The 60,948-nt window shown below is 40.7% G+C and overlaps 2 protein-coding genes across 2 annotated transcripts; one reads left to right on the top strand and one right to left on the bottom strand.

The window, feature by feature from the left end:
* The first annotated feature begins 9,611 nt into the window (after positions 1-9,611).
* Positions 9,612-21,347, top strand: NUDT15 (nudix hydrolase 15). Its single transcript, XM_081214487.1, has 3 exons — positions 9,612-10,298; positions 15,032-15,228; positions 18,858-21,347. Exons 1-3 carry the CDS (start codon positions 10,141-10,143, stop codon positions 19,016-19,018), a joined length of 516 nt encoding a protein of 171 aa, XP_081070613.1. The 5' UTR covers positions 9,612-10,140; the 3' UTR covers positions 19,019-21,347.
* A 7,525-nt stretch (positions 21,348-28,872) lies between these two features.
* Positions 28,873-49,219, bottom strand: MED4 (mediator complex subunit 4). Its single transcript, XM_081214738.1, has 7 exons — positions 49,076-49,219; positions 38,115-38,181; positions 35,669-35,839; positions 33,868-33,925; positions 32,971-33,057; positions 31,328-31,459; positions 28,873-29,526 (listed from the first exon to the last, which is right to left on the bottom strand). Exons 1-7 carry the CDS (start codon positions 49,198-49,200, stop codon positions 29,354-29,356), a joined length of 813 nt encoding a protein of 270 aa, XP_081070864.1. The 5' UTR covers positions 49,201-49,219; the 3' UTR covers positions 28,873-29,353.
* Positions 49,220-60,948: the final 11,729 nt, after the last annotated feature.

Here is a 60,948-nt window from a genome sequence, read left to right as displayed (position 1 = left end):
CATTTTGATAAAGATTGTGTTGGATCCATAGATTGCTTTGGATAATATTGACATTTTAACCACATTAAGTCTTCCAACCTATGAACATGGGATTTCTTTCCATTTATTTGTCTTCTTTAATTTCCTTCAACAACATTTTGTAACTTTTATTGCTAAGTATTTTTGATGCTATTGTAAATGTAATTTTCTTAATTTCCTTTTCAAATTGTTCATTTTTAATGTATTCATATACAAGTGATTTTTGCACATTGATTTTGTATCCACAACTTTTCTGAATTCATTTATTGGTTCTGATCATTTTTTATAGAATATTTAGGGTTTTCTACATATAAGATCCTGTTATCTGTGAACAGAGATAATTTTAGTTCTTCCTTCTAATTGGAATGCCATGTTTCTTCTTTCTTGCCTAAGTGCTCTGGCTACGTCTTCCAGTACGATGTTGAGTAGAAGTGGCAGAAGCAGGGTATATGCATCAGAGCTGATTCCTGAGTGACACTCAAAGAAGCTGGAAGAGCGTGTGGTCTGAATACAAAGTAGTAGAGGTCTTTTTTTTTTTTTTTTTTTTGGCCATGCCGTGTGGCTTGTGGGATCTTAGTTCCCCAACCAGGGACTGAACCCAGGCCCTCGGCAGTGAAAGTGCAGAGTCCTAACCACTGGACCACCAGGGAATTCCCATCAGCCAAACATTTTTATAACAGCTTTATTGATATATAATTCACATATTATACATTTTATCCATTTAAACAGTACAATTCAATAGTTTTTAGTATATTCATAGTTGTGCTGTGCAACAGTCAATTTCAGAACACTTTCATGGCCCACAAAAGCAGTCACTACCCGTTAGCAATCACTACCCATTTCCCTTCAACCTTCCCCAACCCTAGGTAACCAGTAGCCTATCTTCTGTCTCTATGAATCTCTCTTTTATGGATATTCCATATAAATGGGGTCATACAACAAGAGGCTTTTTGTGTCTAGCTTCTTGCACTTAGCATAATGCTTTCAAGGGTCATCCAGTGTTGTAACACAGCCTAACATTTTAATGATTGCTACAAACTGGTTTCATAATATTTTGTATTTTGTTAAAGACACATAAAGGTTAATATTTGGGACAGACAGATATCATTCTGTAATGGAACTGTATCTAATGTAATGCTATGTAAAAAACCACCTTAAATCTTAGTGGCATAAAACCACAGCCATTTTACTATGTACATGGTTTTGTGGGTAAGGAATTTGCGCAGGGCACAGCAGGGAATTTTTCTTGATTTATAATAACTAGGATGGCTCAAAAGGCTAGAGATTTGCTAGAATGGCTTCAAACAGAAGAAACCATTATGTGGCTTATATATGTGGAGAAGGTCTGGCTTCACAGGTGTGTGACCTATGCTGACTCAAAAATAAAAGGGTCCCGTACTCATTAAATCATGCCTGGTTTAATTCTTGGGCTGTCACCATCTTGAACTTCAGAACAATTTTTGAAAAAGGGCTCCACAGTTTCATTTAGCACTGGGTCCCTCAAAATATGTAGTCAGTCCCACAGTTCTGGTTGTCAGCTGGGTTCTTCAGTTCTCTATGTCATGTCTGCTTGGGCTAAAATGTCAGAGATGGCTTCTTCAGTCACATAGTTGGTTGCCTGTGTTGGGATGACTGGGAAAGCTAGGGATGGCCAAGCATCTCTCTCCCTCTCTCTAAGTGGCCTCTTTTTGTTGCAGGGTAATCAGACTTTTCACATGATGCCCAGCATTCTCTACAGTGAGCAGTCTAAGAGCCTGGGGGGAAAAAATTCAAGGATCCTTATGACCTCACGTGGGAAATCACAGAACATCATTTCTATTACATTCTATTGGTCAAGGAAGTCGCTAAGGCTAGCCCAGCTAAAAAGGAAGGGAAATTAAACTCCACATCCCAATGGAAGGAAGAGCAAAGAATTTAGCTAATACTATCTTTAATCTATCACTGGCTAATATCCACCTGATACATTCATTTTGTGGGGACAAAATTAGTGTGTGTTATAGAAGAAATGCAAAGAGATAGACCAATGGAATATTCAGTTTCTAACATTCAAAATAGAATCATGAAGTATGTCGCTATGCTTTACATCATATTGTAAATCAGACGTTTACCTCTTCCTTAAGAATCTGAAAGACTAGGGCTAGTCCATAAATTGTAAAGAATGGAAGGTAGCAACCTTCTCTTTTTGTCCCTTGAGGATAGTTGTAAATAGAGAGGAAAGAAGTGAGTGAAGGTGGAGGAGGATTCTTTTGTCCTGCCCCAGTCTTGTCACACTTCCCCTTTAAGGCTTTGAGAGAAGATTGCCTTGAAGACTCCCCTGAACCAAAGCATATTTGGTAATTGTATGGTAGGGAGAAGGGGGCTTAGTCACCCTTGGTTCCTCTGTGTGGACACTTGAGATTTCTTGCCTGCCTGATCCCTGGGCACCACGTTGAGTCCTCATGGATTCAAGAAAACTGTCTTCCAAAAATGTTACAATATGGCACAAACCACACACATCAACCTCATACATCTGGACATCTTCCATGGAAATAAAGAAAAGAAAGCTGACTGAGAGGTCAGTTGTTTAAGCTAAGACAGCCTGGGGCCTTCCCTGGCAGTCCAGTGGTTAGGGCTCTGTGTTTCCACTTCAGGGGGCCCAGGTTTGATCCCTGGTCAGGGAACTAAGATCCCACACATGCTGTGGGGCGCAGCCAAAAAAAAAAAAAAAACTAAGACAGCCTGAACATGATTTAAAGAGACTGATTAAATTTATTAGACTGAACTGTTTTGAATTAAATTGAACATTTAATGAACTCTGCACAGACTCATACCCTAACTAGTAGCAAGGTTTGGGGAGAAAAATGGAAGAGAGAGAGGGGGAAAGGGAGGGAGGGAGGGAAGAAGGAAGAAAGAAAGAGGGAGGGAGGGAGGGAAAGAAAGTCATTATTTTTGCACGTCTGAGTTGCAGTATGAGTTATATTTGTGATTCTTCTGCAATATATACCATACCATACTACATAAGGGTGTGGGATAAGGACTAAGGACATCTAATCAGCACAGGGCTGTCTAGGGCAGGGCGGGATGAAGGACTTGATCCAGTTACAGTGGGCTCTCTCTTCCAAACCAAGCTCCTGAGTAGGAGTTACGGGTGAAGGAAAGAGGGAAAAGCATTACTTTAACTGTATCATTCCATCTTATGCCCTAACTGTATTAGTTAGATTTTTTTTCAGAAAATAAAGGAGGGTCTACTTCATAATTCATTGCTAGGAATATTCTCAGCCTAAGTATAAATTGTGAAGTAAGATCAGATAACCTTCTGGTAAAAAGCTGATTCAATTATAATAAATAAATAGAATAGGTATGGAAAATAAATTAAACAGGCTTTCATTAAAATAAGGAGGTACTGGGACTTCCCTGGCAGTCCAGTGGTTAAGACTCTGTGCTTCCAGTGCAGGGGGCGTGGGTTTGATCCCTCATCAGGAAATTAAGATCCCACATGCCACGCAGTGTGGGAAAAAAAAAAAATGATGTACTGAAGCTTGACAAAATAGTCAGTTTGGGAACCCTCCAGGCTGAGTGTGCAATATCTCCATGTGGATGGGCAGGAGGAGAACGGTGCTCTCCTGGTAAAGTCCTGGAATTGGGCAGGGGAGGGGCCCCTGGGCCTGAGTGTCCTACCCTTCAGCTGGCAATCTGGATAAACTAGGAGGAGATGTGGTGATAAAAAGCTCTGTCAGATTCTAATGTTCCAGTAACTACTGGTATACCCTGTTGAACTGGCTGGGGGTCCTGCAGAAAGGAATTCTGGTATGTGGATTCTCTAATTAGAGTAAGTAACATCTATGTGGTTGATTTATGTTTCTCTTGTAGGAGTCCTAAACATCATCAGCTTGGTGCCTTTTTCCTTTCATAACCATGTGTATTTCACATAAATCAGCATAAAGATTTTGAGAGAAGTTGTCTTCTAGTTTGCTTAAATGATAATGAGGAGAGAAGCTTTCGTTCAAGTATTCATTTATAGGGCACTCATGTGTTAATCACTGTTCTGAGTACACGGGGCAGTAAGATCAAAGACATTCTCCTTGACCTCAAAGCTCTCTGGCCCTATGCCTTTCTTTTTCACTCCTTCATGGGAGGGTAAACCCAGGCCCATCCCAACCCTTCAAAGCAAGTTAAGACCAGGCTGTAACATATAACTAGACTTTATTGAAGGTTTCAGGATAGCAAAATGGAATTACAATGTAGTAAAGGAAAACTTTAAACTGTCTACTAAATGTGACTTCTGAATGTCAATGTCCTTACCTACCCACTCCTTTTAGCCCCTGACTTCCTACTATGTTTTAGGAGTAGCCTACTCTCCTTAACACAGGAGATGCCTGTGACCATGAACATCACTCCCCACGTCCCAGAGCTCAGGCTCCTTGAATCCTCTAAGGCCCAGTGAGAGGAGGAACCTGTCTCCCCTCAGCTCCAGCCTAAGGCTAGCTTTCTGGGAGACATCATCATCTACACAACTCCACCCACAAGGATGACAACTTCTGATATTGTTAAAAGAGCAGTTTAGTTCTGCAATGTCTTGAATCTCACCACTGCTGAATGGCATCTTGACTTTTCCTTTCTCAAGTCCACAGTGCATTATTCTTTTTTAACTCAGATTTGTTGAGATTTAATTACATATAGTAAAATTCACCCATTTAATGTACAGTTCTGAGTTTTGACAAACACATAGCCATGTTACCACCACCACAATCGGGACATGGAACAGTTGCTTCACCCAAAAAAAATCCCTCGTGTCCTTTTGTGGTCAACCTCCTTATACCCTCAGCCCCAGACAGATAGTGGCCTGTTTTCTGTGCCCATAGTTTTACCCTCTTCAGAATGTCAAAGAAATGGATCCAAACAACTGGTAGCTTTTTATATCTGATTTCTTTCACTTAGCATAATGCAACTGAGATTCATCCATGTTGTTAAGTGTATCAGAAGTTCACTCCTTGTATTGCTGAGTCATTTTCCATTGTATGAACGTACTATAGTAGATTTATCCATTCACCAGTTGAAGAACATCTGAGTTATTTCCAGTTTTTGATGATTATAAATAAAGCCTCTGTAACATTTGCATACAGGTGTTTGAATGAAGATAAGTTTTCATTTCTCTTGGGTAAGTATCTAAGAATGGAACCACTGAGTTGTGTGATAAGCATATGCTTAACATTATATGAAATAGTAAATTGTTTGTCAAAGTGTTTGTACCATTTTGCATTCTTACCGACAATGTATGAGAGTTCTAACTAGTCTGTATCCACAGTAGTACTTAGTAATACCAGTTTTTCTGTTTTTTTAAAAATCTTATTCATTGTAATGGATGTGTACCAGTACCGCAGTGTACTTTAAGGTTTTAATGACTCGAGTCTTTTCACGTGCTTATTTGCCACCCATATTTCTTTTTGGTGAAATATATTTTCAGTTCTTTTCCCTATTTACTTATTAACTTGTTTGCTTTATTGTTGGGTTTTGAGGATTCCTTACATAGACTATATCCAAGTCCTTTAGCAGAAATATGCTTTGCAAATATTTTCTCCCACGCCTGTAGTTTGTCTTTTCATTTTCTTAAATATTTTATCTTAGCAGCTCAGCAGCTATAATAAAATGTTGTAGACTGGGTGGTTTAAACAACAGACAGTTATTTCTCACAGCTCTGGAGGCTGAGATGTCCAAGATCAAGATGCCAGCAGATTCAGTACCTGGTGAGAGCTCTCTTTCTGGCTGGCAGACTGCCACCTTCTGGCTGTTTCCGCACATGGTGGGGAGAGAGAGATCAAGCTCTCTGGTCTCTTCTCATAAAGTCACTAATCCCATCATGAGGATCCCACCTTCATGATCTCATCTAAATCTAATTACCTCCTAAAGGCTCCATAAGAAGATATATTGGGGGGTAGGCCTTCAACGTATAAGTCTGTGGGGAGATACAGTTCAGTCCATAGCAGTATCTCTCAGAGAGAGTAAATTTTAAATTTTGAGGAAGTCCAACTTAACAATTTTCTTTTATAGATCATGTCTTTGGTGTCATATCTAAGAGGTTTATGCCTAACCCCAAATCACAAAGCTTTTCTCTTATATTTTCTTCTAGAAAACTTATACTTTCAGCTGTTTTTATGTAGGTCTACAATCCATTTTAATTGTTATACATGGTGCCAGGTATAGATCAAGGCTTTTTTTTTTTTTTAACATTCGTATGTCACATTGTTCTAGCGCCATTTGTTAAAAAGACTATCTTTTCTCTTGAATTTCCTTTGAAAATTTTTCAAAAATCAATTAACCAAATCCATAGGTCTATTTCTTGTTTCTCTCTTCTTTTCCATTGACTTATATATCTATGCTTTTACCCGTACTATGCTCTCCTGATTAGTGTGGCCTTATCCTAAATCTGAAATCAGGTGGTATGAATCCTCCAAAAATTAATTGTTTTGATTTTTCTAGCCCTTTGTATGTCCATACAAATTTTAGAATCAGCCTGTCAGTTTCTATGGAAAAAAAAAAAAGCCTTCTGGCATTATGGTTAGGATTTCATTGAGTTTATGCAAATCAATTTGAAGAAAATTGATAGCTTAACAATATGGAGTCTTCTGATTCATGATCACAGTATTTCTCCCCATTTCTTTAAATCTTCTTTAATTTCCCTCAGTAAGGTTTAATAGTTTTTAGTGTACAGGTCTTGAACCTCTTTTGCTAAATTTACCCTTTAGTATTTTACTTTAAAATTTTTAAAAAATATTTATTGTTTGTCGTGGTCCGAGCACAGGTTGGAAAAGAATTTCCAGACACAAGGCAGAATGTAAGGAAGATATAGTTTATTCAAGAGAAGAGTTGCTGCAAGAACAGTGGGCCGACTTCCTGGTAGCCAGGGAAAGTCGACCATGAGCATGGGTTTCTGGTCTGTTTTTTTTTTTTAAATGTTGGTTGAATGGGAGCTTTTATTATTTATTTATTTGTTTGTTTGTTTGTTTTGCGGTACGCGGGCCTCTCACTGCTGTGGCCTCTCCCGTTGCGGAGCACAGGCTCCGGACACGCAGGCTCAGCGGCCATGGCTCACGGGCCCAGCCACTCCGCGGCATGTGGGATCTTCCCGGACCGGGGCATGAACCCGCGTCCCCTCCATCGGCAAGCGGACTCTTAACCACTGAGCCACCAGGGAAGCCCGACTGGTCTGTTTTTATGGCCAGGAAACCTGTAAGTCACCTGCTGACTGGGCAGAGTATGTGTACTTTCAGTGTGGGGAGCGGGAGAAGAACGGGGCAAATATTTTTCCTTATATGGGATGGGAAAGGGACAGGGCATGCTGCCTAGGAGGGCTCTGGAACACTGCAATGGTCACATTCTGACAGTGATAGGAGTCCTGTAACTCTCTGTTCTGGCAATATTGGCCCTTTGAGTTTATCTTGTTCTTTGTCCTTGGAGCACACCACATTGTTGTCTAGTACATGTTGTTTAGTAGCATGTCCATTTATTTTATTTATTTCTTGGCCACACCATACAGCATGTAGGATCTTAGTTCCCTGACCAGGGATCGAACCCACGCCTCCTGCATTGGAACTGCAGAGTCTTAACCACTGGGCCACCATGAAGCCCCTAGTATTTTATATTTTTCCATTTTTCATAGTAATTTTAGAATTTTCTGATTATTCATTGCTAGTGTATAGAAATATAATTGATTTTGTATATTGACCTTGAATCCTATGAACTTGCTAAACTCACTTATTCTGGTAGCTTTTTTTGTGGATTCCTTAGGATTGTCTGTGAATAAGGTCAGCTACTTCTTTTCCAGTTTAACTATCCTTTAGTGATTTTTTTTTTTCTTTTTGAGGTACGCGGGCCTCTCACCGCTGCGGCCTCTCCCATTGCGGAGCACAGGCTCTGGACGCACAGGCTCAGCGGCCATGGCTCACGGGCCCAGACGCTCCGCGGCATGTGGGATCCTCCTGGACCGGGGCACGAACCCGTGTCCCCAGCATCGGCAAGCAGACTCCCAACCACTGCGCCACCAGGGAAGCCCTAGTGATTTTTCTTGATTTTCTAGTTTTAACTAGAACATCCAGCAATATGATGACTAAAAGTGCTGAGAGTGGCTATCCTTGCTTCTCTCAAATCTTATTCATTCACTATTGTATTAGTTTGCTGGGGCCGCCATAACAGAGTACCACAGACTAGGTGGCCTAAACAACAGAAATGTATTTTCTCAAACTCTAGAGTCTAGAATTCTAAGATCGGTGTCAGTGGGGTTGGCTTTTTCTGAGGCCTCACTCATTGTCTTGCAGATGGCTGTCTTCTTCCTGTTTTCACATGGTCTTCTCTCTGTATCTATGTCTGTGTCTTAACCTCCTGTTCTTTAAGGCCACCAGTCATATTGGATTAGGATTAATCCTAATGACCTCATTTTAACTTAATTACCTCTTTAAAGATCCTGTCTACAAATACAGTTATATTCTGAGGTATCGAGGGTTAGGATTTCAAAATGTGAATTTTGGGGGGACATGATTCAGCCCTAATAATCATTAAATAAGATGTTAACTGTAGGTCTTTGTAGATACCTTACCTAAGGTTGTTAAAATTCCCTTTTATTTCTAGTTTGCTTTTTTTTAATCTTGAATGAGTACTAAATTTTATCAAATTATTTTCTACATCTATTAAAATGATAATATGTGTTTCCTTTCTCCCTCTTTTAGTATGATGAATTACATAGACTGAGTTTTCAAATTTCAAGCCAGACTTGTATTTCTGGGAATAACCCCATTCAGTCGTGATGTATTATCCTTTTCATATGTTGCCAATTTTTATTTGGGAAAATATAATGGAGTATTTTTGTGGTGCACACCACACTGAAGACTGTTAAGTTTCTGGGTGGAAGGAGAAATGCTATAAAAATGTTTAATCAGTCTTCATTTACCGTAACATGCAGAATAAGCATATTACTTAAAAATATATAAGCAAATATCAGAAATAACAGTTCAAAGAGTTAAAAGTAGGGACTTCCCTGGCGGCTCAGTGGTTAAGACTCTGCACTCCCAATGCAGGGGCACAGGTTTGATCCCTGGTCCAGGAACTAAGACCCGGCATGCCGGGACCAAAAACACCCCCAAACAAAAAGTTAAAAGTGAATGGAGAGCTTCCCTGGTGGCGCAGTGGTTGAGAGTCCGCCTGCCGATGCAGGGGACACGGGTTCGTGCCCCGGTCCAGGAAGATCCCACATGCCACAGAGCAGCTGGGCCCGTGAGCCATGGCCGCTGAGCCTGCGCGTCTGGAGCCTGTGCTCCGCAACGGGAGAGGCCACAACAGTGAGAGGCCCGAGTACCGCAAAAAAAAAAAAAAAAAAAAAAAGTGAATGGAAACATGACTAGAAAGTAAGGTTGTTCTTCTTACAGTTTTCGTACCATTTGACTTTTAAAAATTATGTGCACATTATTTTAGAAGTAAAACTTAATTTACATTAATTTTTTTTAAGTCTCCAACCAGAAACCAGTCATTTGTTTTTAGTTTGTTTTACAACTAAATTACAACTCTAATTCAGTTGGGATTTTTTTGTTGGTGCATGGCATGCAAACAACTGGAACAGCGTCTATTTTTCCTCCTAAATAGGTAACTAATTCGTCCCAGCATAACTGATTAGTGCTTTTCTTCCCATGATTTGTTAATACTCAGTTATTCATACCAGGATATTTCTATAGTATTTGTCCTTGCTCCGGTACCACACTGATTTGAGCTATAGTGGAATGAGTTTACTGTGGTGAAGCTCATTTATTTTAAAAAAAAAGATGTGCAAAGACACAGAGGTTTATAAAAGTAGGTGGCTGGTTAAGTGCATGGAGGAATCTGAGAGTAGATAAATAATGAATGTTGAAAGCGCAACAGTAAACAGCATTAGTTAAAGCCGAACTCTGGACACATAGTCTCTCGGGAGGAAACAACCTTCACAAATTTGGACCCGTAGAGGCGAGAGAGACACCAAGCACAAAGCAAAAGCCGCGGAAGCCCGGGGGATCCCACAGTGATTTACGGTCCCTCACCTGCTCAGGGAGATTGGCGGCGGCCCCGGGGGCGGGGCATAGAGAACGTCACTTCCGGCCGCGGCCCGCGAGCTCCTCTCGCGCTATGACGGCCAGTGCGGAGGCGCGGGGGCGACGCCCAGGAGTCGGGGTAGGAGTAGTGGTGACCAGCTGCAGGCATCCTCGCTGCGTCCTCCTGGGGAGGAGGAAAGGGTCATTTGGAGCCGGCAAATTCCAACTTCCCGGGGGCCACTTGGAGTTCGGGTAAGCAGCCGCCTGGCGGACGAGGAAAGCAGGACGTGCACGGGAAGGACGACCTCGCTCCTTGCGTGAGTCTGTGCGTGCGCGCCGACGCTGCGTCCTTTCTCGCGCGTTCCTCTTTTCTCCTCTCGGGCCGGGAGGGGGCACTGCGCTGGGTATGGCTGAAGGAGAGATTTCCTCGTTCCCGTGTGAGCTGCGCCTGCGCCATCAGCTCCTCGCGAGACCTGGCGCGGCTGGGAGTTGGCTGGTGAGTTGTGTTTTTCTTACTGCTCGCACTTGAGAGACCGGAAGTTGGTGTTTATAGGCCGCGGTCAATGTAGTTCTGTCAGTTAAGGCTTTTGCACGGTTTGCTGGTGATTTAAACGCACATGGATATGTTCCGTGTTTCCTGCTCCAGTAAGTTTAGTTGCGCTCTAACCAAGCGAATGGGCGACTGAAACTCTGGGCCTCAGTTTCTCTCTTTTTAAAATGGGGAAGTTAGATGATGTACTCCTTAAGGTCCCCCCTCTCTGCGTTGGCATATTGTGGTTTGATGATGTGTCAGACCGACAAAGAAAGTTAGTTCTACACAAGGGTAAAAAAAGGCTGAGATTGTGCTAGAAGGTGGATTCACTCAGACTCTTGGACTCTTTAATCAATAGAAATTGATAAGATGCCAGATGAGGAATTTAGGCGAAGTTTTATTGGGGCTTGTGCTATAGCAAGAGGGAGCGAGAACAAGACACAGATGCCCTTTCTCGGCTCCCCTGGAGGGGACGTGGTGGTGGGCTGATTCCTTAAATGGGGTGAGAATAGGGATGGATCTGCGGGCTGTGCAGGAGGCGCAGCTTAGGTGGCCCGCCTAACCCCTTGGTGTGTGTGGGAATCACGCGTGGTACCCCGCTTTGCTCTCAGCAGCTCTGAAATGGCAGTTGGTTTGTGGCCTTTTTATAGCTTGTTTATTATTGCCCCAACTGCGCATGCGTGCAGTTATTTTTTTAGCCTCTACCTTTTGTCCAGGTGCAAGCGCTCTGGTAAATGAACTATCTCAAAGTGAGAATAAAGCGTTCAAGACACAGAGCTTGTTTTTCCTTTTGTATAGAAAGTTTCAAACATACATAAAAATAGAATAGTCAGTGAATCCTCATGTACCCATTACTCAGTTTGTTCTTGTTTCGTCTTTACTGCTCCTCCCTCCCGGCAAACAGACACACACACACCCCTTGTTTTCTAAACTATTTTAAAGGAAAGCAGGCATCTTATTACACCACCCCTAAGTAATTCAGTATCTATCTGTAATAGGCTTTTAAAAAGAAGTAACCACCATACCATTTTCAAACCTTAAAATATTTTATAGCATCTGTCACCCAGTCTGTACCATTTTCTGCAGTCATCTTGAAAATGTATTTTAATGTTTTGTACCAATTCAGATGAAAGGGAGGGCACATGTTGCATGTGATTGATACATTTTTTAAGTCTCTTAATCAAGCAGTACCCGCCCTCCCCTTTCACCTATGCCATGTTGAATATGGGTCATTTGAATTTCTCACATTATGACTATATTCTTCTAATTCACGTATTTCTTATAAAATGGTTGTTAGAAGTAGAGACTTGATCCTAGTGCCTTTTAATCAGACTTAGATCTTTATAGAATATGAAATTCTTATCTTCTAGCACAGGGAATTGTTTAAATGGTCTTCAGAATTTTTAAAAGCATCAATAAGTTCCTCGTTTTTAGATAAGTAAGATAAGCTATCACTTAATAAATAATAAAATGCCTAGATTAAGAATCAAATTGCCCAGACAAGCACACCATATTGTACTTTGTCAGTTTGGGGGGCGGGGGAGCATTAGCCAAAGTTCGATCACAAATTAAGCACTATTTAGAATGTGTAATTTCTAGAGTAGTGGTTCGAGATAGCTATCCTAACAGTAACACAAGACAGTATTGGAGTCTTGACTCATACTGAATGATAATGGCCAAAATTGTACTTTAATGACCTTTTTACTAAGTGCTAGGTGTTATGCTAAGCTCTTCACAGGTGTGCTTTCACTTATCTTTGTGTAACTGGTAAACAGAGTGGGCTAAATCGATGGGAAACCAACAGGAAGGAAGTGGCTTTATTTTCTCTTTTCATTGTCTTCAAATATGATTTGTCTTTCCCTTCTCTGCTTCTCCATGACGTTTTCTGCAAATTCAATTGTTTTGCTCTTGTTACCAACCTGGGTTCTTGAACTCTTTAATCAGTAGAAATTGATAAGACGTCAGACAGGAATTCAGGCAAGACTTTATTGGGACTCATGCTACGCCATGAGAGGGAACAAGTAACAGGTGCCCTTGCTCACTGTCTGAGGCAGGCGAGCTGGTCCCTTAAACGGGGTGAGGGTGGGAGTGGATAGGTGCTTTGGGCTGGAGGGGTGGCTTAGGTGATCTCTCCACCCTCTTGGTGGTGCCGGGTGCCTGTGTCGTGTGTGGTACCCTGGTTTTGCTCCTGACGCCTCAAAAGTGGCAGTTGGGTTTTGGCCTTTTTGTATCTTTGTTCACAGTTTGCCCCAGCTGTACATGGGTGCAGTTAGTTTTCGTCGTCCCTTAGAGTTTCTTTGTATTCTGTTGTTCAAGGAGAGGAGATGTTAGTCCAGGTGCAAGCACTGCAGTAAAGGGTCCCAGTCCCAGCCTGTCTCACTTTCACTTGATTATAAAAGTAAATCATATTTTGGTTATTATGATCCTCTTCCAGGCATTTAGCTTTCCTTTGTAGTGGGGGAAGGAGGTGTGGGCCATTGTTTTGCTTTCTCTACCTCCTTCTCTTCTCACTGTTTCTGGTTTCTTTTTCTGGTGTGTTGAGGAACGAGGGGAGGGAGCAAAACTTTTACCTGAGTGGTGCTGCTGTGACCTATGTTATGTGCCCTCTGGGTGCAGTATTCACAGGCGTGCTCTCTTTCTTTCTTTCTTTCTTTTTTAAAATTTATTTATTTTTGGCCGCACTGGGTCTTTGTTGCTGCGCGCGGGTTTTCTCTAGTTGCAGCAAGCGGGGGCTGGTCTTCGTTGTGGTGCGCGGGCTTCAGTAGTTGTGACTCACGGGCTCTAGAGCACAGGTTCAGTAGTTGTGGCGCACGGGCTTAGTTGCTGTGAGGCATGTGGGATCTTCCCGGACCAGGGATCCAACCCGTGTCCCCTGCATTGGCAGGTGGATTCTTAACCACTGCGCCACCAGGGAAGTCTGTGTGCTCTCTTTCTTAGGGTGTGTTTATTGGTTGGTTGGAAGTCCTACAAGGATTTCTACACTGCACAGTTCCCTGACATAGGTGACTGACTTTTTGTGACGCTGGCCACCAGCTCCTGCTGTTAGCACACCACGCTACATTTTCTTTCTGATGGGGCCCCCAGCAGTCTCTTGTAGCATCTGCTTGGCCCAAAGGAAACACACGTTGGGAAGGATGCTTTCACTGCTGCCCATTTTCTCTGCTCAGCCATCGTGGGCTGCTTTAGCCACTCTCCTGCCTTCCAAATTCCTAAAGTGGGAATGAGCATCACCTTGTGTATTCACGTGCATCCCTAAACACCACGGGATACATTTCAGATTAACCCAAGAGCTCTTTCCTTCCTACACCTCTGCTCTGATGCACTGGGGTAGACCCATGAGGTTCCCCAGCTCAGTCTTTAACTGGGGAGTAACATGCCAGTACCTCCTTCTTGAGAGTCTCACCCAGTCTCTGTGACTAATTCTCTTGGAGGGCCTCCCACTTGGTTTCGAGGCAGAGGTGGCCCCTCATCAGGAGGAAGAGGAACGTTCCTGCAGGCTGAAAACGCACAGCTCTCCTCCCTCCCAAAGATCTGTCTTCTTACGTAGACTGGGTAGTGACGGTAGTTTAGATAATTAGAGATACAAAAATATTCAAGGTAGAAAAGATAGAGAAACAGTATTCTTTTTTGCTGAATATCACACTAAAGTGCTTCATAAATATTTGGAAGTTTAATCTAAAGTGCATATGAAATGACTTTAGAAAAACTGAATCACACTAATGATTTCTTTTAATAATATTTGTTTTCATTCAATACTCATATTTTATCTGATTGTATAAAATTTCATTTGGAACAGTTTCTAAAGGGAGATATTATATATTTTTAATCTTGTCTCATGTATGAAAACTGCAGTGAAATGTTTTAATTTATATACAGGTTTTTGTAACTTTTGGAATATCAGCGTTTTTGTCAATATCTAGTTATTATGGATCATACGTTGAAGATGAACTACTCACATCAGTGTATTTTAATAGTTCATGAATGCCTGTTGCCTATTGCCCTCAATTTTGAGCCTTCTGAGCCTTCAGAAAAGACAGTGTCCACTTCTTGATACACTTAACACAACCCCGTGAGAAAGTAGCATTATCTTCTTACTTGTCTAAGGTGGAAAATAATGGACTTTGAACTCAAACCCAGGTCTAGTTGACTCCAAAGCTGTGCTCTTAACTGACGTATTAAACCACCTCCTGGTTGCATGCTGCTCCCAGGCACATGAACTAGTGCTGAATTGGCTAAATGTTCATTTTTTTGTTCAATATGAAGTCCTTTTGGTCTTCAGATACTTGATATAGGATAAACAGAGTGTCAAAGGAGGGTTGTTGATTTATTGTTGTAAAGCGTGAACCAATTACAGCTCTTTTTGCTTTACACTAGGAATTTCTAGCCAGGAATTTCATGGCAAAAAAAAATGCATAAATAGAATTGAACACGGTGGTGTGTTTCTGTTTTTCAGTGAAAGCTGGGAAGAATGTGCTCAAAGGGAAACCTGGGAAGAAGCAGCTCTTCACCTGAAAAATGTTCGCTTTGCCTCGGTTGTGAATTCTTTCATTGAGGAAGAGAATTACCATTATGTCACTATTTTAATGAAAGGAGAGGTGGATGTGACTCATGATTCAGAACCAAAGAATGTAGAGCCTGAGAAAAATGAAAGTAAGAGAACTATAAATAATGCATTTTCTATGAGAGTATAAGGTCTGAAGGAAGATTACATTATGTTGCCATAGGAAGAGAATTAGATTAGAATATAATTATACTTCAGTTAGAATGTAAATCTACTTAAATCCTGGATACATAAGGACAGGACAGGAAAGAGAACTGGGCCTAGAGCCAGACTACTTGGTTCGCATCCTGGTTCTTCTACTTAGAGGTTTGTAACCTTGGACAAGTTATTTAGGTCTCTGGGCGTCTTTTCTCACTTGTGACAATAATACGTACTTCAGATGCTTTGTTGTAAGGATAAAATGAGTTAATACATACAACGGGCCTGGCCTAGTGAACACAGTAAGTACTCAGTAAATGTTAGTTTTATTGTTGTGTTTAATTTTGTTTCACACTGTGATTTTTAAGCAAAACATTTAACGTGCCTTCCTCACTTTTCTCACCTGTGCAAGAGAGGTAAAACTTTCTTTTATAGAGAATGCTTAACCTAACAAAACACTTAGCTGTTACCTTCTGTGTTGAATTGAGTGCTCTGAAAGCTTTAATGACAATAACTGATATTCTGTTATTTACTGTGTACTAAGCATTGTTCTTAGGGCTTTGCATGTATCATCTCTCTTCAAATTTCATAAAACTGCATGATTCGGGCTCCCTGGTGGAGCAGTGGTTCAGAGTCCACCTGCCGATGCAAGGGACACGGGTTTGTGCCCCGGTCCGGGAAGATCCCACATGCCGCGGAGCGGCTGGGCCCGTGAGCCATGACCGCTGAGGCTGCGCGTCCGGAGCCTGTGCCCCGCAACGGGAGAGGCCACAACAGTGAGAGGCCCGCGTACCACAAAAAAAAAAAAAAAAAACACCTGCATGATAAAAGGAACTAAAGAGTAAAATATCAAACTTATTCAATATATTATTTGCCATAAGAAACCTTATCCAAGTGGTCTCATGTAGGATCACTCCTCTAAACGTTTAATTTCTCCTCTAATAGCAAAAATCTTTTCATTCACAAATACTTGCTGAGTACTGTGTGCCAGACATTGTTCTAAGCACTAAAGAAAAAGTGGTGTTTAAAACAAAGTCCCTGCCCTCCTGGACTTTACATTATATCTGGGGGGAAAGGCAACAAATTAGCAGATATTTTATGATAGTAATGATAGGAGTAAGAATAAAAATAAAGCTGTGTAAAGACAGTGATGCATGGGTGTTGTGTCAGGTGGGGTGGTCAGGGAGGGCTTCTATGCAGAGCCTGAAGGAAGTGACATTACTAGAATGAATAAGTCATGTCTGAAGTGTTTTACAGACTGACTTGATTGAATGAACAGAAGGGCATGTTCTACCCGAAGGCCCGTTGAGTCATATAAGATTTTTTATAAAATAGGTAACTACTTGGAATCCTTTAAAATAAGCTAGCAAAGTCTGAACTGTTTTTACTCACAACACTTCTGATACCAAATGTGTGGACTTTTTTCCTCACACTAATTCTCCAACTCTCCAGACATCAGTTGAGTGTCCTATAATTCAGTTCAATTCTTACACTGTCTACTTGGATCCGAAAAGTTAAAGAGCTCAGTCCCGTGAGACTGCCCCCATTTCCATCCAGGCCTCCTGTACTTCTGACGGCCTGGCTATAAATCGAGGCTCCCACAACCCCCCTCTTCAGTAATTTGCTAGAATGTTCCACAGAATGAAGGAAAACACTCTCCTCACATTACCGGTTTGTTTTAAAGGGTACAGCTCAGGAACAGCCAAATGAGAGAGGTAGGGCCAGGTCTGGGGAGGGGGCACGGGACTTTCATGCCCTCTCTGGATGTGCCACCCTCCCAGCACCTCGATGTGTTCAACTTGGAAACTCTCTGAACCCAGCTGTGTAGAGTTTTTATGGAGGTTCCTATGTAACGGGATTATTATTACTGTGATTGGTTAAATCAATGTCCATTGGCTGTTAACTCAGTCTCCAGCCCCTCTTTCCACCCCTAAGGTGGAGTGTGGGGTGAGAGGTGGGCTGAAAGTTCCAACCCTGTGATCACGCCTGGGTCTTTCTGGTCACCAGCCCCCATCCTGAAACTCTCTAGGGGTCCCCAGCCACCAGCCATCTCATTAGCATAAACTCAGCATTGGTTGAAAGGAGCTTATTATGGAAACAAAAGATGCTCCTCTGATCCCTATCACTCGGGAAATTACACAGATTTTAGGAACCCCGCCAAGAAACAGAGATAAAGACCAAATACCTATTTCTTATATCACGATGTCACACAAAGAAACACACAGAAAGTACACAAAGGCCTTCAGCTGGCCTAGGGTACAACAAAAATTATTCATGCCTTAAGAAGTGGGAGGCAGGATTGTACCAGGTTCACTGGGGGAGCTGATAACCTGGCCAAGGTGCAGGCACTTGGGGGTCTTCGTTTTTTATAATATAAGCATGCAGTCTCTGCCCCATGTTCATCAGGTCCTGGATCTGGGTTGCCTGCTTCAGTTTCCTCCAGCCACCTGTTTATACTTAGAAGCATTATCCAGATGCTTCGTTTTCTAGGGGGCCCCTAGGATAAACTTTACTTCAGCTCTCTTGAGACTCAGTTAATTGAGCATCTTGCAGCACATTGTGAGTGTCTCCCTCCCCCTCCTCCTCTCCCTCTCTCTTTCTCTCCCCTTCTCTCTCTGTCTCTCTCTGTCTCTCTCTGTCTCTCTGTCTCTCTCTCTCTCTCTCTCTCTCTCTCACCACAGGTGCTGATCAGCCTTTCTGCAGCTTATTCCAATTTCATGGATTCTTTGTCCCCCGCCTTGCCGGAGTGAAATTACGTACCTGTATTTTATAGGCAGACAAATACTGAAGGGAATAAACAGTACTTACACATAGATATATGCATGTAATCATAAACTAATTTAGAACATGGAGTTCTAATAATTATTATATTTCTGTATTATTATCATAATATTTAAACATTCACCTGTCACGGGCATCTGTGCTTTCATGTTATTTACATTTAAATCATCAAAGAAAACACCACCCCCTAGAATATTTTTCTAGGATTTCATGTACTTTACAATTAATAGACACTGTTAAATCTTTCACATTTCAGTGGATTTTTAAGAAGACAGCTCCTTCCATTCTTGTCTTTCTATCTAAAATATACCACAGCACAGAGAATACTTTTTATTCTCTGTACAGCTTCCATTACTTTTTTAAGAAATGGAGGATAGCTTAGAAATTTTGTAATCTACCTTATTTTGTAGGTGAGGAAACTGGCTTATTTTAATGTAGTTTAACTTGTAGTATCAATGCAATATATAAAATTCTGTGAGTCTTGTTTAACCAGATATTTAAATGAAAATTGAATGGTATTAAATCTGGGTTTTACCACAATGTGGCCTTTGTAAACTTGGCTTCATATTCAGATAACAGCATGTTTTAAATGATCATCATTCCCTTCTTAAGATCTTCATTCTAAATGCAAATTATGTTTGTATAGCCAAGCTAATGCATAGCATCACTATTGCACTTCATTAGTAGCAAATCATTTTTAAATTTAATTAATTTTTCTTAGTATAGGTTAACTTGCCAAAATAAATATCCTTTGTTTCCTTTCACCTAAAGAAATTGCTTTGATACCTTTCTTTTCTAGGTTGGGAGTGGGTTCCTTGGGAAGAATTTCCTCCCCTGGATCAGCTTTTCTGGGCACTACGTTGTTTAAAGGAACAAGGCTACGATCCATTTAAAGAAGATTTGGATCATCTGGTAGGATACAAAGGAAATCACCTAGAGGTGAACAAGGAGACTCCCTGATTTTTTTTTTAATGGGTTAGCCAAAAAAAAAAAAGTTCGTCCGGTTTTCCCGTAAGATGGCTCTAGTAGTGCTTAGTTGTGTTTAACTTCATTCGAAACAATTTTGTTGGATTGTATTGTGACAGCTGTCATATCAGCGTGTATTTAAAAAAACACATCAAAATTGGTGAACTTTTGTGTAGCCATTTTAGTATAGAAGATGGAAGAAAAAAAGCAACATTTTCGGCATATTATGCTTGATTATTTCAAGAAAGGTAAAAATGCAACTGAAACGCAAAAAAAGATTTGTGCAGTGTATGGAGAAGGTGCTGTGACTGAGCGAACGTGTCAAAAGTGGTTTGCGAAGTTTCGTGCTGGAGATTTCTCGCTGGACGATGCTCCACGGTCAGGTAGACCAGTTGAAGTTGATAGCGATCGAATCGAGACATTAATTGAGAGCAATCGACGTTATACCACTCGGGAGATAGCGGACATACTCAAAATATCCAAATCAAGCGTTGAAAATCATTTGCACCAGCTTGGTTACATGAATCGCTTTGATGTTTGGGTTCCACATAAGTTAAGCGAAAAAAACCTTCTTGACCGTATTTCCGCATGCGATTCTCTACTGAAACGTAATGAAAACGTTCCATTTTTAAAACAAATTGTGATGGGCAATGAAAAATGGATACTGTACAATAACGTGGAACGGAAGAGATCATGGGGGAAGCGAAATGAACCACCACCAAGCACACCAAAGGCCAGTCTTCATCCAAAGAAAGTGATGTTGTGTATATGGTGGGATTGGAAGGGAGTCCTCTATTATGAGCTCCTTCCGGAAAACCAAACGATTAATTCCAATAAGTACTGCTCCCAGTTAGATCAACTGAAAGCAGCACTCGACGAAAAGCGTCCAGAATTAGTCAACAGAAAACATATAATCTTCCATCAGGATACCACAAGACCACATGTTTCTTTGATGACCAGGCAGAAACTGTTACAGCTTGGCTGGGAAGTTCTGATTCCTCCACCGTATTCACCAGACATTGCACCTTCGGATTTCCATTTATTTCGGTCTTTACAAAATTCTCTTAATGGAAAAAATTTCAATTCCCTGGAAGACTGTAAAAGGCACCTGGAACAGTTCTTTGCTCAAAAAGATAAAAAGTTTTGGGAAGATGGAATTATGAAGTTGCCTGAAAAATGGCAGAAGGTAGTGGAACAAAAGGGTGAATACGTTGTTCAATGAAGTTCTTGGTGAAAATGAAAAATGTGTCTTTTATTTTTACCCAAAAAACCAAAGGAACTTTTTGGCCAACCCATACATAAAAGGCAAAATAGGTCCTGTAAAAGAATGAAAAATATCTACATTTCAGAACAACTCCATTTTAGCTGAAAAGTCCCACATGATTGCCAGTAATTTATTTGTAGTCTCTTAATATACCTAATACCCTTTCAGCCTGTACTCGTGAAAAATTTTCAGGGATTGTGTTATGAATTGTATTTCAGACTCAGAAAGTGTGATAAATGGTGATGTTGTGGTAATTCTGCTTTCCGTATTACTCTGTGGTTTGACTGTGCTGTTTGTCATTACCAGTGTGCGTGGAGGAGAGTGCAGAATTTGTCTTAGTGTTTCAGTTCTAATAGAGAACCTAATTCAGGTGCTAACACACTATGCCTGTTGCAGAATTTATCACATTTGTTGATTTTCCTCTTTTGTTTTATTTAAATCAAAAAAAATTTTGGTAATATATTGTGACAGTCCCTGCAACTAGAGCAAACATGACAGGTCTTTAGGGTGTATTTCCCAGGTTTCCGATTGAGAACCTAAAGCAAGGGAAGTGAGACAAACCATCCAGCATCTGTATCCCATCATTAACAGGCCCTGTCATTTGGGATCTCAGTTGATCGATCTCTCTGAGATTCAGCTTCCTTATGTGTAAAATGCGATTAGACTAGGGCAGTGGATCTCAAAGTGTGGCCCGGGGAAGTCCTCAAGACCCTTTCAAGGGTCCTCAGGGTTAAAGCTGTTTTTGTCATACGAAGACTTCATTTGCTTTTTTTCATTCTCATTCTTTCCTGAGTGTACGGAGGAATTTGCATGTTGTGTGATACTGTAGCAGACTGAATGCAAAGCAGATATGAGAGTCTAGCTCTCTTCTATTAAGCTAGATGTGAAAGAAATCGACAAAAATGTAAAACAGTGCCACTCTTCTCACTGGTTCTTTTGCTTTTTTTTTTTTTAAGAAAAATAGCTATATTTTTTATAAAAATTATGTTAACATATAACTGTTTTGAGTTATGGGTTTTTGTTATTTGTAAATAAATTAATAAAAGAATTCTTAAAATTTCTTGGTTTTAATTCCTAATATGGTCCTATCACTAGGTAAAATCCTATAAAAACAAGAACTCTTTGGGGTCCTTAGTAATTTTTTTTTAAATGAAGTATAGTTGTTTACAATGTTGTGTTTCAGGTATACAGCAAAGTGATTCAGATATATATTAATACACACACACACACACGTACACACATTCCTTTTCAGATTGTTTTCTGTTATAGGTTATTACAAGATACTGAGTATAGTTCCCTGTGCTATACAGTAGGTCCTTGTTGTTTATTTTATATCTAATAGTGTGTATTTGTTAATCCCAAACTCCTAATTTATCCCTCCCCTCCCTCTCCCCCTTGGTAATCGTATGTTTTTTTTCTATGTTTGTGAGTCTCTGTTTCTGTTTTGTAAATAAGTTCATTTGTATCATTTTTTTAGATTCTACATATTAGTGATATCATATGACTTACTTCAGTTGGTATGATAATCTCTAGGTCCGTCCGTGTTGCTGCAAATGGCATTATTTCATTCCTTTTTATGGTTGAGTAATATTCCATTGTACATATGTGCCACATCTTCTTTATCCATTCGTCTGTGGATGGACACTTAGGTTGCTTTCATGTCTTGGCTATTGTAAATAGTGCTGCTATGAACATTGGGGTGTGTGTATCTTTTTAAATTCATTTTCATCTTTTCTGGATATCTGCCCAGAAGTGGGATTGCTGGGTCATATGGTAGTTCTATTTTCAGTTTTTTAAGGAACCTCCATATTGTTCTCCATAGTTTCTGCACCAATGTACATTCCCACCGACAGTGTAGGAGGGTTCCCTTTTCTCCACACCCTCCTCAGCATTTATTATTTGTAGACTTTTTGATGATGGCCATTTTGACTGGTGTGAGGTGATACCTCATTGTAGTTTTGATTTGCATTTCTCTAATAATTAGTGATGTTAAACATCTTTTCATATGCCTCTTGGCCATCTGTATGTTTTCTTTGGAGAAATGTGTGTTTAGGTCTTCTGCCCATTTTTTGATTGGGTTGTTTTTTTGATATTGAGCTATATGAGCTGTTTGTATATTTTGGAAATCAAGCCCTTGTTGGTCACATCATTTGCAAATATTTTCTCCCATTCTGTAGGTTGTCCTTTTGTTTATGGTTTCCTTTGCTGTGCAAAAGCTTATAAGTTTGATTAGGTCCCATTTGCTTATTTTTGCTTTTATTTCTTTTGCCTTGGGAAGCCAATCTAAGAAAACATTGGTACAGTTTCTGTCAGAGAGTTTTGCCTATGTCCTCTTCAAGGAGTTTTATGGTGTCGTGTCTTATTTAAGTCTTTAAGCCATTTTGAGTTTATTTTTGTGTATGGTGAGAGGGAGTGTTCTAACTTCATTGATTTACATTGCTGCTTTCCAACTTTTCCAACACCACTTGCTGAAGGGAGACTCTTTTCTCCGTTGTATATTCTTGCCTCCTTTGTGGAAGATTAACTGACCATAGGTGTGCGGGTTCATTTCTGCACTCTCTGTTCTGCTCCATTGATCCATATGTCTGTTTCTGTGCCAGTACCACGCTGTTTTGATACTCTAGTATTGTCTGAAGTCTGGGAAGGTTATGCGTCCAGCTTGTTCTTTTTCCTCAGGATTGCTTTGGCAATTCTGGGTCTTTTGTGGTTCCATATAAATTTTAGGATTATTTGTTCAGGTTCTGTGAAAAATGCTTGAGTTATTTGATACAGATTGCATTAAATCTGTAGATTTCTTTGGGTAGTATGGCCACTTTAATATTCTTCCAATCCAAGAGCATGGGGTATCTTTCCATTTTTTTTGGAATCGTCTTCAGTTTCATTTATCAATGTTTTATAGTTCTTAGCATATAAGTCTCTCACCTCCTTAGGGTTATTCCTAGGTGGGTTTTTTTGCACAATTTTAAAAGGGATTGTTTTTTCACTTTCTGATATTTCATTGTTAGTGTAAAGAAATGCAACAGATTTATGTATATTAATCTTGTATCCTGCTACCTTGCTGAATTCATTTATCTGTTCTAATAGTTTTTGTGTTGAGTCTTTAGGTCCTTAGTAATTTTTAAGAGTGTAACGGGATCCAAAACCCAAAAGTTTGAGAACTGCTGGATTAGACCATGAACTCACATCCTTTTCTTTATGAGCCCGTTTCTGTAAAATCCCTTGCTTCTCCTAAAGCTGGTTACATTTGAATTTTGCCCTTTCAACAGACTCAAATACTGTTGTAATACGTGTTACAAAAGAATCTTTCTTCAGTGAATGAAGATCATTTTTAAAGTTGTTTTTTTTTAAATATTTATTTATTTGGCTGTGTCAGGTCTTAGTAGCAGCACACAGGATCTTCATTGTGGCATGCGGGATCTTTTGCTGCGGTGCACGGGCTTAGTTGCCCTGCGGCATGTGGGATCTTAGTTCCCCAACCAGGGATTGAACCTGCGTCCCCTGCATTGGAAGGCAGATTCTTAACCACTGGACCACCAGGCAAGTCCCTAAAGTTGTTTTCTTAATTGCTTACTTTTTCAAAGTTATATGTGCACGTTGTATAGTTTACCATTTACAAATCTCATTTTCTATTTTATTTTAACAGACTTTTTTAAGAGTATGAGAGGAGCTCAAGTGAAATTAGTGTATATTCCTTGAACTAATGAATTTCACAGTTTTTCTTACTCCTGTTTGATTACTCCATATCCTTCTGTTGCTTGCGCATTAGTTTTACTCCCTTCCTCAACTGACTTAATCCCTGTTTGTCCCTGGCTTCTCCCTAAATGATAGACATGGGAGGCTTGATAAGAAGAACCCAGGCAGCCTTGTAGATGAAACTCCTCCATGGCTTTATCCCAAGTATAGTTGATTGGGAGTTCATTGAGGTATGTCTTTATGCCAGTACTTATCCAAGCAGGTGTTTTATAGTTTCAGAAACTTATCACAAACCTGAGGAGTTTTTTCTGTATCTGCTACTTTTCAATTTTTAGTAGACAAACGCATTAGGAGCTTGTGAGGTTTTCCATTTGTTTGTTTTAAATTCACCAAATTAGACATGAAGGTCTATTTCAATGAAAAGAAAAAAACCAACCTGGGCCCTTATTTATAGTAAAAAGTAAAACGCTAAGTTTCATGTTAGAGCGGGATTGCACTTACTCGGCACCCAGCATGCTCAGTGGCATCCAATAATCACTCTGTAAATATTTCTCTAAAAGAGTGAATGACCAGAGCAGGATTTAGAGCTCTTTAAGTAAGCAGTTAATTCTTAAATGTTTTGAGAATTGCCTTTAATTGAAAAAACTAACACTGACTCCTAGCAGTATTCTCATGAAATGTCTATGCCTCACTCTGCCACGATACTGGCAAGTCTGAAGCAGCTCTTCATGTATTTGCTAAATCAAGCCCCAACGTGTCCTCTATCCCAAGATAGGCAAGGGCTCCTACACCGACCCTCACAACATCCGAGCAGAGGTCTGCCCAGCGGAGCATGGTGTGAATTCAGCCTCCCTGAGATCCACTTGGAAGAGGCAGTTCTTTGTTATCTGGACTGCCAGCTTTCCAAATAAGGCAAATATTCCTTCAGATGAAATATTCTCTTCTTGGGGGCATCAGGGATCATTTAGGGATCGTGGAGAAGGAGAGCTCAGGGAGTCATCTGTAAGGGACGAAACAAAGTCTTCCAACATAAACTCAATCATATATTGATGCTGCTTCTCTGTAATTTTTAAATTATTTATGTTGTACTTAGAAATCAGTGTTGCACTTGAGTAGCACTTGTGAAAAATGCAAATTAAAAATAACAGGAGGCATTGACTGAGAGGTGTGTACCAAGCTTTCCATTTTATGTACCTCAAGAAATTGAATACATAAGTTAGGCCCTCCATAAACATTTAATTTGCATCTACTCTGTGCCAAATATTGTGGTAGATGCTTAATATTTACACTGTAAATTGAATCTATCACACTTCCTTAATGCCAAATTCCCATTCTAGATTTCCCCCCATTTTTATGTTTAAAATGTTTAAGTATTTGGCTTTCTGCATAGTGTCGCTTAATAGCTTTGTATGCACTAAGTTATATCACTCCTTATTTTATTTACCAGAACAGTTTATGGGCAAACAGAACAAAGTAGCCAGCAAGCCAAGGTTATCACCAGGTTCAGTCTGACTTGGTATTCTGTCCTCTATTCTTCTGTTTTTCTTTACAGATTCACTTTCCACCTATCGTCTGATGGCTCCCCAAACAACATTATCTTTAGCTCAAACCTTTTTCCTAAACTCCAGATCACACACCAGTCACACACCAGTCATCTCTAGGTGAGATTTTCTCTGTCCTTCTCACCTGATACATTACAAACTGAATTTCCTCTTGTATTCCTCGAAGGGAATGCCTTTATCATCTGCTTACTTGCTCAGATTAGTTTCCTTTTCCCCACATAAAGCAGTCTCTGTCGTGTGCATCCTGTTTCTTTCACGTCTCTTGGATCCATCCTCATCACATTGTCCTGGTTGCCTCTCCCCTGGTCCAGGTCCTTCATCATCATCTCTCCTGTTCCTGCAGCTGTACCCTCAGACTGATTGATTGATTGAGGTAAAATACACAACATAAAATTTACCATCTTAACCCTCTGACTTAGCTTTGACAGTACTCCTAGAATGACTTCTCAGAATCGTAAATTTGGTCATGTCTCTTGTCTTCCCAAACTTCTTGAGAAGTTCCCCATTGCTTGTATGAAAAATCCTTAACTTGACATGCAAGGTCTTTCCTAATTTCTCTGTAGTAACTTTCCCACCATATCCACATCACTTTTTCACTCTACTACATTCCAGGTGTATTTCTTTGTGCTTCCTCAAGGGTACTTCGCCAGTGTGTCTGCAGCTCCTGTGAACTGAATGTCACTCCCACCCTCAGTCTGCCTCAACAAAACCTTACCAATTTTTCATACTGCACTTCAAGGGTCCCTTCCTCTGTGAAGCTTTCTAGACTCAACCAGGCTGACTTTCACATACCACGCCTTACACTATTTCTACTGCAGTTTTTCAGTGGTGGCTTTTGAATTAGGCTGTAGGCTTAAGTGATATGTGACACTTGTGTTCTTCTAAAGTCATCTACTTTTGCCTTCTTGTATAACTTGGTTTAATTTCTAATGGGTTGAATTCACTCCCAAAGCATTTGTGAATAGATTCTGCAGATAAAATGCTCCCAAATCAGCCTTCTCCTTAAAAATGGCTGAAAATAGGTGCTCGTTTATAGTGCATAGTTTGCATAAGCACTGTTTGTATGAATGAAGAGGAAACATGTCCACATTTCAGGGATCAGGTGTGACTCTCGGGGTATTTACTGTGGCTGAACACCACCGTTGATTATTTGCAGTCTTGGGCTTGGTTCAGTGCCTGTGAACTGCAGCACATGCCATGCTGTGTTCTGTTGATTGCTTGCCTCCCCAGGGAAAGTAAACTTCAGGCTGGAGACTGTATTATACACACAGCAGCCAGTGGTGACTGGGAGTACTAAATGCCCAGTGTGTGCTGGTTGAGTGAAAAATTGACCTTCTAGTAGTTCTTAACTAGTCCTTGTTCTGGGCTGGAACAAGACAAGTAGTGCTGAGCATACTCAGAGAAGGGAATGCAAATTGTGTTCCAGGCATTTGGAGGGACATAAAGGAGAGCTGTTTCTATAGGTGTAGGGAGAGAGGAGCTAGAGTCTGAAATAGAAACAGAGTAGCCTTGGAGGATAGACCTAGAGTCTGTCACACAGAGCGAAGTCAGTCAGAAAGAGAAAGACAAATACCATATGCTAACACATATATATGGAATTTAAGAAAAAAAAAAGTCATGAAGAACCTAGGGGTAAAACAGGAATAAAGACACAGACCTACTTGAGAAGGGACTTGAGGATATGGGGAGGGGGAAGGGTAAGCTGTGACAAAGCGAAAGAGAGGCATGGACGTGTATACACTACCAAACGTAAGGTAGATAGATAGTGGGAAGCAGCCGCATAGCACAGGGAGATCAGCTCGGTGCTTTGTGACCGCCTGGAGGGGTGGGATGGGGAGGGTGGGAGGGAGGGAGATGATGCATGAGGGAAGGGATGTGGGAACAGATGTATAACTGATTCACTTTGTTATAAGCAGAAACCAAAAAAAAAAAAAAGACCTACACAAAGTCCAAAACCAGGTGGGGGAAGCTGAAATCCAAATGTCCGTTTACCAACAGTGAGGAATAATGAGGACAAGTTCCTGTGTTTTGGGGGAAATCGATAAATAACGTGTATGTGAAATGTGCCTTAAAATGAAAGTTTAATGTGCTTAATTTATAAGATGCCTCTTCAGATCTTGCTGGAGGTATTATATAACATATAAGTCCTATTAACTTTCTAGAATATTTTTTAAAATCCAAGTTCTGAGATACATTTAGACCCGAGGGTTTTGGATGAGGGGTTGTAGAGCTGTACAGATAAACACCAGGTGAGCATGTATGCAGCAGCTTGATTTCTTTGAGGTACATGTGAAATTTCCACTTGTTTTCTAATCCACTGATCCATCAACACTCATAAGGAATCTATATATTCCTTAGTCCTATTTTTCCGTTTGGGTTTATTTTTTTTTAATGTTCTTAGTCTGTGTTGGTTTATATAAGTAAAAACCCCTGGAGGGAAGAGGTGCTAAGATTCTTGAATTGTGAATGGCAGTGACTGACAAGGATCTTAAAGGCTTTAGGGTCCCAGTACTTAGATTTGGATGTGAAGGCCTCACACAGATTCCCATTCAGCAGGTAAGAAGGTTCTTCAATCTGCCTTCTACCGGCCACCACAGTAATTTGGTTACGCTTGGTTTGTGGCCAGACTTTGAGAAATACCACTTTCAAGACAGTTAAAATGTAACCAACATGGCCATTGTGCTTTGCACACGTCTGACATCCTTCATATGGGGTATGCTTTTTCTTTTTTCAATATTCTCTTTTCAAACAAAATGTATATAATGTGTTTTTTTTAAGATAAAAGTCTACACCAAAATGTTAATTGATATGATCTCTGGGTAGAATGCTAATTTCATTGTCTCCTTTATGCTGAACCATATTTGCTAAATTTTCCACAAAAGATCAGGAAAAAGAGTAAAGGGTGCAATACTGTCTAAAACTGGTCAGTCAAAATACAGCTGTATAAGCATATTATTTAAACATGGATGTTAACCACCAGAAGTTAAAAGTGATTCCTTCTGGGAACTGCCGTAAGAGGGAAGGTGAAGGCCAGAGTGTTTTCCATTCTAAAACTTTTCATAGAATTTGTTATGCTTGTTATATTATGATTTAAACTAACTGAATTAATTCATTCAATTAGTTTTAAAAACTACTTCATTTTATTTCTTCTAAGAATGGCAGTGTGTGCCTTTAAGAAACCTACCAAAGCTGGTATTAACTAGTTCAGATGTATGCATTACCTCATGTTCATTCATCCTCCAAATTCTAAAGTATGTACAAAATGCAACTGGATTTACAGGAATATCCTACCTACGCTGAAATTAAAAAAAAAAAAAAAGCATAGAAAGTACAAACAAATGTGAGTTTATTTACAAAACATACAATAATTACAAATAGTACAAATTGAGACGATTTCTCCTGTTCCTGTGACAGAAGCTAACGGCCTTTACTTTCAAATGAGGGTTTCTGTTATTCTGAGTTATGATGCATTCAGTGATCCGCTGCCTTTGTTTATGCTTTTCTAAATAATTCCAGGAGGCCTATTAGTGACACGTACATGGGTCACACAACTGGAATAGAACAAGACAGCACTGAACTGAATAATCTTTTTTTCCAACAGTAAATTTTGATTTTCTCTAAGTATTCACCTAGTGGTTTAGAACTGAAACCATGACTTTTGGCTTTAAAAAGAAAGTCCACTGTGATTTTTAATAGGTAGCACAATTCTACTATAGCCGATTATCACCTGGCTATTTTTACAGGTTTGCAATTATTTAAGAAACAGAATTCTATAGTATTCAATTCTGTATGTTTTTGTCTTACGCTTTTTTAATCAGAGTCACTACTACTGCTTGAGGAGTCTGTTGACATAACCTCTACATCATCTTCATTTTCTTTGTTATGTCCTGGAGGTTCCAGCAAAAAGTCATTACTGTGATTTGGTGGTAACATATTCATTGCTATATCATTTGACTGCCATGGATACTGTGGAGCAAGGACATCTGGAGAAAAGAAAGAAGCACACATGAGAATGTTTCTACTAAAAATTAATTTACTTAGTTATACTTTCCTTCATGCAAATAATATGAAATAAAATTTCTTAAAGGCTGGAAATCAAAATATACATTTGGCCAAATTGATAATCAAATTTATCATGGAGAAGTGTGATGTTCTAGTAACATGTGATGTTTAGACTCTATGGTTTATTTTTTTTAAATCATACTTTCCTGTAGTCACTATTCAAGATGTTCACAATTTCAAATCGAATGTCTCATACCTATACATATTTTACACACATATATAATAGGTCATATATAGTACTTTCTATATATTCTCTCTATATATATTATAAATAGCTAATGTAAACTATACTGTGTATTCCGGTTTAAACTGCCTCTTAAGCTTCAATTCCACTCTTCTCCCTGGACCCTGAAAACACTTCTCCTTTGCCAGCAGCCACAATGTTAAGCTCTGTCAGTAGAGGGCACTGCAAGGACTCTACAGGAGGAACAGGCTTCCCTTCCAGGATCCTGCGTTTCCCTCCTGTGGTGCCTGGTGGGTGTGTAGGGCATCAGTGGCATGCCAGTTGGATGACTTCCCAGCAAGTCTCCCAGGGACCCTAGTGGATAATTTCCTACTTGCTAGCTCTGGCCTGTGACACCTCATCTAACTTCTCTGCCATCCAACAGGCCAGAGCTACACCTTTTCCACTCCGGGCTGAATATCAGCCTTGGGATTGGGGGTGTGGGGGGGAGGAGCCTCTTCTCAGTCGGTCCCTTCCTTGGGTATCTGCCTCATCCTACACGCAGTAGCTGCTCCCTGCATCTGTTATTACTGAATTTAAAAAATATAGTTCTCTTTACTGTCTAGTAGTTAGTATCTGGTTACTACTCAGTAGTTCTTTAAATTTTCCTTCATATTGCTGGTGTGGTTTCTGCCTCCTGCCTGGACCTGACTGGCATATTATGTATGATACAGTACAATCAAAATGAGAAAAATGAGGAGATACCAAGGGAAATTAATGCACAGTGACTTCCCCGTTTGTACTTTAGTTAACAACAGTGATGTTTATAAAAAGCATTTTTAATAACACAGGGACAGCCTTACAATGAAATGTTAAGCATAAAAAAAACATTATCTACAGTATGTTTTTAGCGATGTAAAAAATACATGAAAAAACATGAAATATGTAAAATATTAAAACTGCTCAAAAAAGACTAATTTTTCCCTTTTTTATGCCTTTTAAAAAACTTTTAAAATGTTCTACCAGATCAAAACAAAACAAGTCACCTACAAAAGGTAAAAGGGGAACATAAAATAAATATAAGAACAGTACAAACCTATATGCAAAACCTGAGGAAGGCTGAAGTTCAGAATAAGCTGAGTCTCACAAAAAATGATATTCTATTTAGGTATTAGAACGCCCATAAAAAGCTTTGTTAGTCACTTTGTTAATTTGGGTTTTTTTCACAAGTGTGCTCACTTGGTATTCTTTAAACTGAACATGCATACATCTTATTCTGTTTATAAAATATATTTCATTTAAAAAAGCTATGTTTGGAGCTTAGTTAATGAGGCCTAATTCCTGAGGAAAATGGCACATAAAATCAGTTTATTCTAATTTCGTAGCCTCCATCTATAACAGTCTTTAAACTAGAGGAAGCAGAGAGGAGGATAAACTGGTAGAGAACCTAGCAACTAAAAGGAGTTGGGTCCAGACCCTCAAACTTGTTCAGATCTCTGTCTTCCTCATCATTTCTGAAAAAAACCTTTGTTTGAAAGCATTATTCTGATTAACGTTACCTGGCAATCTTCCTGCTGCAAGTGCGTCCCCTGGTAGATGACCGTTCACTCCATTAGTAGAAGGGTTGTTCATCTGGCCCAATAATCCACTTCTCATCTCCAAATCAGTTGGGTATGGTCTCCGTGGGTCCCCTAAAAAATAAGACTGCTTTTAATTCAGTCACATGAAAATAAGCTGATACCTTCTCTGAAATATTGATTTTCCTTGGTTGACTTTGAAAAACTCAAGCCACATTTTCAATTTTGGAATATGAAGGTCATCTTATCAATTGTTATTAAGACATAATATATTAAAATTTTAAATACATGTATTCTTATTTCTCTCTAGATCTTCACAATAATACACTATTCTCTATATGAAAAGAAGACAAGTCTCTCATTTAAGCAAACATTCCAAATGACAAAGGAAGAAAAGTATAATCTTGAGTCTTCTAAATTAAAACCTTTTCCTAACCAACCCTCTTTGATCACGTAATTTAAAGACTAATTCCTGGGGACTTCCCTGGCGGTCCAGTGGTTAAGACTCCACGCTTCCACTGCAGGGGGCGTGGGTTCCATCCCTGGTCCAGGAACTAAGGTCCCACATGCCGCATGCTTCGGGAAGGGAGGGAGGAAGGAATGCTAATTCCTGTAACATTCCAGTGGAGTATCAGGAGCCAATAACATTCATTTCCAATCATGAAAGCACACTTTTTAGTTCTGCGTTGATGAAAACTTGGCCAGATTTGGACCAATTTTTTGGTAATATTTTCTCACCAACTCCAGATTATTTATCCTCCAAAACCGTAGCTACCCTTAGTGTTTCAGGTATGGCAAAATACCACCGTCAGGAGTGACTAGAGCTGAGATAACTACCTCCCATTCCTCCCAAAAGGCTGCTGCTCTACCTGAGGTCTCTGCTGTCAGTATATGTAACAATGGACTTCCCTGGTGGCGCAGTGGATAAGACTCTGCGCTCCCAATGCAGGGGGCCGGGGTTCGATCCCTGGTCAGGGAACTAGATCCCACATGCCACAGGGCAACTAAGAGTTGGCATGCCACAGCTAAGGAGCCCACATGCCACAACTAAGGAGACCGCCTGCAGTCACTAGGGAGCCCACGTGCCACAACTAAGACCTGATGCAACCAAATAAATAAATATTTATATATATATAGCAGTTAGTTTCTCTGCTATTTCTAATTACTCCAGCTCTCTGCAGTCCTGTGTGTCTGCTGCTGGGTGTCCAGTGCTTCATCTTTATCCCCTAAGAGCTGGGACGTCTCTTTCTCAGGCTGGAACCCTTGTGGAAATCCTAATGGCTCAAAAAAGTTAGCTTCTGGCCAGCCTGGGTTTTACAGGTATATAAATCTATAGCTTTAGAATCATCACATATTATACTTCTAAAATTTATTAATTTATTACTGATTTTTTTAAAAAAAGGAAAGAAACAGAGTTTCCAGTGGCAACAGCTTTGTAGAAAACCAAACTGATAAAACCCACGGCCTATATTATCACTTATAAGACACTAAAGATGTGAAAATATGAAACATGTTTCTAAGGATAAATACATTCCATATTTAAATCTTTTCTTCCTATTTTTGTGTACAGTCACCTAAGAATTTTCAAAACCACATATCTCTCGTACAAAGAGAATTACTTTTACCTGGGACCCAGGTCAGTGGGGCACACACAGCATTACTTGCACTAATCCTATGTGCATACTTAATTATTTCTTCAGAGGAGATAGCACCTGAGAGAGTCAAGAGGAGAGTGTTAACATTTCAGTCTAGTAAACATACAAGTTTGTCAGTGCCTACCTCACACACACACTTCATACTTAAAATATATTCATTAGGTTAGAAAAGTACACTAGTAAATAATATGTATAGCACAACCTGGTTTTTATTTTAGAATATATGTCATATATGTATTTGTATTGTTCTTGTTACGTATGTATTACAGATCTAAGAAAAATCTGGAAGAACACACACCAAACATTAACAGTACTTAATCTAAACTAGGACAAGGGGCAAGTTAGATGTAAATCATACCTACAAATCATTAAAAGTAACTAAAGGCTTCATTATAATTCGGACTTTTAGTATGCAATCTGAAAGATCCAAAATGGAAGCCTTTTAAAGAGAGAAGCAGGACAGGACAAGAAGTCATGCTGAGCCTCTAGAAGCACCACTACATGTGCACACATCCCAAAGCCTTATCTAGTTCTGACTTCACAGTGTCTTTCAAGATCCACCTCAAATCCCACTTGCTTCCAGCCCATATTCTACTCTCCCAACAATTTAAAAAACCCACTGTCTTTATTGCACATTTGGGTAACAGCCATAACTTCTATTATTGCTTCTTATAACCTGAAAAAGGATGTGACACCTCCCTAGCAATGCCCAGCATAGTGCTGTAACATAGCAGGCACTTTACAATGAAAATTTATTGGGAACTTTTCAACAGCAGCAAATGATTACCAATAATCCTCTCTCATCAGTTTCTTGAAACCAAAATTTGGATTTTTCAGAAAGTCATTCAGTGTTCCCACAGTACTAACCTTTTCTTGCTTTCTCTATTGACTTGAGTTTTTCTTTTGCTTGGTAAACAGCTGTTGCCTAATTTAAACAACATTAAAAAAAGAAATATGGATTATTCAAAACTATACCAAGCCCAGTTTTTGGCTAAATTCACAAAATCATTTATCCCATAGAAACAATATGTAAAATTTGGAAATCCCCACAATTTATTTGTAATATTCTGAACCACCACTTGGGTATCATTTGTATAAGTTACAGTCAATGAAAAAAGAAACATTTATGAGTCAGTCTCCATACACGTTAGTTGTTAGAAACAAAATGTAAATTGGATTGTTCACTACCATTTTTTCTTTATGTCATCTATCATAAACATGCAGAAAACAGACCACGTACTACTCCCAAAGCATCCTATTCTTATATCTAGTTCAAGGGTAAAATACCAAAAAAATTTTTTTTCTAGTTTACAAGATAAATTCTTGGATTGACAGTCTCATTCATTTATACATTACCATTACCTCCATGATTAATGACTATTATAATGAACTCTTCCACCCACCCTCCCCTGGGCAAAGGCAAACTAAAGGGTAAAATGAAGCTAACCTAGTATATGCATCCTCCACCGTAACACAGCGTTTAAGAGTAAGGAGTCAGAGAGATCTAGGTTTATGTTCCATCTCTCAACTTTTACCTCTTGGGCAAGGTAGGTATTCATTTAAAATCATGGTTTTGTCTGTAAAAATAGAATAACGGTACTGACCTCATATAATTGTTATGAAGATTGAGATAATACACATAAAGTGCAAAGTACAGGGCCTGGTGCACTAGGGCTTAACTATTAGTTGCCACTATCTAAATCATAAAATTTAGTCTTTTTATAGTCCTTGTGTTCACTGTCTTTTGGAAATCTAATCTAGAGAAGAGCCAGCAATGTCTGGTCCATATGAGAATCAAACTCAGGTCTGCCTGCAATACCACCACGTAACAATTACATTAGTTAGTATTTAGTGAAATAACTAAGCAAATAATAACAAATAAATTGTCTCTCTGAAATAGTAGCCAGGAACAAGAAAGGAAAAACTAGAGTCCTTAACATATATCCAAATCCCATCTAGTTTAGGATGGAAGACTAAATAAATGTAAATTTTAATCAATATATAAAATTGGTATATACTTTTACTGATTTCAAAAATTACTTCTAATACTGAAGTAGAGATTTAGACTATTAACAAATGAAAACTTAGGACACGATAAAAATAAAACTTCCCATTTCCATTAATTCAAACTTGTGAAATCTTCAAATAATGAAAATATGGTTCAAAAGTAATGCAGACTATTGGAAAACAATAATTAAAAAGGGAAGGACTTCCCCAGTGGTCCAGTGGTAAAGAATCCGCTTTCTTCTTGGTCAGGGGAACTGAGATCCCACATGCCGCGGGGCAACTAAGCCCACGTGCCGCAACTACTGAGCTCGCGCACCTCAACGAGAGAGCCCTCGTGCTGCAACTACAGAGCCCATTCACTCTCGAGCCCCCACGCCACAACTAGAGAGAAGCCCGCGCGCCGCAACGAAAAGATCCTGCATGCTGCAACTAAGACCAGATGCAGCCAAATAAATAAATAAAATAAACGAATAAAATAAATAAATATTTAAAAAAACGGGGGGAATGACATGGTCTTTCATCTATCCAAAGTGACAAAGGGTCACTTTTAGACTTGGAAATTCAAGTTTTCTACCACTTCAAAATTGTAATACATTTATTTTTCAGAAATAGAGTAAATAATATCCTTTTTTACATTAAGAAACAGCCTCTATCAACTTACCAGTATCTGTTCCGCTTCCTTTAGCTGTTTTTGTAGTTGCTGAATATCACTGTCTCTTTTTTCTACTTCTTTTTCTAAAACTTGCATTTCATGATGGATTTTTCCCTGATTAAGTGCCAATTTCATTAGTTCTTGAAATTCCCCATCTCTATGAATTAACAGCTCCAGGACCTGTCAGATAATAGGTGATTAAAGCAGACAACAGAATACTGAAGAACTACATTCCAATGAAACAAAGAATCCACACGTGAATTGGCTAGTCCATAAAGTTTTAACACCTTCAAAGTACTGTTTACTAATCATTGTTAATAATAGCCTACCTATGATTATTTTAGAAGAGATTAATATCAAGGTTTTCTGCTTTTTCTAATTATATGCTATTCTTTCACACAAAATAAAACAAACCTTTCAGAACTAGCAATATGCCAAAATGAGCAGGTTTATTCATTTCTCAGGGAAGGTAAAATTTGACATGATTTTATTAGCTGACACCAGGAACTGAATAGACATTCCTCTGAACATATACAAACGGCCAAAAATACATGAGAAGGTATTCAACATCACTAATCATCAGGGAAGTGCAAATCAACACAACTGGATATGACCCTGCACCAGCTAGAATGACTATAATCAGAAAGACAAAAGATAACAAATGTTGGCGAGAATGTGGAGACAAAGGGAACCCTTAGAATCTGAATTGGTGCAACTACTGCGGAAAACATTCCATTAAGTGTGGCGGTTACTTAAAAAATTAAAATTAGAACTACCACATGATCCAGCAGTTATACTTCTGAGTATTTATCCAAAGGAAATGAAATCACTATTTTCGAAAAGATATATGCACTCATATGTTCACTGTAGGATTATTCACAATAGCCAAGACAAGGAAGTAATCTAAGTGTCCATCAATGGATGAATGGATAAAGAAAACGTGATGTAAATCTATACACACGCACACACACACAAAGGAATATCATTCAGCCACAAAAAAAGAAGGAAATCTTGGCATTTGGGATAACATGGACGGACCTTAAGAACATTGCATTAAAGGAAATAAGTCAGACAGAGAAAGACAACCACCATATTATCTCAGTTATATGTGGAATGTAAAAAGAGCCAAAACACATAGAAAAAGAGCTCAGATTGGTGGTTGCCAGGGGGAAAGCGGCAAAATGGGTAAAGGTGGTCAAAAGGTACAAACTCCAGGCTATAAGATAAATAAGTTCTGGAAATATAACGTACACCATGATGACTATAATTAAGAATACAGTACTGTAAATTTGAAAATAGCTAAGAGAATAAATCTCAGCAACTTAAAAAAGTTCTTTAAAAATGTGCAGGGACTTCCCAGGTGGCGCAGTGGTTGGGAGTCTGCCTGCCGATGCAGGGGACACAGGTTCGTGCCCCGGTCTGGGAAGATCTCACATGCCATGGAGTGGCTGGGCCCATGAGCCGTGGCCGCTGAGCCTGCATGTCCGGAGCCTGTGCTCCGCATGGGGAGAGGCCACAACAGTGAGAGGCCCATGTACCGCAAAAAAAAAAAAAAATGTGCAGAGGAACTGAATAGACATTTTCCCACAGACATACAAATGGTCAACAGGTACTTGAAAAGGTGCCACTTTCCCTGCAATTTTCTTAGAAGTTTTTATCATAGAAGAGAAAGGACTTCCCTGGTGGTACAGTGGTTAAGAATCCACCTGCCAATGCAGGGGACACAGGTTTGAGCCCTGCTCCAGGAAGATCCCATATGCTGCACAGCAACTAAGCCCGTGCGCCACAACTACTGAGCCTGCATGCCACAACTACTGAAGCCCTTGTGCCCTAGAGCCTGTGCTCCCCAACAAGAGAGGCCACCTCAATGAAAAGGCTGCGCACCGCAACGAAGAGTAACCCCTGCTCGCTACAACTAGAGAAAGACTGTGTGCAGCAACAAAAACCCAATGCAGCCCAAAATAAATAAATAAATAAATAGATAGATAAATAAATAAAATTTGTTTAAGGAAAAAAAAAAAAAGAAAAAACTGGGGACTTCCCTGGTGGTCCAGTGGTTAAAACTCCACGCTTCCACTGCAGGGGGCGTGGGTTCCATCCCTGCCTGGGGAACTAAGATCCCACATGCCGCGTTGTGCGGCCAAAAAAAAAAAAAAGAAAAAAAAAACTTAACCATGTGAGGTGATGGATGTTAACTAAACTTACTGTGGTAATCATTTTGCATTATGTACCTATATCAAATTGTTATGATATACATCTTAAACTAATACAATATTACATGTCAATTATATTTCAATTATATCTTACCTAAATGATGCAAAAAAATCAATTTAAAAACTGCAATTAATAATTTAATAGAATCTGATCTTCCTGTTCTCACACAAAGTAAATATAAATAGGAAATTGTAGAAATGATGGAGGTTTTTTGTGTTTAATTCAAAAAGAAACCACTTACCTGGTTTTCCTCTCCAGACTGTAACAACTTTTGGTTTCTTGAAATCGCCAGCATTTCTATAAGTTCTCTATAAAACAAAAATAAAGTTTGCAAAGTAAATACAATAGAGGCTCTACCTGATCTCCACCTGACTGACTTGCTGGATTCACGGTACCGACAGCAAGCTGAGTACTCAGAGCTATTGCCCCACAGGCTGCTTTGACTGTGGACTTCAGCTCTCACTGGCACAGTGCATTCTCACCAAGACTCAGCTGTGTTCATTACCAGACCCATTTATTCAAACTTTACTATTACTATAATTGTATAAATTGAGTATATAAATACAAATGAAGTATGACTGTGAATAGGAAAAACTGTTTCTATAAAAACCTAAGCTTGGAAACACTTAACAGAGGTTTGCAAAGAATAACTATGGAACCAGGAGAAGTAAAGTCATAAAAACTCAGCAAGAACCTGCCCTAAGACTGCTTGATGAGTGTCCAAGAGCTCATTTCACTTCAAAAGAAACCGAAGTAGAAAATGCAGACAATGCATTATGCGTGGTTTAGGCAAGAAAAACTCCTACATAAGGGGTCTACAGGCCAAATGCAGACCATCTGTGGTTTTTGTAAATAACTTTTCTTGGATGATAGCCACGCCCCTTCATTTACATATCACCTGAGGCTGCTTTCCCACTACAATGGCAGAACTGAGTAGTTGTGACACAGAACTTCTCACCTGCAAATTTTTAAATTAACCAAACAGGTATCAGCTAAGATATATTTCTAGAATGCTCATTTGTTAAATATGCTAATTTTCTACATGAAAAACAGTAGAATGATTGGGAAAAAATGTGTAGCAGGTAATATTCTATATATTAGTTTCAAAACTGTTGATAGATGGGATTTAATTCAGATATTATCCAGGAGAGGACAGCTTCACAATTAACCATCTGACACTACTAGTCAGCCCCGGGTTTGTACCTTCTCACTGGCCGCCATGCTATTTTTACCTTCCTAGTTCCACATTCCACTCACTAGCCTCAGGCTGTTTTAGTGGATGGTGCCAGTTGGACTCGGCCTCCCTCCCATACACCATTATGTATGCATTAATTATCTAATTAATGAAAAATGTAGATAAGGAAATAAAAAGTCTTCATTCACTCATTCAAATATTTCTTGAGTGCCTATTATGTGCCAGGCACTTTCTAGATGCTTGGGTTAGTAAAGTGAACAATGGCAATTAAATTCTAATAGAGAAGACAAAAAATATATAAGTAAAATCAGAGTGACAGGGGTTAGGAAGAAAATAAAGCAGAGTGTTAAACCAGAGAGTGTCGGTGTGGTAGTCTGGCTACTTACACTGGGTGGTCAGGGAAGGTTTCTCTATGGGAATATCTTTGAAGTAAAACATAAATTAAACAAGAGAAGCCAGCCAGGAGATGTGGGAGGAAAGAATGCTTGGTAAAAGACCCAGCTAGCTCACTGGCTCAAAGATGGGTTTGAGGAAATGTGGCCAGAGCACAGCAGGCACCAGGGAGCAGGATACAAAATAAGGACAATGGAGGGAGGGAGGGAGTGAAAGAGAGAGGGAGGGGGAGGGCTGGATTGTGTAGGGCCTTGTAGGTCAGGGTACAGGATTAGTATTTCACTCTTAAGTGCAAAGAGAAGCTACTGGATTATTTTAAACAGGCAAAGGACATGACCTGATTTACGTTTTTAAACAACTGCTGAACTATCTGGAGAACAGACTGTAAGAGAGCTAGAAATGGAATCAAGTTACGTGGTTTTTGTAGTGTCCCAGGCAAAAGATGACACTGGCTTTGACTAGGTCCTAGCCACTAGGATTTAGTAATGGAAATGGGGAAACATGGACAGATTTACGATACATTTTGGAAGCAGAGCTGACAAGACTTGCTAATGGATTAAACAGACATTTTATGAAAACATGTTATATTAGCCCTTTTCTGCACCCCATTAATGAGATGGAGAGAGTTGAGAACCCCTGGCCTAAATAAAAGCTGGTTTCTGTGGGGGAAGGGATGGTGGTAAGGGGTTGGGGGTATGGTGGGAGAAGCAGAATGACCCTTTCTTGCCAATCTGGGAGTATAAATCAACAGAAAACCTTACAAGGGCTCACTTTAGGCAGAGGCGTACAGGGAGGGAGAGGTCTGTAAGATTCAGTACTCTTCACTAACTGTCTAGGATAAAGTGGAAACCTCTGTCCACTCCAAGGGTGAAGAGAGGCTGAAGGACCCCCCGTCCTCTCTCTCATTATGGGAGTGGGAGGCCCATGGTGCTACAAAGGAAGCAGCTGTACTCCTGGCATGCCAAATTAGAATCCTCCCACATTTCCACACAAATATAACTTATACAGGGTTAGGTCCTATATTATTTGTGATACTACACTTCAGGTAAACAATTTTCTTTTAAATTAATTAATTTTTTAAATTTATTTTTGGTTGCACTGGGTCTTCGTTGCTGCGCGCGGGCTTTCTCTAGTTGCAGTGAGTGGGGGCTACTCTTCATTGCAGTGCGCGGGCTTCTCATTGCGGTGGCTTCTCTTGTTGTGGAGCTCGGACTCTAGGCGCACGGGCTTCAGTAGTTGTGGCGCACGGGCTTCAGTAGTTGTGGCGCACGGGCTTAGTTGCTCCGTGGCATGCGGGATCTTCCCGGACCAGGGCTTGAACCCATGCCCTGCATTGGCAGGCGGATTCTTAACCACTGCGCCACCAGGGAAGCCCCAGGTAAACAATTAATAGCCTGGTGGGGAAACCTCAAGACTCCTATCAATGTGGTTTCTGTTCCACAATAAGTTCTGAGTTACAAACAGGTTAAGAAAAACTTTTTAGACTACGATCTACCTATAGGTTTCTATTTTTTAAATTCCTCCAAAGACTAACTGATTCTATCACATCTTACAAAGTGTTGGATTGGCCAAAAGGTTCGTTCGGCTTTTTCCGTAGATGGCTCTAGCAGCGCTTAGTGGTCTTTAACTGCATTCGAAACAACTTTGTTAGACTGTACTGTGACAGCTGTCATGTCGGCATGCATTTAAAAAAGCACTTATCAAAACTGGTGAATTTTTGTGTAGCCGTTTTAATACTGAAAATGGAAGAAAAAAAGCAACATTTTCAGCACATTATGCTTGATTATTTCAAGAAAAGTAAAAACACAACTGAAATGCAAAAAAAGATTTGTGCAGTGTACAGAGAAGGCGCTGTGACTGATCGAACATGTCAAAGTGGTTTGCGAAGTTTTGTGCTGGAGATTTCTCGCTGGATGATGCTCCATAGTCAGGCAGACCAGTTGAAGTTGATAGCAATCAAATCGAGACATTAATTGAGAACGATCAACGTTAGACCAGGTGGGAGATAGGAGACACACAATATCGAAACCTAGCGCTGAAAATCATTTGCACCAGCTTGGTTACGTGAATTGCTTTGATGTTCGGGTTCCACATAAGTTAAGCAAAAAAAAACCTTCTTGACCGTATTTTCGCGTGTGACTCTCTAATGAAACGTCACGAATATGTTCCGTTTTTAAAACAAACTGTGACGGGTGATGAAAAGTGGATACTGTACAATAATGTGGAATGAGAGATCGTGGGGCAAGTGAAATGAACCACCACCAAGCACACCAAAGGCCAGTCTTCATCCAGAGAAGGTGATATTGTGTATATGGTGGGACTGGAAGGGAGTCTTCTATTATGAGCTCCTTCCAGAAAAACCAAACGATTAGTTCCAACAAGTACTGCTCCCAGTTAGATCAACTGAAAGCACGAAAAGCATCCAGAATCAGTCAACAGAAAACGCATAATCTTCCATCAGGATACCACAAGACCACATGTTTCTTTGATGACCAGGCAGAAACTGTTACAGCTTGGCTGGGAAGTTCTGATTCCTCTGAGGTATTCACCAGACACTGCACCTTCAGATTTCCATTTATTTCGATCTTTACAAAATTCTCTTAATGAAAAAAATTTCAATTCCCTGGAAGACTGTAAAAGGCACCTGGAACAGTTCTTCGCTTAAAAAGATAAAAAGTTTTGGGAAGATGGAATTATGAAGTTGCCTGAAAAATGGCAGAAGGTAGTGGAACAAAAGGGTAAAAACGTTGTTCAATGAAGTTCTTGGTGAAAATGAAAAATGTGTCTTTCATTTTTACTTAAAAACCTAAGGAACTTTTTGGCCACCCCAATAATATACTAAAAGGCTATATAATCAGGTAAGAGTAAAAAAATATATGCCAAATTTCACAACCACTACTTTCTAAAGTCAAGAGGTTACAATAATGAGGCTTTTTTTCGTTTTTCATTAAAAAATGCAAAGAGAAAAAGTTCATTCATAGGATAATGACAAACTTCACAATCACAGAATCAGTATAAATATCTACGTGTGACTGGCCACATAATGGGACTTTTTGGAAAGCCAATCACACTGGAGCAGCCTCATTCTGTGGAGGGGTTCCAATGAGTCTTAGGTGGCAAACCAAAGTGACATCTCTTCCATCACCACCAACAACCATTTCCAGGATTATAAAAGAGAGAAATTCTCACTTGCCTACTACTGTCACCCAGTCTTTCTTTAGAGATGAACAAATAAAACAATGTGGCAGATACGGCATGAGAAAATCAGAGAAAAAGAAAAACGAACTTCTAAGACAATGGCTATTACCACAGGCAGCAGAGCTCCTCAAGAAAGAAGAAGGCTTCAACCAATCTGTCAACAGATTCAGCGAGGAGGACTACAAATTAACGAGAAATCCAAGTCTTTCTGGCATTCCTGGAGAATGGGAAGCAAAAGAACTACAGCTTCTTTTAGAGGAAGCAAAAGAGAACTCAGCACTTCAGGTGATCATGTACAATGGGAAAGCTGAAGGAGAAAGTTTCAGGAACACCGAGGTTCCTGAGGAAAATTTAAATGATGCAAAATTTCAGTGGATAAATACACTTCATCAAATGGAAAATGCTATACTTGACAATCAAGAATCAAATATAGAGAGGAATAAATTGGTCAAATCTAGATACAAGAGAATTTCAATTTAGTCTCAAACTTAACATAACTGATAAATTACTTAGCTATGCTATCTCAAGCAAAGAGTACATGAATACCAAGTATATGCACTCCTATAGGTACCGACAGCATCAGGTAAACACACCACAGATAGACAGCCCAGGAGCCAATCAATCTAGAGGCAAGATCTCAAGATTGACTACTGGGCTGTCCAATGTCAGGAGATGTTCTCAAAGACCATTATACTGAATGGGTAGGCTCAGAAACACAGTTCCTGAACTTGGTGGACATGAAATATATACTAGGGTTACTCGGCAAAACAGACAAATAATGTTATAGCGAGTAAAGCTGAGAAAAGAAACGAATTTACTGGGCTCCAGAGTAGAAGGGTGAGATGTAATAGTTCTTTGGTCATACTAAGGCAAAGATTTGAAATTCTCAGACTAAGACCTATTCAGAACAAAAGGCAGCATCCATTGCTTCCCAAAGGGGGTGTTACTTCTTCACAAAGTCAACATATTTACAGAAAAATTAATTACCACCATCCATACCATGTGGTTGGTCAAAATGAACAGATAATAAGGATCACTGTAACTCGACTAATTTCACACTCATCAGTATCATCAAGATTCCTTAGCAAAAATGCTAGAAGTCAATCAAGTATTAGACTTGGGCTTCTGGTGAGAATTCTCCCAAAAGAAGAAAGAGCTCAAGGGAATATTTCAAACAGAAAAAGACCCAGAATTCAAGCAAATGGAAAAAATTGGCTCAAAAAGTAGCAAGGGAGGTATTTTCCAATTAACCATTAGTTGTTCTTAAACTATATGCCAATAAAATGAACAACCTACAAGAAATGGACAAATTCTTAGAAGGGTACAATCTCCCAAGACTGAACCAGGAAAACAAAGAAAATATGAACAGACCAATCACAAGTACAGAAATTGAAACTGTGATTTAAAAACTCCCAACAAACAGAAGTCCAGGACCAGATGGCTACACAGGCAAATTCTATCAAACATTTAGAGAAGAGTTAACACCGATCCTTCTGAAACTATTTCAAAAATTGCAGAGGAAGGAACACTCCCAAACTCATTTAATGAAGCCACAGTCACCCTGATACCAAAACCAGACAAAAATACCACAAAAAAAGAAAATTATAGGCCAGTATCACTAATGAACATAGATGCAAAAATCCTCAACAAAATACTAGCAAACCAAATCCAGCAATACATTAAAGGGATCATACAACATGATCAAGTGGGATTTATCCCAGGGATGCAAGGATTTTTCAATATACACAAATCAATCAGTGTGATGCACATTAACTCAAGAATTAAAACCATATGATCATCTCAACAGATGCAGGAAAAGCCTTTGACAAAATTCAGCACCAATTTATGATAAAAACTCTCCAGAAAGTGGGCATAGAGGGAACCTACCTCAACATAATAAAGACATATGACAAACCCACAGCTAACATCATACTCAACGGTGAACAGCTGAAAGCATTTCCTCTAAGACCCAGAACAAGACAAGTATGTCCACTCTCACCACTTTAATTCAACATAGTTTTGGAAGCCCTAACCATGACAATCAGAGAAGAAAAAGAAATAAGTAAAACTGTCAACGCAGATGACATACTATTCAAAGAAAATCCTAAAGACACTACCAGAAAACTATAAGAGCTCATCAATGAAATCGATAAAGCTGCAGGGTACAAAAATTAATACACAGAAATCTCTTGCATTTCTATACACTAACAACAAAAGATCAGAAAGAGAAATTAAAGCAAACAATCTAATTTAGCACTGCATCAAAAAGAATAAAATACCTAGGAATAAAACTACCTAAGGAGACAAAAGATCTGTACTCTGAAAACTGTAAGACGCTGATAAAGAAATGGAAAGATGACACAGGTGGAAAGATACACCATGTTCTTGGATTGGAAGAATCAATATTGTCAAAATTACTATACTACTCAAGGCAATCTACAGATTCAGTGCAATCCCTATCAAATTGCCAATGGCATTTTTTGCAGATCTTTAGAAGAAAAAATCTTAAAATTTGTATGGAAACACAAAAGACCCCAAATAGCCAAAGCAATGTTGTGAAAGAAAAACAGAGCCAGAACAATCAGACTCCCTGACTTCAGACTATACTATAAAGCTACAGTAATCAAAACAGTATGGTACTGGCACAAAGACACATTTACAGATCAATGGAACAGGTTAGAAAGCCCAGAAATAACCCCATGCACCTATGGTCAGTTAATTACAACAAAGGAGGCAAGAATATACAATGGAGAAAAGACAGTCTCTTCAATAAGTGGTGCTGGAAAAACTGGACAGCCACATGTAAATGAATGAAATTGTAACTCTCTAACACCACAAACAAAAATAACCTCAAAATGGATTAAAGACCTAAATGTAAGACCAGATACTATAAAACTCTTAGAGGAAAACAAAGGCAGAAGACTCTCTAACATAAATAGCAGCAAGATCTTTTTTGATCCACCTCCTAGAGTAATGAAAATAAAAACAAAAATAAACAAATGGGACCTAATCAAACTTAAAAGCTTTTGCACAGCAAGGGAAACCATAAACAAAACGAAAAGAACCCACAGAATGGGAGAAAATATTTGCAAACAATGTGACCAACAAGGGATTAATCTCCAAAATATACAAACAGCTCATGCAGCTCAATATCAAAAAAACAAACAACCCAATCCAAAAATGGGCAGAAAATCTAAACAGACATTTCTGCAAGAACAAATACTGATGGCCAACAGTCATATGAAAAAATGCTCAACATTGCTGATTATTAGAGAAATGCAAATCAAAACTACAATGAGGTATCACCTCACACCAGTTAGAATGGCCATCATCAAAAAGTCTACAAACAATAAATGCTGGAGAGGGTGTGGAGAAAAGGGAATCCTCCTACACTGCTGGTGGGAATGTAAATTGGTACAGCCACTATGGAGAACATGGTATGGAGGTTTCTTAAAAAACTAAAAATAGGGCTTCCCTGGTGGCGCAGTGGTTGAGAGTCTGCCTGCCGATGCAGGGCACACGGGTTCATGCCCCGGTCTGGGAGGATCCCACGTGCCACAGAGTGGCTGGGCCCCTGAGCCATGGCTGCTGGGCCTGCACGTCCGGAGCCTGTGCTCCGCAACGGCAGAGGCCACACCAGTGAGAGGCCCGCATACTGCAAAAAATAATAATAATAATAATAATTTTTAAAAAACTAAAAATAGACCTATCATATGGTCCAGCAATTCCACTCCTGGGCACATATCCAGAGGAAACCATAATTCAAAAAGATACATGTTGGGCTTCCCTGGTGGCGCAGTGGTTGAGAGTCCACCTGCCGATGCAGGGGACACGGGTTCGTGCCCCAGTCCGGGAAGATCCCACATGCCGCGGAGCGGCTGGGCCCGTGAGCCATGGCTGCTGAGCCTGCGCGTCCGGAGCCTGTGCTTCGCAACGGGAGAGACCACAACAATGAGAGGCCCACATACCGCAAAAAAAAAAAAAAAAAAAAAAGATACATGCACCCCAATGTTCATCGCAGCACTATTTACAATAGCCAAGACATGGAAGCAACCTAAATGTCCATTAAAAGACGAACGGATAAACAAGATGTGGTACATATATACAATAGAATATTACTCAGCCATAAGAAAGAATGAAATAATGCCATTTGCGGCAACATGGATGGACCTAGAGATTATCATACTAAGTGAAGTCAGGCAGACAGAGAAAGACAAATATCATATGATACCACTTATACGTGGAATCTAAAAGAATGATATAAATGAACTTACTTACAAAACAGAAACAGACTCACAGACTTAGAAAACAAACTTAGGGTTACCAAAGGGGACAGGTGGGGGGGAGGGATAAATTAGGATGTTGGGATCAACATATACACACCACTATATATAAAATAGATCATCAACAAAGACCTACTGTATAGCACAGGGAACTCTGTATGTAATAACCTATATGGGAAAATAATCTGAAAAAGAAAAATATGTAATAGGGAAGAACCTTTGTATTCTATTACAAGTTAATTACTAAAGAGACGTTGCCTATAAGCTTAAATTATACATAATGGCCCATCTCTGGGAACCCTGCCTCCCGGGTAATGAGCGTTAAGCTAAAACACCTTTGTTGAGCTCCCGGGAAACATCTTGACCAGGCCCACCTGTGAAAGACTGCAGGGAGGAAGAAATGAACACATCCCCTCTGGAGGCTGACCTAAATTTCTGACTTTAGCCCCTCTCCTTATAGAAGCCTGAATTCTAACTCAGGTAAGATGGTTCTTTGGGTCCAGCACCCTCCCGGTTTGCTGGCTTTCTGAATAAAGTCTCTACTCCCTGCCCCAACACCTCATCTCCTGATTTACTAGCCTGTCATGTGGCAAGCAGTAGGAGCCTGGACTTGGTTACAGATGTACATGTATAATTGCATCACTTTGCTGTACACGTGAAACTAACACAACATTGTAAACCAACTTTACTCCAATATAAAATAAAAATTAAAAAATAATCATAATAAAATAAATTTTAAAAAAGAAAGTTTAAAAAATAAATTAAATAAAAACAGTATTCATTTAAAAATAATGCTGTTGGAAAAATGGCACCAACAGACTTGCTTGACACAGGGTTGCCACAAAGCTTCAATCTATAAAAAAATGCAGTATCTGCAAAGTGCAATAAAGTGGAATAAAACAAGGTATGCCTATATATAAGACTTATTCTAAAACGTCAAAGAATGTTGACTACAGAAAAGGTGACACTTGAACCGGATTCTGGAGGATAAACGAACGATTCATCAAGTTGGAGGTGGAGTAAAAACGGTACTGAAGATGAGGAAGCTAGCTAGCTTGAGAATGGGGAGCATTCACCGAGGCTGGAATAAAGGGTATGGGAGGGCAGAGGGATGCGGCAGTAAATGAGGACACGATGGATTAACAGGGGTGGAGAATGGCTTTACTGCACGCTAAGCTAACGAGTTTGAACTTCACTTCACTGGGCAATGGGAAGCTACCAAGGTATTCTACAGCAGAAAAGTAATACCAGAGGCTTTTTAAAAAAGATAGCTCTGCTCTCGGGTAATATAGAAGGATAAAATGCAGAAGCATTAAGGCAAGTGAAACTGTTGGGAAGCTGCATTAAGAATTAATTATAACAGTGGGGATGGGAACATTTTAGGAGGAAGAACCAGAACAATTTTAACATCCAAGTGAATGCATTGGAGCTAAGGAACGCTTCAATCTGACAGATTACCATGAAAGATGGGAGAATAAGGAGGAGGCCATCCAATTTCATCTCCTACCTCTCCACACACGCTGCACTCTAGCCACCCCAAACTGGTAATTCCAGCACCAAGTCGTGCGTGCTCCTGTTCCACGCCTTCGCACATGCTGTTCCAGCCACAGGCCGCCTAGTGGGTCTGCGGGACTCATTCGTCCCATGCAGTCCTTTCTCCAGGAAGCCTGCCCTAACTACCTATCAAAACAAGCTCCGCGCCACAGTCACTGTTGACACGTTAAGTCTCTCCCCCTTGACACTGGGCTCCTTCTCGTCGACATCTAGCTTCCCCCGCAGGACCGTCTCCCAGCGCGCGGCACCCAGGGGAGTTCCTGACATGTCTGTCGAGTGTCGGTGGACGAAGGGACTCACACCCGGCGACCTCGAAGGTTCGCTACGATTCTGACAGTCTGGGGTTCCAGAGTCACTGTCAGTATTAAAATGTCCTCTAAGGGGGGAATATGCCTTCCGAGCCCCCGAGGGTTGCGGGCCCACGTCCCGACCCTCGTGCACTGTCCTTGGGAGCGTGCGCCGCAGCCCCGAGCGCGGCCCTCCCCACCAAGCCCCGGGAACCAGCCCAAGACAGGCCGGTGGTCCCGAGTCAGTCCTCCCTGCCCAGCCCCAGCCAGGCCCTCAGGCCGACGGCCCCACCTCGACAAGACCTCCAGATCTTCCAGCGCAGACAGCAGCCTCTCACGTGTGCTGTTACCGCCTGCAGCTCCCGAGCCGCCGCCCGGCCGCTCCTTCTCCTTCTCGCCACTGGAAGACGCCGCCATCCCCCGTTACGGGCCAGCGTCCGCGCAGCTACGCGCAGGCGTGGAGGGGCGGGCTCGGCAAGCGGAAGGAAGGGTCACCGAGGCGGGGGACGAGAGGCGGGCGGGAGCGCCCCCTGCGCGCCTGGAGGTGCCCTGCGGGCCGCAGCGCCATCTGCTGGGCAGCGAGGGCTTCTCGGGTCTAACCCTTGGAGCGAGAGCCAAACCGAGAACAGGGGTCCATCGCGGTCAGGGTCTCCTATGCCTTAGGTTATTCAAGCTGGAATGGGAAGTTTCTGTTCAACGGATTTTAAGCATTTGAGGGAATTACATAATGGCCTGCCTCTTGTGTCGTTTCTTCGTAAAATGGGCCGGGGTCTCCTCATATTAACCTCTCTTTAGTCTGCATTCCCATAACACTGCTCCTACCCTCCTGCTTGGGCTCTCAGGGAGGCAGTAAGCACTTTGGGACAGGAACCGAAATCCATCTTATTTTCTTTAATTTTTTCTTATTGTGGTAAAATACACTTAGCATAAAATGTACCGTGTTAACCGTGTACAGTTCAGAGGCATGAAGTACTTTCAGACTGTGCGCCACCATCACCACCTCCTTCCCCATAGCCCTTTTCATCTTGCAAAACTGAAACTCTGTATCCGTTCATCAACCATTTCCCATTCTTCCCTCCCTCCGTGCTTAGCCATTCGTCTGTCAGGGACACTTGGCTTGCTTCCACAATCTCGTACTCCATCTTTATAATCATACATCTCCAAACTGTTTTGTTCATTGCTCAAGATGACTAGCGAACTGAATCCATCAATATAGTATGGAAATGGTTGTTGAAAATAGTTTAAATAATTGATGTAGCACACATTCCAAATCAACCAAAAATGTACCTTAGCCCACTTTTCTGGGGGAGAACAATGCAGTAGGAGACCTTCCTTACTAGGAAAACCCGAAGTTAAACAGCACTGGCAGTGGGAGCTCTGTATCTGGCCCAAGCTGCCGTCACAGAAGGTGAGCTGGAAAGTTGTCACCTACAGACAACAGCTGGGCGCGAGGCAGGAGTACCTGTGGTCCCCTCGTTCCACAGTCCTGTCCTCTGCTCTGTCCTTCTGGAGGTGCCAAACCTGATTCCTGCTGGACACCCAGAGCTGAGGATTTCCTTGGGACTCATGCTAAATAAATTATTCATGGTAACTGCTGAATAATAATAATTATCCAGAATGCCACTTTATTCTCTTACGATGAGCACAATTATACTCATAGACAAACCCACACAGGAAGCCATAAATTATCACCAGAATGTCGCTTGATAAACTTGGATCAGAACAAATGAACGTAAATAAAAACTTAATTGATGCAATCATATGGATTTGCACCTCCATAGTGTAGGGATATGTGCGTTAAAGAGACTGGCATATCTGTGTTCATAGGTCAGCGCGCCTCCTTCCCTAGACAGTGCAAGAGACTCATGGACACCTTTTATTTTCCAACCACCCTCCACTTCTGCTCTGGGCTAACCCCTTCTTTTAATACAGTCAATTCTCAGGCAATGGACTAAATTAGATTTAAGCTTTCTTAATTACAATTGCATTCTAAGCATGCCTCCCAGTAGCTCTAGTCAATAATTTCTTATGTTAAGTTTCCAATGGGCTAAACTGCAGCCTGTGTGGGTTTTGCTTACTGAACTCTTACAGGTTTGCCTTGGGTCACGATTCCGGTGGGGGGAGGGAGGTCATATTAGTGTAGCTTCCACATAAAAGTTCTGGGAGGGTTCTAATTAGTTAAAAATGACCAATTATAAGTCCTACTTTACAGATAATGAGGGTCAATATGTGGACAGTATATGTATGTTGTGAACTCCATACCTCCTCAGATTTGTGCAAATTCACATGCACACTGAACGGTCTCTATAGACTGATAAGTAATGGCACTTCCTACTGATACGCTCTTTTGCAAACTGTGCAGACCTAAGCGTGATAAACAAAATATGAGTTATTTTATAATATATTATACAGCTGAGCCTTGAGCAACGTGAGAGTTAAGGGTGCCAATCGGAGTACTGCCGTCTTTGCCTTAAAAACAAAGAAATTGTTAAATGACTCACCCAAGGCAGAAAGCTGAAACAGGATTGGACAGAATCAGGACTCAAACCCTAGTTCTTTTGATTCTATATATTGTGATCTGTAATCAAACACAAGCTTTTCCCCACACTGAGTTAACTTAAAGATCTGTAAAATGAAAATGCAGTTTCTATATCTGTTGAAAAAATTCCACGTATAAGTGGGCCCCCGCAGTTCAAATCTGTGTTGTTCAAGGGTCAACTGTAATTAAATATGAATACTTTATATATTTGTATTGTTACGATACCTGAATTCATGGCAACTTTGAGTGCAAAAGATTTTCTCAATCTATAGAATCAAAAAGGGCAAGTACCACCTTCTTATGAATATTTATGCATGCAACCTGCAAGGTGCTGTTCTAAGTATGTTTAAAAAATGAACTCCTTTAATTTTCATAAAATTCCCAGAAATGGGGCTTCCCTGGTGGTGCAGTGGTTAAGAATCGGCCTGCCAATGCAGGGGACATGTGTTCAAGCCCTGGTCTGGGAAGAGCCCACATGCTGCAGAGCAACTAAGCCCATGCGCCACAGCTTCTGAGCCTGTGCCCTAGAGCCCGCGAGCCACAACTGCTGAGCCTGTGTGCCACAACTACTGAAGCCCCCGCACCTAGAACCCGTGCTCTGCAACAAGAAAAGCCACCGCAATGAGAAGACGTGCACCCCACAATGAAGAGTAGCCCCCACTCGCCACAGTCAGAGAAAGCCCACGCACAGCAACAAAGACCCAATGCGGACAAAAATAAAATAAATTTAAAAAACAAAGGAACCTCCCAGAGGTGAGTACTGTAATTATCTCCATGCTACAGGTAATGAAGCTGGAGGCGGAGAAGTGGAGAGGCTCGCCCCAGGCCACACAGCTGGTCAGTGGCACAGCTGGGATCTGAACCCAGGGTCTGGCTCCAACATCTGTGCTCTTAGCCTCTGGTTGTCCTGCCTCTCTTTTTACTGAGTTACCTTCATGTACAGAAAATGGGTTGGGCACCTCTTGTCTAAAACACAAGCACCGTCAAACACACAGTTCAGAAATTTGAGTAAAAAGCAGCTACAACCTTTGGTGGATGTTTGAGTGAGAACAAGAAACTAATCAGGCTGCTCTTGAGTCAACAGAGGTGGCTGCATACACTACATGTCTTTTTTAAATTATTTTTTTATTTTTATCAATGTATATACGTTTTTATATAATGCATGATTAAAAAGTCAAAGAGCCCTGAAAAGCTCACAAAAACAGAGTTTTCAGTCACCACCTCCCCAACTCCCACATCCTGTCATATCCCTCACCCTAGTGGCAACCACTCTCAACGTTTCTAATTGGTCCTTCTACGTTTTGCTTGCAAATTTTAAAATAACATGCCTACATTCTATATCTCTATTCAACTCTTTTGGAAATTCATTGCTTTCCGATTATGATGAATGAGGATTTTATCTCTACATGCCCTGTTCCCCTTCCTCTACCCTCTCAACAGATAAAATCCAAGTTTTTGTTAAATCGATAGTCAGTGCTTACATTACTACACTATTATTTACATGTAACTAGGAATTATCATTTGTTTGAGATATCTAACAGATATCTCTGTAGAGGTTTCTAAAAAAACAGAATAGAACAGAACATTACATCAAAGTGCATATCACTACTTTGTGGACACTTTTTTCGGCTGTATATTTATGTGTGTGGGTATTAGGTCAAACATAGAATATATTTTTTAGTGTGGATTGAAAAAGTTTGCAAGCATTGGAGTAAGGATGATACCAACCCTAGGTCTTAGAAAAACAACACCTTCTACCTGAAGGTCCCCAAAGGGAAAGTTTGTATAACTTTTGTGTTCCTGGGGCAGACAGTCAAAGCAAACATGTACAAATAAAGTGGTGTGTTGAGATGATCATCTGTGATGCATTGCATAGATGGAGGGTGTCATTATGGGCTCCAAATTATTTGCTCTCAAGATTCATATGTCAAAGCCTTATCCCCCGGTACCTCAGAATGCCACTGTACTTGAAGGTAGGGCCTTTAAAGAGGTAATTGAGTTAAAATGAAGCTGTTAGGGTGAGTTTTAATCCAATCTGACTGGTGTCCTTATAGGAAGAGGAAATTTGGACATACTGAGGGACCAGGGACGTGCAGGCACAGAGGAAAGATGGTGGGAGGACCCAGCGGGAAGGCGGCCGTCTGCAAGCCAAGGAAAGGCTGCAGGAGAAACCAACCTTGCTGACACCTTAATCTTGGACTTCCAGCTTCCATAACTGTGAGAAAATATTTAAGCAAAACCCAGTTTGTGGTATTTTCCATCCCCTACTCATCCTTCTTATCATACCTGCTGCTATTTTTCCTATTTAAAAAATCTTCTCTTGGGCTTCCCTGGTGGTGCAGTGGTTGGGAGTCCGCCTGCCGATGCAGGGGACACGGGTTCGTGCCCCAGTCTGGGAAGATCCCACGTGCCGCAGAGCGGCTGGGCCCGTGAGCCATGGCCGCTGAGCCTGCGCATCCGGAGCCTGTGCTCCGCAACGGGAGAGGCCACAACAGTGAGAGGCCCGCGTACTGCAAAGAAAAAAAAAAATCTTCTCTTGACCCCGCTTCCCTCACCAGCAACTGCTTTCCTTCTTTGCTCCCCTGTGCAGCAAAGAGTTCGGACTATTTTGTTACCAAGTCCATTCCTTCCTTGTGTCAATTTCAGTTAGTTTTTCACCCTTACTTCCCCACCGAAACTTAGCTTGTAAAGGTCACCGGAGACCTCCGTGCTGCCTAATGCAATGGTCAGTGCTCACTGTGTTTGATCTCTCAGCAGCCCTGGACACAGTCCATCACCCCTTCTCCTCGATCACGCTTTCTTCCCTTGATTTCTAAGATGCCAGACTCTCTTCATTCTTCTGCTTCCTCACTGGTCTCTCTTCTCCATCACTCCAGCTGCTTCCTCCTGCCCTCTACACACAAGAGTGTTTTCGGGCCACTGCTAGGCCCTCATCTCTACCGGCACTCCCTTCTGATCACCTCATGCAGTCCAGTGGCTTTAAATGCTACCTGTAAACCGACTCCCAGATTTTTATTCCCTGCCCAGACCTGTCCTCTGAACTCAGACTTGTATTGCAGCTCCCCCTAGATACCTCTACCTGGGTGTCTAAAAGACATAAGCAAAGCAGAGCTCCTGTTCTACACCCCTCACCATCCCACCCAATCCACCTGCAGCCTCCCTCGACTCAGTTGATGGCAAGTTCTTCATTTCTGTTGTTCAGGCAAAAAACTTGGGGTCATCCTCAACTCTGTTCCTTGTCTCATATGCCGCAGCCAATCCATCAGGAAATCAAGGTGGTTCTGCCTCCAGAACGTGCCCAGAACTTGTCCACTCCTCACCTTTCCACTTCTAATTGCAGGTCCACATCTCCATCATCTCTCACCTGTGTTTTCTGAAATTGCCTTGTCACCGTTCTCCCGGCTTCTCCCCCGATGTCTGCAGACCATTCTCAGCATGGCGGTCAGAGTGATCCTCTTTAAAACTCGTTAGGTCATGTTTTTCCTCTGCTCAAAGCTCTGCAGCTGGGACTTCCCTGGCGGTCCAGTGGTTAAGACTCCACGCTTCCACTGCAGGGGGCGCAGGTTTGATCCCTGGTCCGGGAACTAAGATCCCACGTGCCGCGCCAAAAAAAAAAAAAAAAAAAAAACCTCTGCAGCAGCCCGCCATCCCACTCAGAGTGAAAACCAAACACTGTTAGCTCTGAGGCCCAACGTCATCTGACTTGGCCTTACACCTCTGGCTTCTGTCTTCACTTCCCTTTGTTCATTCTGCTCTAGCCATTGTGGTCCACAAGCACACCAGGACACTCCTGTCTTAGGGCCCTCACACTGGCCATTCTCCCTGCCTTCATCCATCGTCCGCCAGCTAGGCACATGGCTAACCTCTCACTTCCTGCACAAACGTCACTTTCTCCAGGACCCCCAGCCTGGCCACCCTGTTTACTACTGCAATCTCACACCACCTTCCATCGCCTTTACCCTGCTCTACTTTGTTCCCACAGCACTTGTCATCTTCTAACACTCTATATAATGCACTTGATGTGTGTTTTGCCAGTTTTCTCTTCCACGAGAATGTAAGCTCCGTGAGGACAGGGTCTCTTGGCCCTTTTGCTCACAGACATAGCCCCAGTGTTAGAATACTGTCTGAAATGGAGTGGGCACCAATAACAATTATTGGATTTGTTGTCGTTGACGGAGATGGTGAAATCATCAGACACTGAAAACAAAGTGCGGTTGTCTACAATTTTGCTTCTAACTGGTAAAGCCTTACTGTCAATGATTTCTGTCCATATTCTCCTTGAAGAGTCTCAAAAGCAACTCCAAATATTTATAACATCCTCAACCAAAAATGGAATATTCAGCAGCGCAGTGGTGGGTACTGTCCCTGGTACCTTGTAACTCGAGAAATAATGGTTCATTCCAGCTTCCTCTGTTCTGAAGCTCCTTCCCCCAGCCAGTCCCCAAAGTAAGCGTGAAGACTCACATTCCAGGTCAAACCCACAGGGCTGGAGGTGGAGAGTCAGGCTCAGGCATTTCTCTCCCAGTGGTCAGGCAGTGAGATAAGGAAAACAGGCCCACGGCATTAACTCCTTCTTCAAAAAGCAGAAAGCCTTGAGACTGTATCTCAAAGCACAGGCCTCAGAGTCCCTAATCCCAGGTAAAAATAACACAATTCAGGAGCAAGCTCTGATGTCAAGGATCACATTTATGGTTTCTGTACCGTAAATCACCTCTCAAAAAGCTACTGAGGGGAAGGGGTGGGTTCCCATTAAGTTGTTGGGTTTTAGGGCAGCAACTTCTATTTATATATATATATATGTTTCTTTTAAAATTTTTTTATTTAATTTTTATTTTATATCAGACTATAGTTGATTTACAATGTTGTGTTAGCAACTTCAAATTTTAAATCAATTACAAAGCCTCAAAATGTGCCATTTTAACTACTTTTAATAAGCCGAGTTCTCTCTGGTCAATCCAGCTGGGGCTGTTCTACATCAAGAGAAGTTTTACAAGCTGAACAAAGCCCCTTATCTTCTTCATCCTCCTGTCCTTGTTACACTGGGAAGCTTTCATCAGAAGAACCTTATCCTCCTCATTCCAAAACACAACACAACAAAAGACTCCCACTGTCCAAAATCGTTCAACGTTAATTAAAGTCATTAGCCCTGTGGAAAGTGTGGCAATTTGTCTTTAACTCCCTACATTCTTGTGCCCTGAGAATAAAAAACAGTTTAGGTTAAACATCTCATTCTTTTAAAATATTAATGGTGTGGTTTCAATGCAAAGGTTTTCTGGAATTAACAAACCTTCTAAAAATAAAGTCTCCGGACTTCCCTGGTGGTTCAGTGGTTAAGAATCTGCCTGCCAATGCAGGGGACACGGGGTCAATCCCTGGTCCGGGAAGATCCCACATGCTGCGGAGCAACTAAGCCCGTGCACTACAACTACTGAGCCTGCGCTCTAGAGCCCGTGCACCACAACTACTGAGCCCGCGTGCTGCAACTACTGAAGCCCCTGCACCTAGAGCCCGTGCTCCGCAACAAGAGAAGCCACCGCAATGAGAAGCCCGCACACAGCAACGAAGAGTAAGCCTCACTCACTGCAACTAGAGGAAGCCCATGCACAACAATGAAGACCCAACGTAGTCAAAAATAATAAATCAATAAATCTATAAAAAAATTTAAAAAAATTAAGTCTTATCTCCTGCCTGAAATTCTCCAGGCATCACTGAAAACTTACCACTTCTCAGTAATGCCAAAGAAAGGTAGGAATCATCATTGGCCTCCTTTGATAGATTCATTTATTCTTTTAACAGATATTTATTAAGCTCTGTTTATGTGCCAGGGATCCCACTAAATGCTGGGCCTGTAGAAGGCAAACAAAACAACACTGGTCGGGGCTTCCCTGGTGGCACAGTGGTTGACAGTCCGCCTGCCGATGCAGGGGACGCGGGTTCGTGCCCCGGTCTGGGAAGATCCCACATGCCGCGGAGCGGCTGGGCCCGTGAGCCATGGCCGCTGAGCCTGCACGTCCGGAGCCTGTTGCTCTGCAACGGGAGAGGCCACAACAGTGAGAGGCCCACGTACCGCAAAAAAAAAACAACAACAACAACAAACAAAAAACAACACTGGTCAGGGAAGGCTTCCTGGAAGAGGTGAAATCAGAAACTCCTAAGAAGGTAAAAGTTGGCTGGGCTAAGTGTTGGAGATGGGCAGGAAGATAGGCAGGGATGGAGAAAAGAAGAACTAGAGTAAGGAATCAGTGTTAGAAAGAGAATGGTTAAAATATCGCATCAACTTCTTGACTCAAATGTGAATTAAATGGTGGACCTCCATAAAGATATGTCCACAACCCGATGAAGTGAGAGAGTGGCATGGACCTGTATACTCTACCAAATGTAAAATAGATAGCTAGTAGGAAACAGCCGCATAGCACAGGGAGATCAGCTCGGTGCTTTGTGACCACCTAGAGGGGTGGGATAGGGAGGGTGGGAGGGAGACGCAAGAGGGAGGGGATATGGGGATATATGTATACGTATAGCTGATTCACTTTGGTATAAAGCAGAAACTAACACACCATTGTAAAGCAATTATACTCCAATAAAGATGTTAAAAATAAATAAATAAATAAATAAATATGTCCACATCCCAGAACCTGTGAATGTGACCTTATTTGGAGAAAGGGTACCTGGAAAATTAAGTAAGTTAAGGATCTCAAGATAAGATGACCCTGGCTGGGACTTCCCTGGTGGTCCAGTGGTGAAGAATCTGCCTTCCAATGCAGGGGATGCGGGTGTGATCCCTGGTCAGGGAACTAAGATCCCACATGCCGCGGGGCAACTAAGCCCACCTGCCACAACTATGGAGCCCACGCGCCTCAACTAGAGAGCCCACATGCCACAAACTACAGAGCCCATGCGCTCTGGAACCTGCACACCACAACTACAGAGCCTGCGCACTCTGGAGCCAGCACGCCACGCTAGAGAGAAAACCCATACGCCACAACTAGAGAGAAGCCAGTGTGCCACAGCAAAGAGCCCGCCTACCCGCCGCAGCGAAGGATCCCGCATGCCACAACAAAGATCACGCATGCCTGCAACTAAGACCCAACATAGCCAAAAATAAAATTAATTAATTAATTTTAAAAAAAAGATGACCCTGGCTTATCCAAGTGGGCCCTAAACCCAATGATAACAGTCTTTATATGAGACACACAGAGGAGAGACACAGGGAAGAGAAGAAGGCCATGTGAGGACAGAGGCAGAGATGAAAGTTATGCAGCCACAAGCCAAGGAATGCCTGTGGTCAAGGAAAGATACTTCCCTAGGGCCTTCAAAGGCGCACAGCTCTGCTTATGATTTTGGACTTCTGGCCTCCAAAACTGTGAGAGAATACATTTCTGTTGTTTTTAGCTTAATGGTTTGCGTCAATTTATTACAGCAGCCCTAGGAAACTAATACAAGAAGGAAGAAGTCTAGTTTGAATGAATAGTCATTCTAAATTAGATTCTAAGGAAATACAAGCACATTTCTTCTTATATGTAAAACAAATTGCTAAGTGTTTCTTGGGTGCCTGAATATTAATAAACTAAATGCATTTCTATTAACAGCATCAGTTTGTACATCATGAGCTAAAACCATTAGAAACATGTTGTGGTCATAAGTAGTAGCCCAAGTTATAGAGTAAGAGTCAAAAGAGATCTCAGAGGTCATCTGGTCTAGCCCAGCCCCAGCCTGTGATTAATCCCTTTCTGGTAAAGGGAAGCTGGCCACCTCACATGTCAACCAATTCCATTCATATTGAGCCCAAATGTGCTTCAAGATAATTGTCACACATTGGTACCAAACTCTGTCTTCTGAGGTCATAAGCAAAACATTTAACCTGTCTTTTACAGAAAAAACTATCAAGTTTTTCTTTCTTTCTTTCTGCTCAATGTAACCTATATTCATAGAATTCACAAGGGAAAAAAAGGTCATATTTTCAAATACACATTTCAAAATCTGTCTTAGATTTCAAAATAAAATGTGAATAATTCCCTTTTCAAAAAGGGGTTAAATATTGTGCTGGATGTGTATATATAGGTGTTATTTTTTCCAGCTTTGTTGAAATATAATTGACATATTATTGTATAAGTTTAAAGTGTAGAACATAGTGATTTGGTATATGTATAAATTACAAAATGATACCATAAGGTTTCATTAACATCTATCACTCAAATTTTTCTTTTAACTGTGATTTGTTAAAGTGTTTTTTCTTATTATAAGAGTAATTATAAAAAATAAATTAAAAAAACAAAATAAACATTCCATCTTTAAAAATTTAGAAAATATGAATAAAATCATCTGTTATCCTACCATTAAGAGACACACATTGTTAACATTTTGCTGTATTTCCCTCCCAACTTTTCATTTTCCACACCAACCATCTCTAGTTCCTTCAGCTGTGCCTCATTTGAAAGGATTTCCAGGTCTTTCATCACCCTGATCATCATCTCTTTCTCACATTCTAGTTGGTCCTTCCTAATGTGTGGCAACTCATAGTGAAGATGATAATGTCCAGAGCTGAGTAAAAGGAGACATTCCTTATGCGCTTGAGAATCACTTCAGTAAAGCTAGAAGATTAGAGCCTTTGTAATATGATAGATTTCAGTTCAAGTTGAGGTACAGTCTCTGTTTTCAGGTTCTCCATCTATAAAATGGGGATAATTATGCTCCTTTGAAATTCTGTTGGAAGGCATAAAAGAATGTATATAAAGTGCTTTCTACATGATACGTGAAAATATTATTATAAGTTATAACAATAACTAACGTCTATTGAACCACTGTTTAAGCCACTATGGGTACAGTTACTATTCCTGTTCACAAACAAGGACATGAGGCCCAGGAATGGCAGGTAATCTAGCTCAGCTCACGTATCTTGGGAGGTGGCAGTCTGGATGCAGAGGCTGTGTCCTTCACCACTACACTGTGTTTTACAGCAACTAACACTGCAGCCGCTCTTCCTCTCCCAATGCATCATAGTGGTAGAATAACTTTTTTGGAAGTCATGTAGTTTTGCTGATTCATTTTAAGTTTGCAATTTATTTTTTAAAATTCTTAATGGAAAGCAACCAATCCGTGCTTCAATAGGTTGGATAAGCCATAGAATAGATAAACATTAGTATAGCCATATAATGGAATATTATTCATCAATAAAAAGGAATGAGCTGTCAAACCTTGCAATGACAAGGAGGAGTCTTAAATGCATTTTGCTAAGTGAAGGAAGCTGAGAAGGCTACATATGATTCCATTTACATTACATTCTGAAAAAGGCAAAACTATATAGATGGTAAACAGATCAGTGGTTGCCAGGGGCTCAGGAGGTGGGAGCCTTGAAAAAGTGAAGCACAGAGGATTTTTTAGGGTGGTTAAACTATTCTGTATGATACTGCAATGATGGATACACGACACTATGCATTTGTAAAAACTCATAAAACTGTGCAGCGCAAAGAGTGAACCTTAACATGTGCAAATTAAAAAAAAATCATTTGGGAGGTTGGGAGATCCCAGGATGGGATGAAGAATGTGACAAAATATTCTGACTATATTATATATGCATGGAACAACCTCACTGAAGGCAGTGAGTGTAAAAGGTGCTGACCTAAGTA

Source organism: Mesoplodon bidens (genome assembly GCF_964165515.1).
Source record: "Mesoplodon bidens genome assembly, chromosome: 17".
NCBI classification, from domain to species: Eukaryota; Metazoa; Chordata; class Mammalia; order Artiodactyla; family Ziphiidae; genus Mesoplodon; species Mesoplodon bidens.
This window is presented reverse-complemented; position numbering and strand designations above follow the sequence as displayed.

What these genes read in the sequence shown, in the direction of transcription:
- NUDT15 (XM_081214487.1), top strand. Translation starts at nt 10,141, where the DNA reads ATGACGGCCAGTGCGGAGGCGCGGGGGCGACGCCCAGGAGTCGGGGTA. An exon ending in GGGGGCCACTTGGAGTTCGG is followed by an intron (nt 10,299 to 15,031) that starts GTAAGCAGCCGC and finishes TCTGTTTTTCAG; the next exon opens with TGAAAGCTGGGAAGAATGTG. An exon ending in AGAGCCTGAGAAAAATGAAA is followed by an intron (nt 15,229 to 18,857) that starts GTAAGAGAACTA and finishes TTTCTTTTCTAG; the next exon opens with GTTGGGAGTGGGTTCCTTGG.
- MED4 (XM_081214738.1), bottom strand. Translation starts at nt 49,200, where the DNA reads ATGGCGGCGTCTTCCAGTGGCGAGAAGGAGAAGGAGCGGCCGGGCGGC. An exon ending in AATAGAGAAAGCAAGAAAAG is followed by an intron (nt 33,058 to 33,867) that starts GTTAGTACTGTG and finishes TGACTCTCTCAG; the next exon opens with GTGCTATCTCCTCTGAAGAA. An exon ending in CCCACTGACCTGGGTCCCAG is followed by an intron (nt 31,460 to 32,970) that starts GTAAAAGTAATT and finishes CTTATTTTTTAG; the next exon opens with GGGACCCACGGAGACCATAC.